This window comes from Elephas maximus, chromosome 7, assembly GCF_024166365.1.
Source record: "Elephas maximus indicus isolate mEleMax1 chromosome 7, mEleMax1 primary haplotype, whole genome shotgun sequence".
In the NCBI taxonomy this organism is placed as follows: Eukaryota; Metazoa; Chordata; class Mammalia; order Proboscidea; family Elephantidae; genus Elephas; species Elephas maximus.
The window spans coordinates 117,080,892-117,133,799 of record NC_064825.1 but is presented as its reverse complement, the minus strand read 5'-3'; the positions used below and the strand labels follow the sequence as shown (position 1 = coordinate 117,133,799).

At 37.0% G+C, this 52,908-nt stretch overlaps 2 protein-coding genes and 4 pseudogenes across 2 annotated transcripts; all 6 read right to left on the bottom strand.

Annotated features, from left to right (window-relative positions):
* Positions 1 to 1,372: 1,372 nt before the first annotated feature.
* LOC126079297 (olfactory receptor 5AL1-like) lies at positions 1,373 to 2,310 on the bottom strand (annotated as a pseudogene).
* A 13,345-nt stretch (positions 2,311 to 15,655) lies between these two features.
* Positions 15,656 to 16,741, bottom strand: LOC126080538 (olfactory receptor 5AL1-like; annotated as a pseudogene).
* Positions 16,742 to 22,103: 5,362 nt separating this feature from the next.
* Positions 22,104 to 23,047, bottom strand: LOC126079291 (olfactory receptor 5AL1-like; annotated as a pseudogene).
* Positions 23,048 to 29,602: 6,555 nt separating this feature from the next.
* Positions 29,603 to 30,540, bottom strand: LOC126080537 (olfactory receptor 5AL1-like; annotated as a pseudogene).
* A 10,533-nt stretch (positions 30,541 to 41,073) lies between these two features.
* LOC126079625 (olfactory receptor 8U9-like) lies at positions 41,074 to 42,033 on the bottom strand. Its single transcript, XM_049890744.1, has one exon. The coding sequence runs from the start codon at positions 42,031 to 42,033 to the stop codon at positions 41,074 to 41,076; it is 960 nt and encodes a 319-aa protein (XP_049746701.1).
* A 4,263-nt stretch (positions 42,034 to 46,296) lies between these two features.
* On the bottom strand, positions 46,297 to 47,256 carry LOC126079355 (olfactory receptor 8U8-like). Its single transcript, XM_049890313.1, has one exon. The coding sequence runs from the start codon at positions 47,254 to 47,256 to the stop codon at positions 46,297 to 46,299; it is 960 nt and encodes a 319-aa protein (XP_049746270.1).
* Between the last annotated feature and the right edge of the window lie 5,652 nt (positions 47,257 to 52,908).

Below are 52,908 nucleotides of genomic sequence, written 5' to 3'. Positions count from 1 at the left end.
AATTTGATTTTAAAAATATGTAACTGAGTAAATTAATAATTTATTATTCTATGCTTTACTAAATATAACAAGAGTGAAATGATTTTTTTTCAAGAAAATGATATATATTATCAGTAACATTGTGTAGCAGGTATGAGAGAACTGCCCCCCCAATAAAAAATCTATTCAAAATATGTTAATCTACACACATAAAAAGAAATTGAAAAGAATTGCATTGCTTTAAAAGATCACAAGAAAATAATTTTTTAGCTTTTATACTTTCATTTTGTAGATTTTAAAATAAAGTATATTATGTTGATGAGTATTTCCAAAAAGGCTACTCCATTTTCTAAAACAAAATCAAAGAAATCATTAATGCAATCATAATATTAATAATTAAATGTAATAGCCAAAATTTATGAATTATTTTTTATGTGCTTGGAAATGCTCAATGTTCTTCACATTTATAACGTGATCTAATTCTCACAATCAGAGCCTTGGTGGTGCAGTGGTTAAGAGCTTGGCTGCTGACCGAAAGGTCCATAGTTCAAATCTACCCAGCTGCTTCTTGGAAACTCTATGGTACAGTGCTACTCAGAGTCAGTCTAAAAAGGAACTCTTACCGCCTATTGCACATGAGGCAGTAGAGATACAGAAATGTGAACTAATTCTCTATCGCATTAATTGGAAAAGCTAAAATTGGTAGTCAAACTATTTGAATGAAGAGTCCAAGTTCTAACCACACACTTATATAGAATAGGCCTGACCACATATTCATATATAACAGGCAGTGAATTATAGTAGTGTAAACTGGCTCAGCAATCTAAACTGATATAGAATCAGTATACCACTAAATGTTTGGTGCCATGGTACCTCTACTAGCACTGTCCTTCCCAGCTGGATGCAGAGAAAGTGGACTGTTAGGAAAATTATCCAGAGTGTTCCAACCCAAAAATCCTGCCATTAAACTTTGGCTGGTTTTCCAGATTATCTATGCAAAAAGGTTTGAAATATAAGATACCAGATGTTGATGTCAATATTACATGGATTTCATATAAAATAAGTATTTCCCAACACTCTATTGAGGAAGGATATCATGGCCAAAAAGGATTTCTCTTTCTTTCTCTAACTCTCTCCCTTCTTCTCTGTGTCTTTCTCCTTCCCTCTCTGTCTCCTCTTTCAACAACCAAGTAAAATTTACAAAATATATTTCCTGGGGAAAATACTGGGAATAAACAGTGGATGAGACTCACCTTGAGTCTACAGAACTACACCTCAAAAAAGTGAACATGAACACTTGAAGTAATATATTTGGCTTTGTCATTTCTCAACACTGTGACACTAGACAAGACATAACTCTAAGTTTCATGATCCCTGCCCTGTGGTTCTTCATTTATCTGATAGCCAAACACAACTTTTACGTAATTCCCTTCAGTGCATTTTTTACCTCCTGGTTTCTCAAGCTATAGATCAGTGGGTTTAGCATGGGAATCACCACTACATAAAACACTGAAGCAAATTTATCTCTGATCAGGGAATGGGTTGACTTGGGCTGGAGGTACATAAAAATAAGGGTCCCATAAAATATTGTGATGGAGGTCAGGTGGGACACACAGGTGGAAAAGGCTTTCTGTCTTCCTTCAACAGAGTGGATCCTAAGGATGGTTAAGACAATGAAGCCATAGGAAATCAACACAATCAGTAGAGAGAAAAGTGTATTGAACCCAGCAATGATTAACAACATCAGCTCTTTGACTTGGGTGTCAGAGCAGGCCAAAGCAACCAAAGGGACATCGTCACAGTAGAAGTGGTTGACCATATTGGAGTCACAAAAAGACAAACGGAATGTCATCACTGTACAAGACCCACAGTAAAAGCATACACATATGTGCTAGCAACCAGTTGAATACAGAGTTTCCTAGGCATGAGAACGACATAGAGTAAAGGGTTGCAGATGGCAACATACCGATCATATGCCATGATGGAAAGCAAGTAGACTTCACAAACTACAAATGTGATAAAACAACATACCTGTGTGGCACATACATAAAATGTTATACTTTTAACTTCATACAAAAAGTTCAATAAGGTGTTTGGGGTGACAGATGAAGTAAAAGAAAAATCAACAAAAGCCAGATGGTTGAGAAAAAAATACATGGGCGTGTGAAGCCGAGGACTGATTTGGATTAGCACGATCAAACCAAGATTACCCAGGACGCTAATTAAGTAGATCACTAGGAAGACACTAAAGAGAATGGCTTGAAGTTCTGGGTTATCTGTGAGTCCCAAGAGGATGAACTCAGTCACAGCCGAATGGTTGCCTTTGGCCATGAAAAGATTACAATAAACCCCTCCAAATCACAGTTCCAAGCAATCTTGAGTCTGTTGGTAAAGATCAAGCAGATGTTAGAAGATGATTCTGACCCCCCAGGAGAATCTTCAGGCTAGTTCTGCATTCGGAATGAAGGCATCTGATCTAGGCAGAAATTCCAAAACTTGAAATTATTTTAAATTGTATAAGTAGAAAGGTAGTGTTTTATTTAAAATTTTAAATGTAAATTATAATATAATAATATAATTGAACCATTTTTTAATCTATTTTTAATAGGAAGAAAGAAAGAGTTTTTTTGAACATGACGTCAGAATATTTTTTTAAGTTATTGAAACATCTTTAATAAAAGTGTAATAAATGAAAATAAATTTTAGTTAAAAGGAAATTAATTCAAAAATTCATTCCAAAATGGTTAATATTTAATTTTTTTTTTTTAAGATTTAAATTTTTTTTAAAGATTTAAAATTTTGACTGCTGTTGATCTCTGGACCATAAATTCACGATAATTTCTTTTTTTCTCTTACCTGTAATTCTTCGTTTTTTATTCAATTATTGTGCAGTATTTTTGAATTAAAGGAGAAAAATGGCATAGAAATATGAATAGCCTCTTCCTACTTTAAAATTGTATAACAAAGTTAAACATGCATTAAATAATTCAGAAAGCTCGTTTATGGTGTATGATGCAGTGTCCAAATGCAAAACAGGAAATGAAAAACATCCTAAGCTGAGTCTGTAGAAATGCAAGTTGGCTTCTAGATAATTAAAATGTGGTCAATTTTAATGAACTTTACCTGAGCACAGTGATTTGCCTTTCTAACTCTTTTGTCTCAGATTATATTTATATGAAGGTTATAGATTGATAATATAGCTTTCTTCCTTATTTTCAAGATATATGAACTCAGGCAGATAATTTAGTTTTTATTTGTGGTCTTTGATCAGCATGAGATGAAAAAGAATAACTCACTAACTAGTCCCAGCCTTGAATCCCTAACCTTAACTCACAGTTTATTCAAATGGTTAATTTTCAGAGCGGAAAGAATTGCCCCATTGACTAGAAACAAAGCAGCTTTGGAAAGGCGTCCCATGTCCATGTCAAATGCTTAGAATAGTGCCTATCTCATACTACATGCTAATTAAAATTTATCTCTTAGTAGTATTAATATTGTTTATGTTGAGCCTTACTCTGCAGAAACGTGTGTAATTTCATCATAGTAATAGATGTATGAGTTTGTTTTGCAATGTTTTGAAAAATGTTCTCCTGTTGCCTCACTAAGTTCTGATCTTGAATCCCTGTCCCACATGGATCTTATTCTCTCTAGTACTAACATCTCTGTGATATTTTAGATCTTGCTTTGATATGACCAAACTCTCCAACATCTTCAAACATTTTATCCTCCCTTGCTTAAACTAAAACTTGGTTTCCCCTTGAACACCTACATCTCTCCAGGCCACCTCTCTGCAGGCTGCTTAATTCGTAACTCTCCACATATTTCTAATTTGGGAGGTAAGGTAAGGCATGATTTATGCTCAGAGCTTTGTTTTTTATTTATTATTACACCTTTCATTTGAGTAAACACCCCTGATGCTTTGAAGCTAATACCCATCATCATTGTTGTCACTTATATATGCCTAGACCACTCCTTCGTATGTGTTGAAGATTTTAACACCAGGATCGTTCTGTCCCTTTTCCATAAAGTTGGCATCAGTGCCCACACAGACCACACCTTTAATGCATTGCTTCTTGAATTCTTGAAATCTTGAGATCAAAACAGTGACCCCAAAACCAATACCCTTGAACTTCCCACTCTCATGGCTCCATCTTGGATCTTGTTTTATCTGGAAATTGGTTAAATGCTAAGTTTCCAAAATTAAAACATTATCTTAAGATCACAACCATTTGCCCTTCCTTATAACATCTCAGTTATGACAATACAACTTTTCATACTAAGGCTTCACTCATATCACTATTTCCCATTATTTCTCTTTTATTTTGCCACCTCCTTTAATTCTTCCCCTACATAGCTACATAGCTTAGATTCCATGTTTTATTACTACAATTATTCTTGTCAACATCCTAAACATGCTTGTCTTATTTTTCTCCAGATACATCAAAATCTGAGCATTTCGAAATGTTCTGCTCTTCACAATTGTACCTGAACTACCAAGAAATCAACCAGGCAAAACTGAACAATTACAAGGTTATCGTACTCAAAAGGAGCCACTTACTTGTGTCCAGAAGGTTGGCTTTTTCTTGAATCAACCATCTCTTAGTGTGTATGTAGCTATTATTTCAGACTCTGAATTTCTTCATACATTTCTATACCACCCACCTTACTCCCAGTAAAAAAAAAATAGATGCCAAAATTCCAACATAAGAAATTTAAAGTAACAATGACAACAAAATATTTCAACTTCATTTGAAAATTTCCACAAACCTACCTGCTTCCACATTTATCCTTTCCAAATTTTTTTTTTTTTTTGTGGTGGGTGGATGTTCTATTTCTAATGCTGTGAAGTGTCATGAAGTCAGTTCTGACTCATAGCGACCCTGTTTACAACACGACGAAACACTGCCTGGCTCTGCACCATCCTCACCATCATTACTATGTTTGAACCCATCGTTACAACTGCTGTGTCATTTCTTCTCCACTATAATTCAAATGCAAAAATTCTTCTTTAGTATTCTTTATTTACGGTCCTACTTTCTCATACATAGGAGGCAATTGAAAATACCATGGCTTGGGGTCAGACCCAACTTTATATCTACTACCTAAACTTATATTTTGATCACATACTCTTTTGCATTCGATATCTTCTCCCTATTCTAATTTAATCAACCTTTCACAATAATCTATAAGCAAAGTATATGGTCAAACCTCACCAGTGTTCTTTCATTTCTATTCCTCTCCCTTTACTTAAGCTATTCCTCCCCCTCTCCTCTTCTCTTCATCCCTTTATTACCAAACATTCTAGAAAAGTCACTAATACCCTCTCTTTCACATTCATATGTTGACCTATTATATTATTGTCATGTCTTTTCTTAGCATTGCATTGAAATTACTTTCATCAAGTACACCAACACTCTCCTTATTCCCAAATCCAATGAAAGCTTCATATTTGACTTCTCTGTAGCACTGGACACAGCAGACGTTTCCTTTTATGCTGAAAGCCATTCTTTTTTGGCTTCCAAGTCACCAGAATATCTGGATTTTTCCTTTTTTTTGTCCACTTTTACTCTTGCTTGATAGGTATGCTTTCTTTATCCATACTTTAAATGACCTTTTTGCTTTAGAATTCTACCCTAAGCCAACTCATTTCCTTTTTGAGCATTCTTGTTGAGAGCTCTCATTTAACAATAGGAAAACAATTGTTATTTATATAACAATGATGCACAAATCTAAATATTTAGGCCAGATTTTTCTCTAAGCACCAGGTACATACATCCAGCAGCTTTCCAGGTAACATTAGTTAGATATTTCAGAGATACCTAAATCTAACATATTCAAAAGAAAAATCAGACATTCAAAACCACCCCACCGCACTCATATGCCTTAGAGCACATGTTTTCTCAGTGAATGCTCCATCTCCCAGCTATCACCCAGGTGAGAAACCAAGAAAACATTTCATATACACCTTCTTTCCCCCTCTAACAAATAATTCATTATTGAAAACTTCTAAGTGTTTAATCCATTTTTCTCAAATGCATCCTCTTCTAATGTCCTCTACATTACATATTTTTTTTTTTTAGACTTCTATCACACCTTTCCTGGAGGAAAAGGCTAAATACTACTCTCTAAATTTTATCCTGGTCTCTAGTTTTTTTTTTTTTTAGAAACTTCTCTGTGCTTATGGCAGCCTGAGAGTTCTTCCTAACTTGCAAGTCTTAGCTTGTTCTCCAGCTGACCTTAGGATAAAGTTCAAAGTCCTTGAGATGGCTAAATCAACCCTTGATAAACAAACCCTTGCTTTGCAGACTAGTCTTATCTCTTGTGGCATCCCTCATGTAATCTCCATGCCTCAGACATGTGGCTTCAGTTTCTCAGATGTGACCACACAATTTGTAAATAGTTTTGTCAGAATACTCCTTTCTTTACCTTCACCACTCTGGTTGGCTACTTTCTTTCAGCTTTTCCTTTCAATCCCAGGTGAAATTTCACTCCCTTCTGTAGGCCTTTCAATATCAAGTGTTACTCTGAACTATTCACCCACCTGGTATTTATCTGTAACCTACTCTAAATTTCAAATTCTTGGTAAGCCAAGATGCTTCTGTGTTTTCCCTAGTTTTATCTCCAATACATAGTATGACTCAGCAATTAATAGACACTCCACATGTACCTGTGGAATAATTGAACAAACAAATTCAAATTTTGTGTTACTCTAAACCCTTTTTTACTATCTTAATTACGTTTAATATTTTTTTCCTACTCTTTAGCTGTCTTTGAGTAATCTACAACAAATCCAAAAACAATTCAATCAACCTTGAAGCCAATTTTGGGAATGCCAACAATACTTACCATTACTTAAGTACTGTTAGTACATTTTGTATGGTTTGTTAGTCCCTCTAGAGCCTTTCCTTGTATTACATCATTCTTTAAAATTTATGAAAAACTGTGTAATGATGTCTCAGAAGCATAACAAGTTATGTTATGATTGATCTTTTGGGATACAATTTGCCTCACAAGCAAGGAATAATCGCTTGAAATGGCAGATCACCTTGCTGAGCCCACATCTAATAAGGAAGAATTATTTAACAAAGATCATTCTAATGTTTTGGAAAACCACATGGAAAATCTTTAATTGTACTTGGTTTACCTTTTAAGTCTTTTTATTAGTCTTATTAAATCTATGAATTTCAATAAGTGGTTATGTTATGTATTAGATCAAAATATATTGACCCATCACTAAGTAATGATTTGGATTGTGCCAAAGATCCAATACTAGATGAGAAACTGAATCTGCTGCAATTAACAGTTGGCATGAATTTCTTTTCGTCCTACTGCTGTATTTAGTTGAATCTCAGAGACTCACGCTTGAAAGTTCTGGTCACAAAGGATAATAACTTAAAAAGAACTCATTTTATTTCCTGCACTGTGCTAGAAAGAATTTAAAGGTATAAAAATCAAACCCTCCGATGAACTCTGTTCATTTCTATTTCACACATAAGTGTGTATAGAGTAATAAGTAGAAAGATGAACAGATAGAAAAATCATACTCAACCCTTCTTTTTATACAAACACACACAATCTTATTTAATATGAACATTATGTCCAAAAATATTATTCTTCTGGTTCTTAATAATACAGTTCTGAGTGGTGCAGTGGTTAAGTTCTTGGCTGCTAACCTGAAGTCCCCCGTTCAAACCCGCCAGCCACTCCATGGGAGAAAGATGTGGCAGTCTACTTCTGTAAAGATTACAGTCTTGGAAACCCTAGGGAAGAGTTCTGTTCTGTCCTATATGGGTCACTATGAGTTGGAATTGACTCAATGGCATCAGGTTTGGTTTTTCTTGTTTGGCATCATGGATTTAACAACCACAACAAAAATATCTTGAACAGAAATCTTATGCTGACTTCTATAAGAAGCCAGTATAAGAAGCCTTATAGAAGTCAGAATATCTTTCTGCATTTTTTATTTCTAATTAATCTATAATGATTATGCTAATGGTATTTTTTCCATAGAGACATGAGAGTGTTTCCAGGAAGCTTGAAAGACACTTGCCAGCACATACACAGTTTTATGGGCCTGAGAATCTGTCCACTGATCTTTTAAGGAAGGTATTTTAAACTTCTTCCCCTCTTTCAAAACCACAAATTCTGTGTGCAGGATTATAGGAACACATTATATGGACAGGTAGTCCAGATGTTTATATCACCTATCTCTTAGTGTTTGTTGCAGGAAGTTCTTTCTGTCAATCCATGCCATGGTTGCATGGGCTAGGGATTCCCTACAACCAACAGCTGGGGTTAATATTTGGGCCTAATTTACAAATGGTTGTTACATTATGTAAGGATTAGTTAGAAATAAACTGGTGTTGAGACATGAAGCCTCAAAGTTCAGCACTTCAAGGAGACAAAGGTAGCCTCAGGGCTCAGCCTTTCTAAGAGACACTTCTGATATATCTACCTACACCAAGCAGAATAGGCTGCACATTCTTCTGAAACTGTCCTTGACAAGATAGCTATAGAATGGACCAGAAATTGTCCTTGACAATATAACCACAAAGCACCCATAGTGGGTCTCAACCAGTCTTAGCAGGTTTTTATGCCATCTCTACACTTCAAGTGACCTATTAGCTCATTAAGTGTAAAATATTTATCTAAATACCCCACCAGAGGATGGAACCCTTGTCTAGAGAAAATGCATAGTCATCCCCAAGCCGTGAGTGTATGAGTTAGGTTCAATCCTGAATATTCATGAAGAACTTGCATTTCCTTGTCTGCTTTCTGTAAAAGTTCCTCTCCTCAAGCTTCCTGCAAGCAGTCTTGGAGGCAGCAGCCCTGATTGCTCTTTTCCTTGTGCAATGAAATAAAGGTGCCTTTCTTCTCCCACCTCAGCCTTTTGTTTACTGGCTGTAACAAGTTATACTGAGCAGAACCTGAGTTTGGTTTCCACCAGGCAGCATTTCTGGCCAGCCAGTCAGGAGTCATTGCTTGGTTCCTGAGATGGGCTGTGCCAGGGACCCCACCTGATATCTGGCCCACCTGGAGAGTTCTCCAGGAGACCTCAAAGAAGTCCTAAGGGCCTATCTGCCTCAGACCCAATGGTGTCTACGTGAGCGACATGAAATGTGCCTATGGTTATTTGGTAAGTACCTAGGTAAAGCCTTAAAAGAGGCTGAAGAAGCAAGAATATTGACCACTAATGGCATAAAAAGCTCTAGGTATCTGAGATTATTTGGTAAGCACCCAGTTAAGGCCTTAGAAGAGTCCAAAGAAGAGGGAGTATTTACCATTGAGGGGGTAAAAGGCTCTAGGTTTGGTAAGTAACAGGGTAATTCCAACACAAGTTCTTACAAGAGTCCCAAGAAGCAGGAATATTGATGGTTGAGAGTGTAGAAGACTTTGGATACCTGTTGGTGCACTGAATTAGGTAGTGTGAAAGTATAAGTGTGTGTGAGTCTGGGAAATGAGGAACGTTCATGAGATCCTGAAATGCAGCCAACTAAGATGCATCTTTAAAAACTGGGGCTATTTCAGGTTAGACCCAATGAAAAAGAAAAAGATGATTTTCTTTTGTAATGCCACATAGCCTCAGTATGAATTGGCAGATGAGTAAAAGTAGCCAGCAAATTGGTCTCTTAACTATACTGTCCTCCATCTTGATCTTTTCTCTCCTTGCAAGGGTAAATGAGATAAAAAGTATTAGGTAAAAGTTTTCATGACTCTGTACTAGAACAAAGAGTTACAGAAAAACATAAAATCTTAGTTCAGAAAGAGACTGTTAAATCACAATTGCCAGTCCTCTCTCTTGACTCCCAAGAGGATCTTACAGCTCCCACTGCTTCAGCATGTGTACCAACCGGTATAGCCCCCACTGTTAAGCCCCCTCAACTTTCGTATCCACCCCTCCCTGGTCCTTCTGTCCTGCCAGTGGGCTCGCTGCCCTCACACACAGAACGGAATGACTTTGGGCACCCTCATTTGTCTGTTAGGGAAAATGAAAATACCCCAGTCGACACCAGTTCTTGAGGGAGTCATGGTATCTTAGAACCATGTTCATGAGTTCACTGCTCTGAATTCCAAAAGCCCTGAAAATACTCTAATGGTTAATATAATCTTTTAGGCAAAGTGCCCCCAATATTAAAGGAAAGCTTCAGAAAGTACAAGGAGGTATAGGGTTAAAAATCTCTCAGCTAGTGGGACTGGCCTGCCAAGTTTACTCTAACTGAGATAAGGAGCAAGCAAGAAAGTTACAATCTAAAACACCAAGCAACCTTCGTAGCTGCTGGCTTGCAGGCTGGAGGCCATCCCCTAAAGAAATAAATAAGAAGAGGGAGATGAAGGCCTCAGGAGATGAGAAGGCCCCACATTCCTTTGAAAAGAAACAGGTGCAGCTTATGTAAAGAGAAAAGACATTGAATAAGAGTGTACAAGATGCCAACCAAAGGAACTAAAAAACTGAGAGGTGACGCAGTGCCCAATCATGCCACTAGAAGATGAGTCAAACTGAGGCAAGTCCTTCACCCGATCTTCTGGTTATAATGAAGGTGGAAGAGAGAACCTGTAAAGTTTCTGGTAGATACTGGAGCAGTCCATTCACTTCTGACTCCTCTCCTCAAAAAAAATTAATGATAAAAGAAGCTACCCCAATGAGACAGACGCTGTCCATTGTGGGAGTATCAAGAAAAGAACGCCCTCCCTTCCTACAACCTCTAACTTGTTCTATACAAGGAAAATCTTTAATATACTCCTTCCTTTACAAAAAACAGGTGGCAGTTACAAATGGCCCACACTATTGGGCCACCAACTGATTATAGGAAAGAAGAACATACCAAATTTAGTTGATCCAGTTATCAGAGATGCAGTAGTGTCATAGGTGTGGGCCAACAGAGTACAGGAGAGAGCAAAAATGTCCCTCCCATTGTCACTGAATTGTTACCTGGTATAGTTCTCCCAAGGCTTAACCAGTATCCCATCAGAACTGAAGCCTGACAGGTACTGGGTAAAATCATCACCAGATACCAGAAACATGGACTGCTCAGACCATGTTCAACACCCCCCGTGCTGCCATTGAAGAAGAAAACTGGAGACTACCCATTCTTTCAGGACCTTTGAGCTGTCAACAAGGTAACTGTTATGGTCCACCCTGTAGTCCCCAAACCATATATCCTGCTGTTGACCTTATTGCCCACCTTTTCTAGGTTCACTGTTCTAAGCCTGAAATATGCCTTCTTTCGCATCTAAATGGAGGAAAAATTCAAGAAACCTTCACCTTTGAGTGGGAGGACCCAGGAACAGGACAAACACAGAAGTTGCATTGGCTGGTAAGTCCTCCCACAGCTCTTTAAAAACAGTCACACTCTTTTTAGATCAGCTTTAGTCCTAGAATTGTGACAACTGACCCTAACCAATGGTGTCTTCCTCAATATGTGGATGATCTACTTGTAGCCAGTCACAGACCTTGAGCTGTTCACTGATGGAAGCAGTTACATTGAACAAGGAAAAAGAGAAGCTGGATATGTGGTGGTCACTTTAGAAAAGGTTCTAGAGCACCTCCCCCAGGTATCTTTGCCAGAAGTCCAAGCTCATTGCCATGTTGCAGGCCCTTAAAATCGTCAAAGGTAAGTGAACAACTATTTGTACTGATTCCAAGTACATGCCTGGGGTATTGCATGCACAGTGGCAGTCTGGAAGGAAAGCCTCCTAAAAGCAGGAGGTAAGGACATTAAATATTCTCAAGAGATCTTACAGCATTTATAAGCTGTTCTCTTACCCACCCAAGGAACAGTAGTACACTACAAAAAGCATTAGAAAGGGGACACCATGGTGGCCAAGGGTAATTACAAAGCAGATGCAAGAGAAAATAAAGCTACGATCCAACAGAAACCTGTTGTAGTAGCCCTGCTAACTCCCCGTTTAGAGTTATTACCACCTGACCTCCCCCTGGACTGTCCCTAACAAGATAAAAACATTGCCAAGATGGGGGGGGAGGGCACTTTAAACAAGGATGGATGGCTGTACACCCTTCATGGGTAGATTTTCATTCCATAAAAACTCATACACTCTATTCTACAGAGAGGCCACCTATCCATCCATTATGGACAAGATGGACTATATGATTGAGTTAAGAGACAATTAATTGGACCAAAGGTCCACTATTTCAGCAATGATAAAGAGCTGCCCCACCTGTGTGAAAAATAATCCAAAGAACACTGCTGAATCATCCCCAGGGGTCCAGCAAACTGAGACAATGTCTGCAGACTACTGGCAAGTGAATTTCACTGACTGTCTCAAGCTCCCAGGAATTACAAATATCTGCTAGTTTTTATCGACACCTTTACTAACTGGGTTGAAGCTTTTCCTTGCAGGCCACTGAGGTTGTGAAACACCTCCTAAGCGAAATTATCCCTTGATTTTGGCTTCCCATCTCTATTGGCAATGACAATGGGCCCCATTTTGTGCCTTGGTGGTGCAATCAGTGGCAACTTCCCTGGCCACTAATTGGAACTTACACACAGCCTTGAAACCACAGTCCAAGAAGACTAGAAAGACAAGGTTATCATCAAACTTAGTCAAGCCGTTGCTACAGGAGGAAATTTAAAAAACTGCTGGGTCTGTCACCCTCTCCCAATTTGGAGTTCAGAAGACCCTGACAGTTTATTACTGACCCAATTTGTCCAAAGCCTAACAGGCATTTCCCTTTGGACACGAGGAAACCCTGAGTCCATGTCCATAAAAGTATTCACCTGTCTCATGCTCCAGATATATGCCTCAATCTAACCCCCAGTAAAACTGTCGATGTCAATTACAGTTTTTACTCCCAATGCCTAATGGGAGCATCGCCGGTACCCTTAAAGCCAGGACAATCAACCAGTGAAGTGTTTTCCCCATCTTGTAACCAAGTTATTTCCATTTGGAAAGAAAGTTGTGTGCTAGTAGACCATCCCGATAGACCTACCTGTGATACCAATGTTACTTTTCATGTTTTTCACTAAGCATCTGCCTTTGCCAAGAGGACCAAAACTCCCCACATTTTCTCTTTTGGTAATAGGTCTTGTCACCAGGACCCCTAGTATTTAAATATCACCAGTTTCTTAAATAACACATCTCGCTTAGCAGCATGTGCCCTCCACTCTGGATATGTCTTTGTCTGGCCCAGCTGACCCCTGTACAGACGGGTTATTTGACACCTCAACGCCAAAATGACTGGGCAGTGCTCTTTGGGCTCACTATCCCATTTCAAGTGTTTAATGCAACTAACTGTTCTGTGTCCACAGCTCACCGAACTAAACGCAGCCTACAGGACATTGTCCAATGGGGGTTATTTGGATCTAGTTTCTTTATCCCTTGTATAGACATAGCCTCCCACGAACTACTCCTCCACAAACTGTCCCACTTCTCACAAGTCATTGCCTATTCAACAACTCAAGCTGTTAGGACCCAACAAACATCCCTAGATGCTTTAGCTAGAGTGGTTTTAGATAACCATGTTGTGATGAACTTCCTCTTAGCTAATCAAGGAGGGGTCTGGGCTATAGCCAATACCTCTTGCTGCATGTGGATGAATAACTCAGGAATTGTAGAACAAATTGTCAGACGTATTGGGAGCAAGTTATCTGGTTCCAGAGTGTTAGGGCCCACTGCCCTTCTTAGCTGGCTCACTTCCTGGTTACCCAGTACCTCCTGAATACAAGAAGTGTTCATTTTCATTTCTTTTTATCTGCTTATGAATTTCAGAAACCCTGGCGATATAGTGGTTAAGAGCTACGGCTGCGGCTGCTAAGCAAAAGGTCGGCCGTTTGAAGAATCCACCAGGCTCTCTTTGGGAACTCTCTGTCCTACAGAGTCGCCATGAGTCAAAATTGACTCAACAGAAGGGGGGTTGGTTTTTTTTTTATTTATGGATTTTACTATGCTGTTGCATCCAAATTTTCCCCACATGTTTTAATACGTTCTGACCCAAAACCTCTTTCATAATGATGGCATAACAAAGAGTTAATCTTCACAAAATCCCAGAGCTTTACTCCCAGCTTGTGACCTCATCAGAGTCTCCCCACCAGGCAAAATATGCAGCTGCACAGTGGTCTAGAATGAACCCTGACCAGTATTAGTCAGTGTTCAAATAAAAAGAGAAAATGAGACAGGCAGCCTCAGAGCTCAGCACTTCAAGGAGACAAAGGTAGCCTCAGGGCTCAGCACTTCTAAGAGACACCTGCTCTGGCTTTCCTCCTACACTAAGCAGAATAGCCTGCACATTTTTCTGAAACTGTCCTTGACAAGATAGTATAAAATGGGTCAGAAATTGTCCTTGAAAAGATAACCACAGAATAGTCATGGTGGACCTCAACTGGTCTTAGCAGATTTTCTATGTCATGTCAACACTTCGGGTAACCTATTAGCTCATTAAGTGCAAAATACACATAAACATCCTGCCAGAGAATCAAATAATTGTTTAGAGAAAATGCATAGCCATCCCCAAGCCCTGAGCACTTGAGTGAAGGTCAGTCCTGAATGCTCATGATGAATTTGCATTTCCTTGTCTGCTTTCTGTAAAAGCTCACCTCCCCAAGCCGTCTGCCAGCAGTCTTGGAGGCAGCACCCCCGATTGCTCCTTTCCTTGTACAACAAAATAGAGGCGCCTTTCTTCTCCCACCTAGGCTTCTTGTTTATTGGATATGACAAGTCACCCTGAACAGATCCTGGTGTTTCCACCCAGCAACATTTCCTCATCCTATTTTCACTTAGATATAATAGTCCCAGCGGGTAGAACACTTAACTGTCCACTTTATCTGGTGAGCTTGTGGCCTGAGATGTGTATACACACTGACTCATAATAAACAGACCTGGACAGTTGGTTAGGGTATTTGGAGTAACAAGTCTATAAAAAATGGAATTTTAGGAAAGAGAAACAGGCACAAAACATGTTGATTTAAGTTTTTAACTAGTAGTGAGTAGCTACAGCAGAGTATGTTTGCAACAGCAAGGAGGATTAGAGCATCTGCCTTATAAATGGAAATCATCTTCCCTTTTCTTTCCCAGAATGCCATGTTCTGTTATTATTCCTAGTACTTTAATCAACTTTCCAGGGCTATTTACAATGGTCTGTAAGTCACTAGAAAGACACTACTGCATTGAATTAATACATATTTTGTATATGAATTTGCCTTCCCTAAGTAAAAATTAATAAAAAAAAAAAAAAGTGCAGTGTATGAGGGAATGAAATCTTCTAATGGCTTAAAGACTGCCACATTCATTGGTATGGTAATCGACACAACATTGCTTCAAAAAAATGTATTTTACAACAACAAAAGTTTAACATGGCTACACACATATTGATCTTAACATGAAGTGGGTGGCCAATCATAGTGAAATAAGATCAATTCATTATTTAAAGAGACTGTATGCTTCATTTGTATTATTGAAACATCTGGTGGTCAAAGAGGGCTGATAATTCTTTTCTCTATTTTAGAATTCAATAATTAAACAAACATTCATGAAATGCTTACTGTGTGTAAAACAAAGGCAATGAAATACCTGTTTTTAAGGAACTAGATGTTAGGAAACCGACCCCAGAGGACAAAGATTCCTACACTTATCAACACTGTACCGTTGTACAAGCCTTGACTCCCAAATCTCCTAACTCTGTGTCTGGCATTTTTTTAGTGACAACATATCTCACTATTGATCAGTAGAACATATTTTTTTTTTCAATAATTCTTTTCAGGTCATTTTTAACCTCCTGTTTCCTCAAACTGTAGTTCAATGGGTTTAGCATGAGGATCAGCACTGCATATACCATTGAGGCAAATTTGTCTTTATCCAGTGAATGGTTTGATTTTGGCTGTAGGTACATAAACACTAAGATCACATAGTATATAGTAATAGAAAATAGATGAGAAGCACAGGTAGAAAAGGCTTTCTGTCTTCCTTAAGCTGAGTGGATCCAGAGGATGGCAAAGAGAATGAAGACATAGGAGATGAGAACAATGATAAGAGAGCAAAACACATTGAATCCAGCAATAATTAACAGCATCAGCTCTTTGACAATGTGTCTGAACAAGCTAGAACAATCAAGGGAACATCATGACAGTAGAATTGGTTGACCACATTAGGGTCACAGAACGACATGTGGAATGTAGCCACACAGCCTGTACAGCTCCCAGGGTGAATCCATACATATATGTTCTAGTGACCGTTTGGATCCCTGGTATCCCAGTGGCTGAGAGTTCTGCTGCTAAACAAAGTGTGGGCAGTTTGAATCCACCAGCTACTCCTTGGAAACCATATGGGGCAGTTCTAGTCTGCCCTATAGTGTTGATATGAGTCAGAATCGACATGATGGCAACAGGTTTTTTTGAGTGATCTTCTGAATGCAGAGTTTCCTAGGCATGAAAGCTACATAGAGTAAAGGGTTGCAAATGGCCACATATCGACCATAGGCCGTAAGAGAAAGCAGTAATAATTCAAAAACTGAAAAAATGATAAAACGGCACATCTGAGTAACACATGCAAGAAATGACATACTCTTAATTTCATGCTGAAAGTTCACCAGAGTGTTTGGGGTAATAGAGGAGGTACCATAAAAATCAATAAAAGTCAGATGACAGAGGAAAAAATACATGGGTGTGTGAAGCTGAGGACTGATTTGAATTTATACAATCAAACCAAGATTACCCATAACAGTAACTGAGTAGATCACTATGAAGGCACCAAAGAGAGTAGTTTGGAGCTCTGGGTTATCTGTGAGTCCCAATAGGATGAACACAGTCATGTTGAGTAATTCCTTTGCCCATGAAATAGATATACAATTCTTCTACGAGAAACCTCTCCAGACCACATGGTCTTAATAATATTGATTCTGTAGGAAATGATCAATTTAGAGAAGATGGTGATCAATATCAGAAGATGATCCTGGATCCCCAGGATGTTATGTTAAATTCAGGTGAAGGAGAAATCTGTTATGTTTGGATATTTCTTCTGCTGTCTGTGTGAAGAGATTTGGTTTAGGCAGAAATTCCAGTCCACTGGGGAATTGCAAAAGAACAAAGTGTGTTTAGATTAAAACTTGCAGTCAATAAAATTGCAAAATCTCTGTTGTATTTTCTTTAAAATAGGAAAAAAACATTGCAGCATTAAGAATGTGAGCGGTTTTTACATGTTAAAATGATTTCTTGTATTGTAAGATTTTAAGTTTATCTCAAAATATTATGGATTGAATATATCAATTCACAAGTAAATTATGAATTACCAGAATTAAGTGTGGAAAATGTAATATGACAATTTCAAAACCAAAATATTAATACTATTTATCTTTAGGTATCAAGTTTGGTATAACTTTAAACATTCTTTTTTTTTTTTTTTTGCTACTAATTCTTTTCTTTGTTTCTTCAATAGACTTAAATACTAATATTAAGGAAAAACTAAGATTGCTAATTTTCTGTCTTTGTGTCTTTTACAACGTATACATTAGTAAACCATTTTCCAGGTAATAAACAGCTTTAGATGACTAAGACACATTGCTTTACCCTCTACCTTTAAGCATCTAAATGATATAAAGATTTTGGAAAGAGTTTTAAAAAACTAACTTCCACAGAATATTTCCACAAATGTAAACTGGGTTCTGAATTTTGAAAGCTGGCATAATTGAAATTTTTCCCATCCAGAGCAAAGGATAAGTTAACTTGATTTGCCTTTATTACCACATTTTCTCAAGTTATTTCAACATCAACCTTATAGATCTGTAAGACAGATAAAATAAAATAAAATATAACCCCCCTCCCTTAACCTTTGACTTCCATCTACTCAGAACCTTTATGTAAGTTACTCTTTTATCTTTTGTCTCTCTTTTACCACTTCGCAATTAAATATCTTGGAGCATCTATCTCCACTTTCTCAGTTACTCTTATAGCTCAACCTAGAGTAATTTACCTTCGTTTTCCATCATTCCACTGATATTTTTTCACCAAGTTCTCTATGAATCTCGCTATTCCCAAATCTAATGACGGTTTTTTGTTTATCGGTTTGGTTTTTGCCTTTGGCAGCTCTATAGCATTAGACTCTGTTGAATATACTTTTGGTTTCTAGAACAAAGCAGTCTCTGAGTTTATTTACTATTTCATTGAATCTCTAACTTGAAAGTTCTGTTTCTATTATCTGTGCTTTAGATGATCTGTTTTTTGGGGTTCATGAAGGTTATTATGCCCTTACCTTTTTATACTCTCTTGATTTTGTCCGATCCAATGTCCTCAATAGGCATTGCTGATTATGTCTGTCTGTCTCTCTATCTATCTCTCTCTATCTATTAAACCAAACCAAACCTGTTTCCCTCAGATGGATTCTGACTCATGACAACCTCATATGTTACAGAGTAAAACTGCCTCATAAGGTTTTCTTGGCCGTAATATTTATAGAAGCTTATGAGCAGACCTTTCTTCCATTGTACTCTTGGGTGGATTTGAACCTCCAAAGTTTAAGGTAGTAACTGATTGCAAATTGCTTGTACCACCAGACCAAACCTGTTGCCATTGAGTTGATTCCAGCTCATAGTGAACATATAGAACAGAGTAGAACTGCCCCATATGGTCTCCAAAGAGTGGCTGGTGGATTTTGAACTGCCTTCTTAGTTAGTAGCTGATCTCTTAATCGCTGCACCACCAGGACTTAGTAGTAAATATCTACCATAGTTCAGGTTCTCATTGATACATTTATGTCCCCATAGAGTTTTCTCTGATTTTGGTTTGACAAGCAACTTGGGACAACAATAAATCCTGAGGTTTTATAAAAGCAATAAAAGAAAAAAAACTTGTGTTTCTATTTTAAGCAAAAAAGAAAAAAAATTATAAATAAACCTCTTCCCCTGAGATCATCTTTCAGTGAAGATGGCCTACTTTATTATTACCTTATATGGTAATCTTATAATTATCCTCAGTTAGGGTTCAAATCATAACTTCATGGTTGGAACTGAAAGAAAAGACTTTGTGATAAAAAATTGAGTATTTTTAAATACCATATGCAAGTAAAAACGTCAGTTGCCATTGAGTAAATTCTAAATCATGGTGACCCTGTGTGTGTCAGAGTAGATCTCCAGAGGGTCTTCAGTGGCTGATTTTTGAACAGTAGGCCATTCTGCCTTTCTTCTGAGACACCTCTGGGTGGACTCAAACCTCCAACCTTATGCTTATCAGCTTAGTACATTAACCATCTGCATCACCCAGGGACTCCCATTGTGCTTATATGTGCATAGAAAAGATAATGGCAGCAAGAACAGTGAAATATTAGTGGTGGTTGCTGCAACGGGTTTAAATTAGATAATATTTTGTTTCAGCCAAGATGATTTCTTACTTTCTAAAATTAGAAAGAAAAATAACTTTTAAGAAGATTATTCTGAATGGCAGATAAAAGCTAAGGTGCACTTTTTACCCATCTGATGATGTAATTCAAGGCTGACAAGACATCAATGACCATCTTTCCTCTACACTGACAGAGGCCACGAGAGTTGCCATTTTTATTCTCCAAATGCAACAACATTCACCGAATATAAGTGGCTGCTGTTAATATCACTTAAGTCACTGAATTCATTCTCAAAGGCATTACAGACAGGCCAGAGCTCCGGACCCCATGTTTTGTGGTATTTTTATTCATCTATCTGGTCACAGTTCTGGGGAACATTGGATTGATTATATTAATCAGGATTGACACTCGACTCCACACATTTATGTACTATTTCCTTAGCCACCTGGCCTTCATGGATCTTTTTTACCCCTCTGCCATTATCCCAAAGATGATGGTGAACTTTGTTGGGGAATGCAACACTATTTCTTTCTATGCTTGTGCAACACAACTGGGCTGCTTTCTTACCTTCATGATCATTGAGTGTTTCCTTTTAGCCTCTGTCATGGATTGAATTGTGTCCCCCAAAATTATGTGTGTTAATTTGGTGGGGCCGTGATTCCCGGTATTGTGTTATTGTCTACCATTTTGTCATCTGATGCGATTGTCCTATGTGTTGTAAACCTGATCACTATGATGTTAAGGAGATGGGTTATTGGTAGGTGTGTTGATGAGATCTATAAGATTAAATTGTGTCTTAAGCCAATCTCTTTTGAGATATAAAACAGTATGGAGCAGGGAGATGGGGGGTCTCACACCTCCAAGAAAGCAGCACCTAGAGCGTAGCATGTCCTTTGAACCCAGGGTCCCTGTGTAGGAGAAGCTCCTAGACGAGAGGAAGCCTGATGGCAAGGACATCCTGGAGAATTGACAGACAGAGAAAGCCTTCTCCTAGAGCTGATGACCTGAATTTGGACTTCTAGCCTATTAGATTATGAGAGAATAAACTTCTGTTCATTGAAGCCATCCATTTGTGGCATGCCTGTTATAGCAGCACTAGATAACAAAGACAGTCTCTATGGTCTATCGTTGCTATGTAGCCATCTGTAGTCCCCTGAATTATTCAATACTGATGTTAAAGAGCCTGCATTCAATTACTTCCAATTTTTTAAAATACCCTATCATTGTACAATTGTCCTTGGAAGTATAAGAAATAATTACAAAATGAGCTTTATGGTTTTACAAAACTAGATTCAAACATTTATTCTTTCAGATATCAGCTATGCATGTGCTAGTAAATAACTTTGACTATTCTCTTGATAGAATGGAGAAGTATATCTATCTCAGCTGGGTATTATGAAAATTAACTGAAACAGTTTATTTAAAAACACTGCACTAACCACCTGACACACCAAAAAGACACAATTGATGTTAACTCCAATTTTATTTTAAAAGCTTGTAACTGAATAAATTAATAATTTATTAACCTAATCTTTACTAAATATAACAAGAATGAATTGATTCATTTTATCAAGAAAGCAATGCATATTATCAGTATCATCGAAGTGCTGGTATGAGAGAATTGCTCCCTCTTAAAAAATCGATTAAAAATGTGCTCATCAACACACACAAAAGAAATTTAAAAGCATTGTATTGTTTTAAAAGATCACAAGAATATAACTTTTTAGCTTTTATAGCTTCATTTTGTTGATTTTAAAATAAAGTACATCATGTTGGCAACTATTTCCAAAAATGCTCCTCTATTTTCTAAGACTGAATCAAAGGAACCATTAGTGTAGTTATAATATTAATAATTAAATGTAATAGGCAACATTTATAAATTGCTTGTTATGTGCTAGGAACTGGGCAATAGTCTTCATATTCATAACCTGATCTAATTCTCACAATCAGAGCCCTGGTGGTGCAGTGCTTAAGAGCTCCACTGATAACCAGAAGGTCCACAGGTCAAATCCACCAGCTGCCTCTTGGAAACTCTATGGTGCAGTTCTACTCACAATCAGTCTAAGAGAAAGGAACTCTTCTTGCCTATTGCAGATGAGGCAGTTGAGATACAGAAATGTGAGCTAGTTCTCTTATCACATTAATTGGAAAAGCTAAAATGGTTAGCCAAACTGTTTGAATGAAGAATCCAAGTTCTAACCACACATTTATGTAGAATAGGCCTACCCACACATTCATATATATGGGCAGTGAATCATAATGGTATGAAGTAGCCCAAATGATCTAAACTGATACAGAATCAATGCCACTAAATTCTCAATATCAGGGTAACTCTGCTTGAGTTATCTTTCCCAGCTGGGTGCAGAGAAAGTGGACTACCAGGAAAATTATTCAGAGTGTTCCAACCCAAAACACCTGCTATTAAACTTTGACATGGTTTCCAGATTATCCCGGCAGCAGATTTTCAAAGTAAGATATCAGATGTTGATCTATTCTCAATATCATATGGATTTCAGGTAAAATAAGTATTTCCTAAAACTCTACTGCTGAAGGATAACATATCCAAAAAAGGATTTCTCTCTATTTTTCTCTTCGCCTCCCTCCCTCTCTCCTTCCCACACTCTTCTTTCAACAACCCAAATAAAATTTACAAAATGATTTTCATGTAGAGATTATTGGAAATAAACAGTGGATGAAACTCACCGTGAGTCTACAGAACTGTACCTCAGAATAGTGTGCTCGAACACTTGAAATAAGGGATTTGGCTTTGTCATTTACCAGGACTGTGACTCTAGACAGGATATAACTCTAAGTTTCGTGATCCCTGCCCTATGGCTCTTCATTTATCTGCTAGCCAAACACAACTTTTCCATAATTCTCTTCAGTGCATTTTTTACCTCCTGGTTTCTCAAGCTGTAGATCAGTGGGTTTAGCATGGGAGTCACCACCACATAAAACACTGAAGCAAATTTATCTGTGATCAGGGAGTGGGTTGACTTGGGGTGGAGGTACATAAAAATAAGGGTCCCATAAAATATTGTGATGGAGGTCAGGTGGGACACACAGGTGGAAAAGGCTTTCTTTCTTCCCTCAGCAGAGTGGATCCTAAGGATGGTTAAGACAATGAAGCCATAGGAAATCAACACAATCAGTAGAGAGAAAAGTGTATTGAACCCAGCAATGATTAACAACATCAGCTCTTTGACTTGGGTGTCAGAGCAGGCCAAAGCAACCAAAGGAACGTCGTCACAGTAGAAGTGGTTGACCATATTGGAGTCACAAAAAGACAAACGGAATGTCACTACTGTCTGTACAAGACCCACAGTAAAAGCATACACATATGTGCTAGCAACCAGTTGAATACAGAGTTTTCTAGGCATGAGAATGACATAGAGTAAAGGGTTGCAGATGGCAACATACCGATCATACGCCATGATTGAGAGCAAGTAGACTTCACAAACTACAAATGTGATAAAGCAACACACCTGAGTGGCACACGCATAAAATGTTATACTTTTAACTTCATACAAAAAGTTCAATAAGGTGTTTGGGGTGACAGATGAAGTAAAAGAAAAATCAACAAAAGCCAGGTGTATGAGAAAAAAATACATGGGTGTGTGAAGCTGAGGACACTGATTTGGATTAGCACCATCAAACCAAGATTACCCAGGACACTAATTAAGTAGATCACTAGGAAGACACTAAAGAGAATGGCTTGAAGGTCTGGGTTATCTGTGAGTCCCAAAAGGATGAATTGAGTCACCTCTGAATGGTTGCCTTTGGCCATGGAAAAATCACAATAAATCCCTCCAGATCACAGTTGCAAATAATTTGGGTCTGCAGGCAATCATCAAACAGATGTTAGAAGATGGCTCTGACCCACCAGGAGAAACTTCAGGCTAGTTCTGCATTCAGAATAAAGGCATGTATTCTAGGCAGAAATTTCAAAATATTAAATTATGTGAAGAATTGTTAAAGTAATCTAATTTTAATAGAAGGAAATAGAGTTTTTTGAACACAGATGTCAAAATATGTTTTAAAGTTATGAGAACACCTTAAATAAAAGTGTAATAAATTGAAAAAATGTAATTAAAAGGAAATAAAATCCAAAAATTGATTCCCAAAGAGTTAATATGAAAGATCAGAGATAAAATTTTGAATACTCTTGATCTCTGGACCATAAATTTAATATCATTTTTATTTTGTTCTCTCCAACATCTTTAATCATTTTACCCACCCTTGCTTAAACTAAAACTTGGCTCCCACTTGAAGACCTGCTTCTCTCCAGGCCACCTCTCTGCAGGCTGCTCAATTTGTAACTCTCCACAGATTTCACATTTGCTTGAGGTAAGATATGATTCATCATCTTGCATTGAGTAAACTCTTCTGATGCTTTGAAGTTTATACCTGTCTTCATTGTTGTCACTTATTTATGCCCAGGTCACTCCTTATTTATTGAAGTTTTTGGCACCAAGATCATTCTGTCTCTTTTCCATAAAGCTGACATCAGTGCCTACACAGACCACACATTTAATACAATGCTTCTGTAGTCCTCAAAATCTTGATGTCAATGGCTCCAACACCAATACGCTTGAACTTCCAACTCTCATGGCTCCATCTTGGATCTTGTTTTATCTGGAAATTGATTGACTGCTACAAATCCAAAATTAAAACATTACCTTAAGATCACAAACATTTGCCCTTCCCTTTAACATCTCAGAAATGACAAAACAACTTCTCATACCAAGATGCCACTGACATCACTATTTTCCACTAATTATTTCTCTTTTATTTTGTTACCTCCTTTATTTAATTCTTCCCCTGCCCACCTTAGACTTCATGATTATTACTACAATTATTCTTGTCAACATCCCAAACATCCTGGTCTTATTTCTCTCCAGATACATCAAAATCTGGGTATTTTGAAATGTTCTCTTCACAATTGTGTCTGAGGTAACAAGAACAGCAACCAGGCAAAAGTAAGCAATTACAAACTTAGCATATTGAAAATAGCCACTTACTTTTGTCGAGGAGATTGGCCTTTTTCTTAAACTGACTTTCTGTGTATTAGTCTACATGTACCTATTATCTCATACCCTTTGAATTTCTTCACACTTTTCTATACCACCCCCCTTACTCTCAGTACATACCAACAATTCTAACAAAAGTCTTAGTCCTCTAGTGTTGCTGTAACAGAAATACCACAAATGGATGGATTTAACAAAGAAAAGTTTATTTCCTCACAATAAAGTAGGCTAAAAGTCCAAATTAGGGCTTCAGCTCCAGGGGAAGGCTTTCTCTCTCTCTATCAGCCTTCTTATCAACCTTCCCCAAGACTAGGTAGGAGCTTCTCTGAGCAGGGACCCTAGGTCCAAATGATGCGTTCTGCTCCAGGCACTGCTTTCTTGGTGGTAGGAAGTCGTTCCCCTGCTTATTTCCATTTCCTTTTATCTCTTGTAAGATAAAAGGTGGTGCAGGCCACACCCCAGGGAAACTCCCTTTACATTGTGACCTGAGTAAGGGTTTTTTTCCCCACCATAATCTTCTTTAACCACAGGCAGAGATTATGATTTATAACACATAGGAAAACCACAAAATAAAAGACTACCACACAAGACTGAGAATCATGCCCTAACCTATATGACACATATTTTGGGGGGACAATTCAATCCATGACAACAAAGAGAGGAATTTAAAGTAATAAAATAAAACTAATTTTAATTTCTTTTGAAGAGTTGCACAAACCTACCTGCTTCCTATCTATCCTTTCTGCACTTTTCTTTTTTTTTTTAGAGAGGATAGTTCTATTTCTAATGTTGTTGTTAGATTCCGTCCAGTCAGTCACAGTGACTCTAAAAACAACCGAAAGAAACACTGCCTGACCCTGTGCCATCTTCACAATCATTGCTGTATTTGGACCCAGTGTTGCAGCCACTGTGTCAGTTCATCCTGTTGAGAGTCTTCCTCTTTTTCACTGACCCTCTACTTTACCAAACATGATGCCTTTCTTGAGTGACAGGTCCTTCATAACAACATGTTGAAAGTGTATAAGACAAAGTCTCTCTAACCTTGCTTCTAAGGAGCATCCTGGCTGTACTTCATTCAAAACAGGTGTGTTCATGCTTCTGGCAGTCCATGACATATTCAATATTCTTAGCCAACACCATAATTGAAAAGCATCAATTCTTCTTCTGTTTTCCTCATTTATTGCCCAACTTTCACGTGCATATGAGGCAACTGAAAATACCGTGGTTTGGGGTCAGGCACACCACTATTTCTAATACCTAAACTTATATTTTGATCACATATTTCTTTGCATTCCATATCTTCTCCTTCTGCTAATTTATTCAGTCATTCACATTGAACTATAAATGAAGTATATAGTTAAAACCCCACCGGGGATCCTTCATCACTATTCTTCTCCCTTTACCTAAGAAACCCCTCCAAGTCTTCGACTCTCTCTATTCCTTCATTACCAAACACCATAGAAAAGTCACCCACACTTACATCCTTTCTCACATTCGTATCTCGACCTATTGTATTATTGTCATGTCTTTTCTCAGCATTGCATTGAAACTACTTTCATCAAGTACACCAACACTCTCCTCATGCCCAGTCCAGCGAAGGCTTCATATTTGACTTCTCTGTAGCATTGAACACCATTGGCATTTCCTTTTATCCTGAAAAACATTCTTTTTTTACTTCTAAGTCACCAGAATCTCTGGATTTTCCCATCTTTTTGTCCATTTTTACTCTCCCCAGATGACTATGTATCCTTTGTCTATACTTTAAATGACCCTCTTACAGTTTTACCTTAGGCCAACTCATTTCCTTTTTGAGCATTCTTGTTGAGAGATCTCATTTAATGATATGAAGATAATTGTCATTTATGTACTGATGATGCACAAATCTAAATATCTAGGACAGATTTTTCTCTAAGCTCCAGGTACATGTATCCAACAGCTTTCCAGATAATGCTGTTTAGATATATCTGAGGTGCCTAAATTAAACATCTTCAAAAGTAAAACCAGAGATTCAAAAATCACCCCACCCCACTATATGCTTTAGAGCATATATTTTCTGACTCCATTAATGGTGTATCTTCCAGCCATTCAATCTGTGAGAAACCAAGAAAGCATTCCATATAACTCTTTCCCACCCAACAAATAATTATTGAACACTTCTGTTTAATCCATTTTTTTCAAATCCAATCTCTCTCGTATTCTCTATATTATATATTCTTTTCTTTATTTAGACTTCTATCATACCTTTCCTGCAGGAAAAGCCTAAATATTACTCTCTAACTTATCCAGGCGTCTAGTTTCCAACCCTCTCTGTGCATATAGTAGCCCAAGAGTTCTTCCTAACTTGCAAATCTTAGCTTGTTCTCCAGCTGACCTTAGATAAAGTTCAAAGCCGTTAAGGTGGCTAAATCAACCTTTGATAAACAAACCCTTGCTTTGCAGACTAGTCTTATCTCTTGTGGCATCCCTCATGTAATCTCCATGCCTCAGCCATGTTGCCTCAGTTTCTCAGATGTGACCACACATTTTGTACATAGTTTTGCCGGAATACTCCTTTCTTTACCTTCACCTCTCTGACTGGCTATTTTCTTTCAACTTCTCCTTCCAATTCCAGATGAAATTTCACTTTCTTCTGTAGCCTTTTTATTATCTCTCAAGTGCTGCTCTGAACTAGTCACCCACCTGTTAATTTGTCTGGAACCTATTTAAAATTTCAAATTCTTGGCAAGCCAAAACAGTTCTGTATTTCACTCAGTTTTATCTCCAGTTCCCAGCAGGACTTAGCAACTGGTAGATACTCCAAATGTATCTGTAGAGCAACAGAACAAACAAATCCAAAGTTTGGGTTACTCCAAACCCTTTTTTATTACCTTAATTACCTTGAATATTTTTCTCTACTTCATGGCCGTCTTTGAGTAACCTATGACAAAACCAAAAAGAATTCAATCAATCTTGAAGCCAGCTCTGGGGATGCCAACAACACTTGTGATTACTTAAGTATTGTCAGTACATTTTGATCATTTGTAGTCCCTCTAGAGCCTTTTCCTTGTATTACATCATTCTTTAAAATTTATGAAACGGTGTAATGATGAATCACGAGCATAACAAATTATGTTATGGCTGGTCTTTTGGGATCCATTTTGCCTCACAGACAAGGAACAACAACTTGAAATAGCAGATCACCTTGCTAATAAAGAATAATTAGTTAACAAAGATCATTCTAATGTTTTGGAAAACAACATGGAAGATGTTTAATTATACTTGATTTATATTTTTATGCTTTAATATTGGTCTTCTTAAACTTATGAATTTCAATAAGTGGCCATAATATTCATTAGATCAAAGGAGATTAATCTACTGCTAAGTAATGATTTGAATTGTACCAAAGATTCAACTCTAGGTGAGAAACTCAATTATGTTGACAATTATCAATTGGCATGAATTTCTTATTGGCCTACTGGTGTATATAGTTCAGTCACAGAGAATTATGCCTGAAAATTCTTTCACAAAGGATAATAACTGAGAAATAACTCATTTTATGTCTAGCACTGTGCTGGAAAACATTTAAAAATATACACATCAAACCCTCTAGTGAAGTCTGTTCATTCCCATTTCACACATACCTGTCTGTGTAGAATAAACAGGAAGATGAATTGATTGAAAAATCATAATCAGCCTGTTATTTTTATACAAACACACACACAATCAATCTTATTTAATGTGAATATTTTGTCCAAGAAACATTATTCTTCTGTTTCTTAATAATATCATTCTGTGTGACACAGCTGCTTAGTGCTCTGCTGCTACCTTAAGGTCTTTGATTCAAACCCACCATCCTCTCCATGGGACAAAGGTGTGGCACTTTGCTTCTGTAAGGATGACAGCCTTGGAAATCCTGTGGGACAGCTCTGATCTGTCCTGCAAGGGTCACTATGAGTTGAAATTGACTCAATGGCGACAGGTTTGGTTTTTCTTTTTTGATATCATGGGTTTAACAGCCACAACAAAAATACCTTGCACAGAAATTTTACAGAAGTCTTTTATTTCTAATTAGTGTGTAATGGTTGCACTAATTGTAATTTTCCACAGAGATGTGAGAATTCCAAGGAAGACTGAAAGATGCTTGTCAGCATATACACAGCTCTATGGACCTGAGAATCTGCTCATTAATTGTTTTAGAAAGATATTTTTATATCATCTATCTCTCAAGTGTTGTTTGTTGTATAAAGTTCTTTCTGTCAATCTACTCCATGGTTGCATGGGTTAGAGATTCCCTACAACCAACTGATGGGGTTAATATTTGGATCTAACCCACAGATGGTTGTTACATTATGTAAGAACTAGTTAGACATAAACTGATGTCTCATCCCATCTCCACTTAGATGTAAAGTCCCAGTGGTTGAGCATTTAACTGCCCACTTCAGCTGGAGAACTTGTGGCCTGAGGCATGGATACACACTGACTCAAAACAATGGTAAATAGGCCTGGACAGTTGGTTAGGGTTCTTGGAGTAACAAGACTGCAAGACATGGAATTTGGGAAAGAGAAATGGGCACAAAGCAAGCTGATTTAAATTTTTAACTACTAAAGAGTAGCTACAGTAGAGAGTTTTGCAACAGCGAGGAAGATTAGAGGATCTACCTTTTAGATTGAAATCACCTTCTCTTCTTTTTCCTAGAATGCCATGTTCTGTTACTCCTAGTACTTTAACCAATTCTCCAGGGCTAATTTCCACTGTCTGTAAATCACTAGGAAGCCACCAGTGTACCAAATCAATACATATTTGTATATGGATTTGCCTTCCCTAACTACAGTGTTCGAGAGAATAAAACCTTCCATTGGCCTAAAGGCTGCCACATTCATTGTTATAGTAATCCACACAATATTGCTTCAAAAGAAATACATTTTACAGTAATAAAAGTTTAAGATGACCACACATAAATTGATCTTAATGTAAAGTGGTTGGCTAATCGTAGTGAAATAAGATAAATTCATTATTTCAAGACACTCAGTGCTTATCTGTATTGTTGAAACATCTGATGGTCAAAGAGCGTTGACATTTTTTTCTCCATTTTAGACTCCAACAACTAAACAAACATTTATGAAATGCCTACTATGTGTAAACCAAAAAAGGTAAAATAAAGGACAAGAAAAATACTTATTTGCAAGGAACTAGACTTTAGGAAGCTGAGTCCCAGAGGACAAGGGTCCCTGTACTTATTAGCGCTGTACCATTGTGCAAGCCTTGACATAAGAATCTCCTAACTCTGTATCTGCCTTTTTTTTTTTTTTTTTTTTTAGTGACAACTTTTATGTCACTATTGATCATTAAAATACATTTTTTCAATAATTCTCTTCAGGGCACTTTTTACCTCCTGATTCCTCAAACTATAGATCAATGGGTTTAACATGGGGATCACCACTACATAGAACACTGAGGCAAATTTGTCTTTATCCAGTGAATGGCTTGACTTGGGCTGTAGGTACATGAACATTAAGGTTCCATAGTACATAGTAATAGAAAATAGATGAGAAGCACAGGTAGAGAAGGCTGTCTTCCTTCAGCAGAGTGGATCCTCAGGATGGCAAAGAGAATGAAGACATACGAGATGAGAACAATGATAAGGGAGCAAAACACATTGAATCCAGCAATAATTAACAGCATCAGCTCTTTGACACGTGTATCAGAACAAGCTAGAGCAATCAATGGAACATCATCACAGTAGAACTGGTTGATCACATTAGAGTCACAGAAAGACATGTGGAACGTAGCCACTGCCTGTACAACTCCCACAGTGAATCCATAAATATATGTGCTAGTGGCCATTTGAATGCAGAGTTTCCTTGGCATGAGAACTACATAGAGTAAAGGGTTGCAGATGGCCACATACCGATCATATGCCATGATAGACAGCAGTAATAATTCTCAAACTGAGAACGTGATAAAACAACACACCTGAGTTGCACATGTATAAAATGACATACTTTTAATTTCACGCACAAAGTTCACCAGGGTGTTTGGGGTGATAGAGGAGGTACCATAAAAATCAACAAAAGCCAGATGACAGAGAAAAAAATACATGGGTGTCTGAAGCTGAGGACTGATTTGAATTATCACAATCAAACCAAGATTACCCACAGCAGTAACTAAGTAAATCCCTAGGAAGACACCAAAGAGAATGACTTGAAGCTCTGGATTGTCTGTGAGTCCCAAGAGGATGAACTCAGTTACTGCTGAATAATTGCCTTTGGCCATGAAATAGATATACAATTTCTTCTAAAGGAAACCCCTCAGAGCACAGGGTCTGAATAAACTTGATTCTGTAGGAAGTGATCAATCTACATATGGGAAGACGGTCATGGCTCACCAGGACATTACGTTAAATTCGGTTGAAGGAGAATTCTGTTATATTTGGCTATTACTCCTGCTGTCAGTGTGAATAGATTTGGTCCAGGCAGAAATTCCAATCCACTGGGAAATTGCAAAATAGGAAAGATAATTTCAATTAAAATTTACAATCAATAAAATAGCAAAATCTATGTTGTATTTTCTTTAAATATAGGGAAAATAAAAGTTGCAGCATTAAAAATGTTAGTGGTTATCAGAACATATTAAAATGATTTCTTATATTTTGAGTTGATTTCATAAAATTATGGATTGAATATATCAATTAATAAATTATGAATTATCAGGAATGAGTGTGGAAAATGTAATTTGACAAGTCAAAACCAAAATATTAAAACTATTTAAGTATCCAGTTTGGTATAATTTTTAAACTTTTTTTTTTTTTTTGCTTACTTCCATTTCTTTTTCCTTTAATAAACTTATGATACTAATATTAAGGAAAAATAGGATTGTTAATTTTCTGTATTTTTCTCTTTTACAAAATACACAGTAGTAAACTATTTTCCAGATTATAAACAGCTTTAGACCATGAAGACAAATTATTTTACCCTGTAAATTTAAGCAGGAAACACTGGTGATGTGCTGGTTAAAAGCTCCAGCTGCCAACCAAAAGGTCGTCAGTTTGAGTCTTTCGGGCACTACTTGGAAACTCTATGGGGCAGTTCTACTCTCTCCTATAGGGTTGCAATGCATTGGAATTGACTCGACTGCAGTGGGTTTGGTTTTGGTATCTTTAAGCATGTATATGATCCAAAGTGTACAGCATTTGGAAAGAGTTTAAAAAACTAAATTCCACAGACCATGTCCACAAACCTAAACTGGGTTCTGAATTTTGAAAACTTGCAGAATTGAAATCACTCCCATTGAGAGCAGAGGATAAGTTCACTTGGCTTTTCTTTGTTACCACATTGTCTCAGTTACTTCGCAAACCTTTGGGGCTGAGTCAATTCCAATTCACAGTGGCCCTATAGAACAGATTAGAACTGCTCCATAGGGTTTCCAAGGAGCAGTTGGTGAATTCGAACCACTGTTCTTTTGGTTCGAAGCCGAGCTCTTAACCACTGTGACACCAGGGCTCCAGATCTGTAAGACAGATAAAAGAAAAACAAAAACACCCTCTCCCCTTACCCTTTGACTACCATCTAGCCAGAACCTTTATCTAAGTTACTCTTTTATCTTTTGTCTCCCGTTTACCACTTCTCAATTAAAAGTCTTGGAGCATGTGAATTACACTTATAACTCAATCCAGTGTAATTCACCTTCCTCTTCCATCATTCCACTGAAATTTTCTCAACAAGTTCACTATCAACTTCCCTATTCCCAAATTCAATGAAGGTTTTTTTTCCCCCCTCCCTTTGGCAGCTCGGTAGCATTATTAGCCTCTGTTGAGTATATCTTTTGTTTTCAGAGCAAAGCAGTCTCTGAGTTTATTTACCACTTCCTTGTTTCTGTAACTTAGAAGTTGTATTTCTATTGCCTGTGCTTTTGAGGATAAGCTTTTCAGTTTTTATCCAAATCTCCTCTGCCCTTACCTTTTCATACTTTCTTGATTTTATTCAACCCACTGTCCTCAATACGCACCTATATGCTGAAGATGTATGTCTGTTTATTTATCTCTCTGTCTCTCTGTCTGCCTATCTATCTATCATGCATCTATTAAACCAAACCAAACCTGTTTTCCTTTGAGATGATTTTTATTCATGGCTACCCCATGTGTTACAGAGTAGAACTGCTCCATAGGCTTTTCTTAGCTCTCATCTTTATAGAAGCTGATCACCATACCTTTCCTCCATGGCACAATTGGTTGGGTTTGAACCTCTAAAGTTTAGGTTAGTAACTGATTGTAAATTGATTGTGCCACACAGGGGCATAATTTCTATTACTACTGAAAAATTTGTTTTCTCTTCTCCAGCCTCATACATAAAAATTCCTCCTGAAAATTGTTTTTAGGTGACAACAAGTTGATTTTGACTCATAGCAACCCCATGTGACAGAGTAGAACTGCCTCAAGGGGTTTTCTAGGCTGTAATCTTTATGGAAGTAGATCACCAGGTCTTTCTCTTATGGGGTGGCTATGTGGGTTCAAACCACCAAACTTTGGTTAGCAACCAATCCCTTAACCATTTTGCCACCAGGGCCCCCTTCCTGAAAATTACCACTTAGATATTCTAGATGTTCATTAAAAGTGTCACATAAACAAAGGACTTTACATCTCTGTACATTAGCCCTAATATTTCAAGACCTGGAGCGTGGATTTTTTTATTTCAGTGAATGATACCATTATCCATTTTGTTTTCCAAATCAGAGTCTAGTTATCTTTTGATGTATTCCTGTTTTTTGTGCCATACCCAATTTATCCCCAGTTCCTTACAATTTTATATTTTATGTAATATTCAAATCTAGTCACTTATATCATTTGCTTGATCCAAGCACGAGGACATTTTTTTCTGGTTTATTGGGACTGACACCTAACTTGTATTCTTGCTTTCAGTCTTTCCTACTTTTCTCTATTCCCTACACTATAAAAAAAACACTATAAAAAAAAACAACAACACTATAGCCTATCTTAATTTTATAGACAAAAACTCCATTCTGTTATTCTCCTGACAAAGTCCTTCAATGCCTTATCTGTGCCCTTAGGATAAACAAGTTCTTTAATGTGACTGGCATACACCTCTTAGAAATCTGCTTCCTGTACCTCATCTCTTGCAAAATTCTTTATATAGCCTTCATGTTCCAGATGTTCTGAACTACCATGGTCATTATCTTTAGTCATCTAGTGATGCTTTGACAGAAATCCCACAAGTGGATGGCTTCAACAAAGAGAAATTTATTCACTACTGTCTAGTAGGTGACAAGTCCAAATTCAGGGTGTCAGCTCCAGGGGAAAGCTTTCTTTGTCAGCTCTGGAGGAAGGGCTTGTCATCAGTCTTCCCTTGATTTGGGAGCATCTCAGTGCAGGAACCTCAGGTTCAAAGGATTCGCTCTGCTCCCAGCACTGCTTGCTTTGTGGTATGATGTTCCCAAGTGTCTCTGCTTGCTTCTCTCTTTTATGTCTCAAAAGACATTGGCTTAAGGCACTACCTAGTCTTGTAGACCTCATCAATATAACTGCCGATAATCCATCTCATTACATCATAATGATAGGATTTACAATATAGTGGGAAATCACACCAGAAGATAAAATGGTAGACAAGCATACAATCATATAAGGGAATCATGACCTAGCCAAGCTGACAGGTATTTTTGGACACAATTCAATCCAGGACAGTCATTCTGACGTAAACCAGAATTTTATGCATACTTCACCTTCTCCCCAGAATAGTTTTCCTCTATCATCACTTCCTTTGCCTCACTTTCCTCTACTTATTTTTCTATACTCTGTTGAATCACTTTCTCTTTGAGGTTTTTTATAACCTTCTAGATAAAAATGAGATGTTTCTCATATGCAGTTTTTTGCATTCACTGGCTAAGTGCTACGGCTGCTAACCAAAGGGTTGGCAGTTCAAATCTGCCAGGCACTCTTTGGAAACTCTATGGGGCAGTTCTACTCTGTCCTATGGGGTTGCTATGAGTCAGAATCAACTCGATGGCACTGGGTTTAATCCCCTTATCATAACACTTGCCGTAGTATATTTGCAGCCAACTGTAAATAGGTCACTAACACATCTTAAACTTGAACATCTTTTTTTTTAAGCAGTAGTGTTTCTACCTTATATTCAGTTTTATCACCTACCTCTGGTATATCCAGTACAAAAGGGATGATCAATACTTACATATTAAATGCTGAGTGCATAAAAGTTATATTTGTGTATCTCTGAAGACTTTCTCACCAAGGTACCTTGAGCGTATTCTTTTCAGTGACCCAATATCTTTCAATATTCAATATGCTGTCTTTAGTTCAACAACAAACCCCGAAATATCCCAACACATCTGAGAGAAATCTTTGTGAAACCAATACCATTTTGTATGTATTTCTCAGTCCCTCTGGAACATCTGGAAAAAAAAAACAAACTTGAAAAACAATATAATGATATATTCAAGAACAGGTAATTATTTAACTTTTACTGTCTAGGAACCAAATTCATTGCTCTTGCCTTATACCCATAGATGAGGGAAAAGCATTTGAAATGGTAGATCACTTTTATGGCTATTAGTCAATGAAAGAATCACGAGTAGAAGAACGTTTTTAATGATACTTCTGGGGATGCAATTTGAAAAATTGCTGTATTTCCATTGATAATTGCTTTTGTTTTTGTGCTTCCATATTTATTTCATATTACAATTATGAATTTATGTAAAATAAATGTTCAGTTTCAGGTCTTTTATTTTTGCAGCAGTTTGTGGAAACCATTTGATAAAAATGAATTTCCCAATACTTAAAGTGAGAATGTTCGGCGAGAAAAATACTGGTTCTAGAAATGAAATTCAATTTTTTAAAAAAAGCTGTAATGAAATAATATTGAAGTTTTCCTCTGAAATTAATGTCTCACAGTGTTGTCATGATTGAAATTTCTACTCCATAGCAATGATTAATTTAAAAGAATCTTAATTTTCCTTTTCAATCTCTTGAAGAACTCTGTAGGCTTGACATTATTTTACATTTATATCAACAGTGTATATGGGTGCCTATTTTCCATCAGACAACTCAAAGTTTCATGTTTTAAAATCTGCATAAGAGAGAAACGGTATCTCTTAGTGTTTTAATTTTAAGCTCAAAGAGGTTTTCAGCTATATGCTATTCCCCCTTCCTTTTCCACATATGCCTGAATTTTTTTACATCTAAACTTATGCAAAGAGAAGATTACAAAGCATGTATAGACTTTACAGAAACCCTGGTGACATAGTGGTTAAGAGCTACAGCTGCTAACCAAAAGGTTGGCAGTTCAAATCCACCAGCTGCTCTTTAGAAACTGGTAGTGCTGTGATTCAAAGCATCTCTGATAAGGGCAGAGCTCACCTTGTCTTTGGGTACCTTCAGGTGGATTCCGACTCATAGTGATCCTGTAGAACAGGGTAGAACTACCCCGTAAGGTTTCCAAAGAGCAGTTGGTGAATGTGAACTGCTGACTTTTTGGTCAGCAGCTGAGCTCTTATCCACTATGCCACCAGAGTTCCCTGCTGACCTTAGCCTTGGTGAAAAATGACTACAACAGATACAGAGGCTCATTTTCTCTCATATGCCTGTAACGTACTTGACTTCCAAATGTGAACCAACTAAATTGAATCTGAAAGAGCCAGATTCATTCTCTCGTGACTGATATTTAATTGAAGAAATGAATTAAGAACCACAGATGTATTTCAATACCTTGCCTGCAATCTTTATGGAAACAGATTGCCAGATCTTTCTCCCGGGGAGTTGCTGGGTGGGTTTGAACCACCAATCTTTTGGTTAGCAGCTGAGCAGAGACGTTTTATCAAATTCAGCAAATTAACATTGATTTGGTATTATTAAATCCCTGGTGACACAGTGGTTAAGAGCTCGGCTGCTAACCAAAAGGTCAGCAGTTTGAATCAACCAGTCACTCCTGGGAAATCCTGTGGGGCAGTTCTGTTCTGTCCTGTAGGGTCTCTATGAGTTGGGCGTGACTTGATGGCAACAGGTTTAGTTTTGTTTTTATGATAATGGTGTTGTTATATAACATACAGACCTTATTCTAATCCAAAGGACATATTTGTATCATTTGTCAAAATTTGAGTTGCTTATTTAGTTTGTTTGAGTTTGGTTGTCCACCAGGGTTGATGCCACTGTCCCTCTTGGCTCCTCAGCACCTACAATTATATTCAGGTTCATCTGATGGGAAGATGGTGGATATTCTGTAAATACCTTCCAAGACTTAAAGCTACAGCTGCTTTAGTAATCAAGATGAACATTCCTTCTACCAGTGTAAGGTCAAGGAAGTAAAAGTACTCATGTCAATAGTCCTCCATAAAAATTAGAAAATGATGGATTTTGAATGGTCTATGAAACAAAATTTAACCTACTCTTTGCAGCTGAATTTATTTCATTCTCGTGTTTTTCAGTATCATTAGTAGTAATACTTTTCACAATCACAGAAAATAAAATCAGAAAATTAAAGTATTCTCTGTGTCCACATTAATGTTTTTAATATTATAAAATTAAAAAAAGTTATTAATGGTATCCTAATGCATCATTTTGATACAAAATTGATTCTACTACAGCCATTTTTTTAGTGTGGAAAATTTGTTTTTGCTTCCTCACTCAGAGGGCTTTCGGTTAGACTTGAACTGCCAACCTTTTGGTTAGCACCCATAGTACTTATCCACTACACCACCAGAGCTTCCAGTTAGCCCATAGGTTATTGATTTTATCACAGAACACAGCTTTTCCATAATTCTGTTCAGAGCATTTTTGACTTCCTGTTTTCTTAAGCTGTAGATTAAAGGATTTAGCATGGAAATTACCCAATATAGAAACAGAAGCTATTTTGTCAGTACGCAGAGAAAGAGGTGGAGACCTGGTGGCATAGTGGTTAAGAGCTTGGCTGCTAACCAAAAGGTCAGCAGTTCAAATCCATCAGCCACTCCTGGGAAACCATGTGGGGCAGTTCTACTCAGTCCTATAAAAAAAGTTGGAATCGACTCTACAGCACATAATGACAACAGCAATGCATATGAAGACAATTGTCCAGTAAAATATGGTGGTGGAAGTCAAATGGGAGGCGCAAGCAGAAAATGTTTTTCATTTGCCTTCAGCAGAATTAATCCTCAGAATCACAAATAGAATGAATCTATAGGAGCTGAGGACAATGACGGGAGAGAAGAGAGTATGGAAACCAGCAAGTGTGAACAATAGCATTTCTTTGAGAAATTTATGACGAGTTAAGTGACAGTCCAGAACAATCAGGAGAATGTCATCAAAATAAAAGTGATTTATTATATTTGACTCACAAAAAGACAAACGGAATGAAAGAATTGCCTGTAGGAGTTCCACAGAAAAGCCATATAAATATGTACTAACCACCATTGGGATACAGATGCTTTTATTCTTGACAATGGTATAAAGGGTTGCAAATACCTATGATTTAGGACCCTATGGGGAAGTTTTACTCTGTCCTATAGGATCGCTATGAGCTGCAATCAACTCGGTGGCAGTGGGTTTGTTTTTGGAAACCCTGGTGGCGTAGTGGTTAAGTGCTATGGCTGCTAACCAAAGGGTCAGCAGTTCAAATCCTCCAGGTGCTCCGTGGAAACTCTATGGGGCAGTTCTACTCTGTCCTATAAGGTCACTACGAGTCGGAATCAACTCTAAGGCACTGGATTTGGTTTTTTGGTTTTATGATTTAGGAGGTGATATTGGAGCCATTATTCCTTTCCTAGAATGTGACCTACCTGAAGCTGGCCTCACAAGGACACATGGGCCCTGAGGTATAAAGACAATAGCTAGGACAATCTTGGAAAACATCTTTTAGGGAAGATGTTCATATAAACAAATCATAAAACTGTCAAAAGACTCACACACTTTTCACTCTTATCTTTTTTATTAGCATTTAGTGAATAATAAGATTTGTTGGACCATTTGAGGATCTTCCTGTCATTAGTGAAAACTGTACCAGTGCTTATTAAGAAAGACAATTCAAAATGCAGACTCACAGAGATATAGTGGTTTCTAGCCAACCTGTAAATAAAAGGTGATGCTTTCAATGGCTTTGCCTATTTGTGATGTTAATATATACTGATAATTCTGTAAGGTTCTATGGACTTGAGCAGGCATGGCTCTAGCAGCATGCTCGTCTATTTTCCCACTTTTGCTTATTCTGTAATAGTTTTTGGACTCAGGCAGACACGGCTTTGGCAGCGTTCTTGTCTCCTTCCCACTTTGTCTTTTTGAATACATGCTGAATAAAACTTTATTTTTGCTTTACTAAACTTCGTGATGTTTTTACCCTACAACAGCTATATACCATTATATATCATTCACTTGCCATGACTGAGAGCATATACACCTCCCAAATCCAAACATGATAAAACAACACAACTGAGTGGCACAAGAGCTAAGGATATTCTTTTAATTTCTTAGAAGAAGTTCACCAGCGTGTTTGGGGTAACAGAGGCGATACAGCAAAAATCAACAAAAGCTAGATGGCTGAGGAATGAACCCATAGGTGTGTGAAGCTTAGGACTGATCTGAATTAGCATAACGATCCCAAGAATACCCATGATACTGATTAAGTAGATCACTGGAAAGATCCAGAAAAGAAAGGCCCAAAGCTCTGGATTGTCTGGGAGTCCCAAGAGGGTGAGCTCAGTCACCGCTGAATGACTGCCTTTGGCCATGGAATGCGTTAAAGTATAACATTTTCTCCAGCACATCCTTATTAAATGATCTTAGCTTCTTGGATTATGAAGTCGACTCATCCTTATGTTGTGATGACCGTACTGGAGAGCTTTTCCTTACTGATCCTAAGGTTATTCTCAGCTTTCAGTTCTACCTGCTTTTGGCCTGAAGGGATTTGCTCCAGATAGAAATTCCAGATGCTCAGTAGTCTATTGTTAAAGGAGACAGGTGATAGCTGAATTAAAAAGGGTTAGCGGGATAAGTACTGCAATGAAAAAAGAATGGACGTATAGGATTAGAGGGAAAAGAATTGACATACTTCAGGGCAATATGTTATGGTAAAATATGTCATGGCAAAACAGAGATATCTCGACTCAACTCAGAGTCAAGGCAATCACGACTCTGACTAAACATTTCTCTCAGTGTGTTAGCCAATGCAATGAAAGAAGTCACAGAATCATTATTTACCTGAACCAACAGGAATTAACATTTTTGAGAATTTTGGATCATACAAGCCCCATACCCCTAAAATACCACAAAAGGTATTAGTATAATCATAAAAAATGGACACTGTGCAGAAGACACCCGAAGAATAACCCAAGAGAGGATTTTTAAAAATATTTTTATTTGTACATAATCGCCTCCAATGGCCACTAGATATAACAGGGAAAGAAAACAAATTATATAAAGACATGCACGAGTCACAAACTCAAAACCTCTTTCTGTCTAATTAAAAATTATAAAATTATCATTCCATTCTCTCTCTCAGTGCACACACACACACACAGACATATACATAAGTATGCATATACATACATGTGTTTATGTATATATATGGACCTGTTAAAGCAAAGGTTAAAGAGCTTGGCTGCTAACTGAAAGGCCAGCCATTCAAATCCACCAGCTGCTACTTGGAAACCCTATGGGGCAGTTCTTCTCTGTCCTTTAGGGTCACCATGAGTCTGAATCGACTCTAGGGCAATGGTTTTGGATTTTTTGGGAGGGATTTACCATGAACAGTTACATATTTTTATGTTTTTTCAGTCCTCAAGACTGTAAACCTAGTAATGTTAGCCCCATTTAACTCATAAATTGGTATTCAGTGAGAGCACACTCATAGTAAACTGAAAAGTCTGGAATTAAACTATATTCTTGTGACAACAAGATGTATATATGCCCTTCTCACTAGCCTACATTGCCTACTGGGTTCATTGTATCATATACTATCCTTTAATAAATAGTGATTGACTTAACCAAGCTTTGTCCAAAATAACTGCATACTTGCTATTGAGAAAATGGCCTATGATGTTTTAATTACTGTGTGTATTTACTTAGAATTTATTGTGCACCTGGTTTCCTTTCCCTGATTTATATTTTGTTTTTAGATAATTTGGAAATATACATATATATATATATAAAATGAGATACCATAGGCATAAGAAAAGTAGTTCACTTAAGAAGTTAGTTGGTAGAGACCAAACAAGACTTCTACATCAGTAGAAGTTAAATCTGTGACAGAGATAGAATCAAAATGTAGTACTGTTAACTGAATAATAACTCTTTAATAAAGGCAATTTGTTAAAAGTATAAATATGAGCCAGTATGATATGGTTGTACATTTTCCAAGAACTTTGTAAAACAGGAAAACATTACTTGGGCTCTATGTCTTTGCTTCTCACTTGGAGTATATTTTCAGATCAGCCTTACAATCCTTAACTGGGCTTTAAGGGACCTGAACTATTATCCATGCTCTGTCTGTGCTTAGTTGTGTACCTGGATAATTGATGATTTTTTATACATTGTGCATTTCAGAAATGATAAAATTGTTAATTCTTGTGAACCAGATAATTAATTACCTTTCAATATATTTTCCATTTGAGGAATGAAAGAATGGCTGTAAATTCTTATGGTTACTTGTACATTTAAAATCTCATTCTAAGTGGAAGTCTCTAGAAAATAATTTCATGTGGAGGTAATTAATATGTATTGATCACTTACTAAAAAACAGGCATTCTACTAGTTTTCTAATAGGAAAGAAAAAAAAAATCAGGCCATGAAGAAAAGTCTATTTTTATTTATTCAAGTCACTTTTTTAATTTCATGGACAGAAAGGCCTGGTTTTTATTGATGACAGTTTTCTTCAGAGCATCCTTCACCTCTTTGTTCCGGAGGCTATAGATCAAGGGGTTCAACATGGGAATGATCACTGTGTAGAAGACGGAGGCCATCTTGTCTGTGTCAAGAGAATGGTTTGAGCTGGGCTGTAAATACATAAAGATCAGGGTTCCGTAGAAAATAGTGACGGCCAGCATATGGGAACCACATGTAGAGAAGGCCTTGTGCCTTCCTTCGGAGGAACGCATCTTCAGAATGGCAGTAATGATGTACATGTAGGAGACAAAGACAGTCAGAAGAGAGGAAATGAACATGATACCCGCACAGGCAAAGATCCACAGCTGTTTGGAGTGAGTGTCTGAGCAAGTCAGCCTGAGGAGAGGCATGTCATCACAATAGAAACGATTGATGATGTTAGAATGGCAATAGGAGAGACGGAAGGTGAGGATGGTATGAAACAGTGCAACCAAGAAGCTATAGCTATAGGGGGCAGCTACAAGCTGAAGGCAGATTCTTGGGGACATTACAACCATATACAGTAGTGGGCTACAAATGGCCACGTATCGATCATAGGCCATGGAGGCCAGTAGCAAGCACTCAGCTGTCATGAAAGCCAGAAAGCAACCTAATTGAGCAGCACATGCATTGAAGGAGATGACATTTTGTTGGTACAAGAAATTTCCAAGCATTCTGGGTGTGATGACAGAAGAGTAACAGAAATCGACAAAAGCCAGGTGGCTAAGAAAGAAGTACATTGGTGTGTTGAATCTTGCATCTGTTCTAATGACAAGAATTAAACCCAGGTTGCCTACTACTGTGAAAAGGTAGATGGATAAAAATACCACAAAGAGGAGCATCTTCAACTCCTGGTGATCTGTGAGGCCTGCAAGAATAAACTCTGTCACCTGGGTGCAATTTATCTGAGCCATGTGTCTCTTCAGGGCATCTGGATGAGGAAGAAGAGAGATTAGTCCAAGTTGCCATTTGTATAAATGATCTTTTTATGTAATATCTTGAATGGAGTTTTTATTGTCAATATGAAAGAGGCAATATTAAAAATATTAGCAATAGTCTGGGATGACACAGAAAGTAAAAAGAGATATTCGTAGGAAAGGCATATTTCTCTCCACACAAATTCATTGTATATGCAAAGTTAAAAACTCTGTAACATGAACTTGGCTCATGAATGTAAACAAAATGTGTCATATACATCCGACAGAACACTACACAGCCATAAAGGAAAATGAAGCCCTGATGCATGCTAAAACATGGATCAACCTTGAAAACGCTATGCCGAGTGAAGTGAGACAATCACAAAAGGACAAGTTCAGCATGATCCCACTTATATGAAATACCCAGGATAGGTAAATGTGTGGAGAACAGAGCTTAATTGTGGTTACCAAGGACTGAAGGGACGGGCAGAGGGGAAATCATTATTTGGGAAGCATTGAGTTTCGGTTTATGACGATGGGATCTCTGCTAACAGATGTTGATGATGGCTGCACAATGTGATTAATGTACTTGGCACCGCTGGATTGCACACACGAAAAATGTTGAATTGGCAAACGTGTGTTATTTGTATTTTTACAACAATTAAAAAAATACACAAAACTATGGAAGAGGAGTCAGTCCATACTGGCTCCGTCTCTATTCAATGATCTTGTACTTTATATTATTTAAAATTGAAACTTAATTTTTCTAAAATTTAAACTACTGTTTTTGTTGTAGAAATGTTAATATTAATAACATAAAGGATGATCAGTCTCTGTGGTGGCCTTGCCCTGACAGACCTGTCTTCAGCCCTGTGCAAATACAAACTCCACACACAATACAGACAGTGATAGAATCCTGTTCTTCTATTCTAGTTCCGTCATTTACCACAGAAAACCCATCATAGCTTGCCACACGATCTTCATAGTTATCTTAATAATGCAAATACTACACAGTATCATGCTCATAGGTGTTTATTTTCTTCATTTTTCCCCTTATGATAAATATAGTCTCATTATGTCCATTTTACAGATAAGATAAGAAGCCTCAGACAGGTTAAGTACCTAAAACAACTTCAGACAGCTAGTATGTAGTACACCTGGAATTCAAACCCATGTGTTTTCTGACCCAGAAGTTCGTGTTCACCGATACATTCGCAATATACCCAATTAATTCTATTGTAGTATGGTTCAAGTGTTTCCAAGTGATTCTTGATACAGTGCTTCTCAGCTTTCTTTGTATCTAAAGCATGGATTGACATGATCAAATGAAATAAATACAAGCAGGTTTTTCAAATATTTTGCTTAACTAAAATAAAAGTGGTATGTGCTTTCTGACAGATTTATATCAATTTGTATGGCTCCAGCAACTTTTTCATTATTTATTTAAAAGCATATAAATTTGAATTATTTAAAATTATTTTTTGTTTTCCTACTGTATTATTTTAAGTGGCATATCTTCATGTATTTTACCTTCTGTTTTAAACTGTTGTTCATAATTGAAATATGAATGTCAATATAAAGGTTGGTTTAGGACAAGATAACATACAAAAACAGAGATTTTTGCTGCTAAAACACAAAATGTCATACTTCTCTCTCTATCTTTTATTTTACATACGAAAAATGAAAAACAATTTTGAGAAAAACATATATATTATTTTGTACATTCTGGAAATTAAACTTGGAATACATTTTATAAAAATAAAATGTGAACTCATATTTCCTGACTTTCTTTTTAAAATTAACTAATGGCTTTTGAGGTTGGCAGTTGGAATCCACCAGGTGCTCCTTGGAAACTCTATCGGGCAGTTCTACTCTGTCCTCTAGGGTCACTATGAGTCGGAATCAACTCAACAGCACTGGGTTTTTTTATGGCTTTTGCATATTGCAACTCTGGCTCAAGTAATCTCAGAAAGGTCTCGGGTTATGGATTATTTGCTTTGCTTGAATTTAATATGTTTCTTGAGAAGCTACTTTGTGGTAAGCAGTTACTTTCAAAGCTTGCTACTCACTTTAAATTTATCCTAAATACATGTGTTAAACTTCATCCTGGAATTCCGATACACTGATGGATTTTTAATGTCTAATGATAGCTACATTTGGCATGGAGGAAAATATAGATCTAGGAAATCTTAACTCTCATGTGCTTTAATTTGCATTTGAAGAAATGAATGTCCTTTTAAGGAAAAAAGAGAATAAGAAGAAAAACAAGAGAGAGAGAGAAAATTAAGCACTTTTCGGTAGGACCCCTGAAACCAGCAACCTTCTCTAGATTAGTGGCTTTCAGAATTTCTTGGCCATGACCCACTGTAAGAAATGTATCTTATAAGATGACATAAAACACATATACATATTCAGAGTGACACCATCATATCTGGGTATATAGATATACATACCCAGAATTATTACTAGGGTACACTGACGTTTTATGTTTTTACCTTATTAAAAACACTGATTGTATCTTACCTCATTATTACAAATGCTTATCTTCACCCCAATTTTGGCATAGTCTTCTGACATGCCTAGCTGGAGGGTGCTCCTATTTCTTCTCCGAGTGAGTTTGCATGGCAACACACCTCAGTTTTGTCAGCAGCTTTGTCCCAAAGGGTTTTAAGAACATGATGCAAGTAAGATCATCAGAAAAATTACATCCCACACTCCACTGGGAGCCCAAGGTAGGTTGGAGATTAATTCATGTCTTCCTCTGGTTTTGAAGAAGCATAGATCTGTAGCTCTGCCTTTAGTATGACATTATTGCCTTAATGATCCCTCATTTTTGAAATGCTAATTATTTCTTTATTGTTTTAATTTATCATATTATTGTTGCTGTTGTTGTTTAATGATGGGGTTTGAATGTGTCTTTGAAAGACTGATAAGAAGAATTACCTTCCGAAAAATATTTACCCCTTACTTTTCAAAGGACTGAATATCCATATCCCCAAGGATCTATTCCTGATATTGTAAGGCATAACACTCCATCTTTGGCTTACCCTTTGAAACGGTCATGAAGCATCGGTTTCCTCATTTAGGTTGTTACTCTCTGTTATTATTTAAGTTCCTTGATGAACTCATTGGAAGAGCACCCCTCCCGGGTGTTTTCTTACCTTTGGCCATAGCAAGTGTATACAGGAAGAACAAGGTTTCAATCCTTAATAAGAAATAATATGTCTCAGAGGAAACTGGAAATAATCCTCTATACTGCAAAAAGCTTTGCGGGGGGGAGGGGGGAGCAATCAGGATGGCAATTTTTCTGTTTCCAACTGTGGTGTTTGTTCTTGTTTTTCCAATAATTTAGGAAGACAAGTATTTAACTGAGGATGGACAACATGTTAAGGACAAAATATAAATCAGGGTTTCCAAGTAAGATATAGTGATTATGAATTCATGCACAACTGACAAAAACATCTCGAAATATATGAAATAAAATGTGACATATAAGAACAGTGAAAGATGTAATTCAACATTGTTAACTGGGTATTTTAATATAGCACTCTTAATAAGAGATAGAACTAGTAAACAAAATCAGTGAGGATATAGAAGACTTGCTTGAATGACACTATCACTGGGTTCACCCTAAAAAAATATATAGAACTCTCCCCTCAACAGCAATTGTTAAGGAAATAATTATTTAGGGCAGAAGTTCCCAACCTTTGCTCTATTGTCGTTTTGGACTAGGTCATTATTTGTGTGAGGGCTTTCCTGTACATTGTAGGATATGTAGTAACATCCCATGCCTCAACCCTCTAGATAACAATAGCATCAAACTATTGTACAATCAAGCTTGTTTCAAGACATTGCCAAATATTCCCTGGGGGAAATGTCACTCTGAATTGAAATCATTGGTTTATACTTGTGTCTTGGATTTTAATGTTGAATATATTATTGCAGCACTCTTAGAATTCTGAACTGGATGTTGAAGTTGTCTGCATGTTTATCTGGGCCAGCACCTCCATCAGAGAAGACCAGTAAATTATTTTCTTACATATTTTTACTTTTGAGAAATGATAGATTTGATGTTAATTCTTATACCTTCTACATAGGAAATATAACTCTAAGTCAAACTCACAAGGAAGTAGAGAATGATATCATTATGCAGTGAACAGATCTTTATTGATCAACGAGACCAAAGCAATCTACTAGTTTTCTTAATGGTGGAAAAAAAAAAAAAAAGCAAGTAATGAAGGAAAGCCCACTTTTATTAAGTTATTTTCTTAATCTCGTGAATACAAGTGCCTGGTTTCTATTAATGATGACATTCTTTAGGGCATCTTTCACATCCTTGTTTCGGAGGCTGTAGATCAAGGGATTCAACATTGGAATGATTACTGTATAGAAGACAGAGGCCATCTTGTCTGTATCAAGAGAATGTTTTGAGCTTGGTTGTAGGTACATAAAGATCAGAGTCCCATAGAATATGGTTACTGCCAGTATGTGGGAACTGCATGTGGAGAAGGCTTTGTGCCTGCCCTCAGCTGAGCGCATCTTCAGGATGGCAGAAATGATGAACATGTAGGAGACACAAATGATCAATACAGAGAAAATTAATGTGATACCAGCACAGACGAAAATCCATAGTTGTTTGGTGTGAGAGTCTGAGCAAGTCAGCCTGAGGAGAGGCATGTCATCACAGTAGAAATGATTGATGATATTGGAATGGCAATAGGAGAGACGAAAGGTGAGGATGGTATGACACAGGGCCAACAGGAAGCTATAGCTATAGGGCACAGCTACAAGCTGAAGGCAGGTCCCTGGGGACATTGTGATCATATACAGGAGAGGGTTACAAATAGCCACGTATCGATCATAGGCCATGGAGGCCAGTAGCAAGCATTCTGATACCATGAGTGTAAGGAAGCAGCCTAACTGAGCAGCACATGCATTGAAGGAGATGACATTTTGTTGGTACAAGAAATTTCCAAGCATTTTGGGTGTGATGACAGAAGAGTAACAGAAATCGACAAAAGCCAGATGGCTAAGAAAGAAGTACATTGGTGTGTTGAGTCTTGCATCTGCTCTAATGACTAGGATCAATCCCAGGTTGCCTACTACTGTGAAAAGGTAGATGGATAAGAATACCATAAAGAGGGGCATCTTCAAGTCCTGGTGATCTGTGAGGCCCACAAGAATAAACTCGGTCACCTGGGTGCAATTTATCTGAGCCATGTGTTTCTTCAGGGCATCTAGATGAGGAATAAGAGAAAAAAAAATCTATTTTACCATTTCTATAAATGGTGTTTTTGTACCTTAATATTTTTTACAGAGTTTGCTGCTTATGTAGGGAATATCATATTAGGAGTCTGGCCTAAAATACAGGCAGGTTTCAAATATATGTCTTTCTGACTAAGGGTCCAAATATACCACCATTATGCTCTCAGTATACCCTATTTATTTTGTTGTTGGACACACAGATTATTTCCAGGTTTTGTTTGATACGATGCGGAAAATAAATCCTAAAATAATTTTTAAGTATATTACAATTTAACATAAAATTTGTATCTGCTTTCTCAGAGCTTTGAATCAACCTGTCACTTTTAACTTTTTTCCATTTACTGAAGAAACATATATTTGAATTATATTTGGTGTACTGATTTTTATTTTCTTACTGTATTTTAAATTGGATGTCTTTCTTTGTTTTCTAATTCTTTTTAATTGATTTTTATAATTTAATTATTGATTATCCAGGTAAAATTTATTTTAGGAAAGTGTAACTAATATAGAACTAAAGTTTTTGCTATTAACACACAAATGTCAAATGCTGTATCTTTACCTCTCCTTCCTCCTTCTCTGGTTCTGTTTTTGTCTTCTTTCTCTCTACATCTCTCTCAACATTACACATGAAAAATGAGAACAAATATTGGTTAGTAAAACTTCAATAAATTTCTTTATATAATTTGGAAATTACACTAACGATACCTATTCTGCAAATGAAATAAGATTATGTATTTCCTCACATTTATTCAGATTTTAAGGAGCCCTGGAGACACAGTGGAGCCCTGGTGGAACAGTGGTTAAGAACTTGCTTCCTAACCAAAAGGTGGGCAGTCCGAATCCACAAGCCGCTCCTTGGAAACCCTATGGAGCAGTTCTACTCTGTCTATAGGGTCGCTATGAGTGGTGACTCGATGGCGACGAGTTTTTGGTTTGGTCGCACAATAGTTAAGCACTTAGCTGCTAACCAAAAGGTCAGCAGTTCGAACCCTGCAGCTACTCTGTGGGAGAAAGATGTGGCGGTCTGCTTATGTAAAGATTACGGCCTTAGAAACCCTATGGGGCAGTTCAACTCTGTCCTGTAGTGTCGTTATGAGTCAGAATTGACTTGATAGCAAAGGGTTTGGTTTTTGGTTTTAGTCAGTATTTACTATTAGCTCTTATGTACTTACAATTCTTGTTCAATTTAACAAGGAAATTACCTGCCAGGGATTTTTTTTTTTTTTTCATTCAACTACTATGTGGAAAATTATAACTTTCAAATAATACTAATTCACCTTAATTGTATCCTAAATACATTGTTATATTCCCTCCTGAAACCCTAATACAGATGGGTGTCTAATGTGTAACGATAACAACATGCAAATTGAGGAAAATAAGGACAGAGAAGCCCATGACTCGCAACCACCTAATTTGCATGTGAAACAAATGAAAATCAACTTTCAGGAAAAAGAGAATAAGGAAATAGAAAAATAAAGATTAAAAAAAAAAATTGTTTATAGGGCTACTCAGACCAACACTCTTCTTAAGACTACTTGCTTTCAGACTCAAAATTATTTGGCCAAAAACCACAGGAAAAAAAAAATACTACTTGTTATGATATGAAACTAATAAACATATCCAAAACAATACTGTCAATACCTGGCATGTACTCATCTTGCATGTTCTGTAGTGTTCTACTGTAATCTGTTTTATCCTATTTAATCCAAATAATGCTGGTCAGGATCATATACATTGAATTTATGATCTACTCATAGTTACAGAACAGTTTAAAAACTCCAGTCTAGACCGCCATAAGACATTACCATTTTTACTAGCATAAATGCATAAGACACTTACCTATAAATAGCTTCTAGGATCATCACCCACTCTGATTTATGACCAAGACTGTGCATGTTCTACCCTTACAATTTCTCTTGGTATACTTAACTGCTACCTCCTTAGGCTGTTCTTGTAGTTTATTCAGTTAATAGTGTATTTCGAGACCTAGTAATTTCCAAGCACTACTCAGAAGCTGAAGATAGAGCAGTGAAAGAACAAACAATAGACCAGACTGGAATGGAAGAAAGTTTTTCCAACTTTATCTATTTTTCTTATCTCTTCCTTTTAATTATTTTTCTCCACTTCTAAAACACAAATGTCTTTAAAATTTTGTACACACAAACTACTTTATGGTATATTGAAAGTATGAATTACATTTAAAAGCGTATGTGACTTATCACAATCTAGTCCCTGAATATATTTTATAATCTCAATTCCAGTCCAGTCTCTCCAAACCTCAATGGACATCTACTGGTTCAGTCAATATGATTGGACTCCATCCATTAATTGCAATACTTCCTTTGATGTTTATCAGTTTTTGCCTATGTCAGTCCTAGTTGTGTTCTCCTCAACAAAATTGGACAATTGAAGAGAAAACTCCAATTTACCCTATTGAAAAATCACCTCTTCTGTAAAGAACTGTTTGTTTTTTCCCATGTAGAGACATCTTTCATGTTTGTGTTCTAGAACCACTTTAGACATACTTAGTTTATACTTCTCACATTTATAGCGATATACGTTTCCATACCTCTTCTGCTAGTAGACTGCAGACATTTTATGGTTCAGAGCCATGCTTTTTTAAATTCATTTCTTAATGTATTCTCTTCAGATGGTAGTTAATGGGGAATTAAAGATGAATTTTTGTAATAATGCTTTAATATTTATTCCCCTTATTCTTAAAACATATCCTTTGTTTGAGAAATATCACTAGTAATATATTTGTGACCACAGTGTAATACACCCTCTACTAAAAAACTAGTACTGGGTAAAATCTCTAGCAATTGTAAAGGTAGAATGGAGAGTTTTGACCTAGATAGTAATCTGGTCAATCAAGAGCCTAATTTTTCCAAACCTCCTCATAGATTATAAACTGGGATTTTTATTTCCTTCAATCTAATAAGAACTATTTCTATATCATAACACATAAATATACACAAAACTGAAATTAGAGGAAATATCATTGCTTATCTTTATTTAAGAAAATATACTCTAACGTTTTAATTTCACTCTATGATATTGCACTACTTCATTTTTATATAGCTTTTTTTTTTTTTCTTTTTCAACCCACCAATGACTCAAAGTCTGCCATTTTGAAATATAGCCTTTTAACCTACCTGGGTAGAGAACACTTCTATTTCTCCTTAGAATGGGTCTGGGTGGCAACAGACTGCATGGTTTTGTCAGTGTTTCAGTCCCAAAAGGTTTATCCTGAGAGCATGACGCAAGTAAAATTATCAGAAAAATTACAGTCAAACTCCACTGGGATTCCAAGGAAGGCTGTATATTTGATGACATGATTCTGTTTTTGAAGAACTTCTGATGGACAGTTTTATCCAAATTTTATTTTTTTTCTACCTTTAGTATGATACTATTGCCCTAAGGTTCCCCTAACTCTTCAGATGTTATTATTAGTTTGCTTCAAAAATACATTTGTTGTTGTTGAATATCAGTGTTAGGTTTTGAATTTGGCTTTGAAAGGCAGGTAGGAACTATCTTGTGGAATAGATTGTCGATTGAGTGTGTGGAGAAAAAAAGGGGCACTTAACTTTTTTATATACTGGCTATGAATTTAAAATCTCCCCTTTATATTTCTGTTAAATAATTTCTAACCATAACACTAACCTGGAATATAATTCTGAGGAATACAGAATCTTACATTTCTGCTTTCTTGGTGTATAAATGTGACACTTTCACTGAAACAGGAAAAAGTAGCCAATGCCTAGAGGTCACAGGCTGGTTCTATTTTGTGAATGGTAATCAGGATGGGAATTACATATATGTGAACTATAAGTTTCTGATATTATATAATTATTCTATGCATATACAGTGACTTTTTTTTTTTTTTTGGACTGGCAAATGCATTTGGCCCATTTGGTCAAATGTCCTCTCTCTACTTATGCTGTGTTGTAAAATGTCATGACTTGTAGTCTAGAACTGATATACTAAATGAATAACTCCAGTAGGATACTTAAGAGAGGGAAAAAAAACAAGCAAGAAAGCCAACTTAGGGGCATGGGTACTGTTCCTGAACTGGCCGTTTGACCCTATGTGCAATTAAGAACCAAAGAATTTAAATTTAAGTATTCTAGAAATTATATTTGATTTAGCAATTCTTGTTTCTTAAAATATAGTAGCAGGTTAAGCAATTAAATAAAGATATAATAGTGATAGAAGACTTTCTGTAGGAAGTCATAGAAAGCCAACACCACCGTCTTTTAGACAGGACTTCAGAAACTTCATACAGTGAATCTTGCATATATTTCACCTGTAACTTTGTTTAATGCAAGTTCACGGGCTTCTCGTTCAGATTTGTAACAACCACTGTAAGTGTCTATATGTAATTTATGACTACAGCTGCCCTGCTATACCAGTCTCCTAGCTCTCATATCTCCTCACACACAAGAGTTATAGTGCATAATGGCATGAACAATCATGCAATAAAGATCATGCCCAATGAACAGAGCTTGGCTGCTCATATAAACAAATTTAATGTAGTAAATTAAGGAGTTTTCCCCTTGGAATATCAGTTTAGATTAATATATCAATGTTTTAACATTTGTCAACAAGTGGATTCATACTAAAATATACTATATAATTATATTCTTTCTTGTTTTTAGTGGGTCTATGAGTTTCTACATAAGAAGCCCTGGTGGCTCAATGGTTAAGCACTTGACTGCTAACTGAAAGGTCTGCAGTTCAAATCCACCAGCCACCCCCTGAGAGAAAAGACCTGGAAATCTCCTTCTGTAAAGATTACTGTTGAAGAAACCTCATGGAACAGTTCTACTCTGCCATACACCACTGCTAGGAGTTGGAATTGACTCAATGACATGCAAAAAAAAAACAACAACATGGGTTTCCATACTTAATTATGCTTTTCTGAATTTCTGAGAAATAAGATTCCAAAGGTCTATGTGACCTCTGTTTCCTAAAGCATCTACTATAGTTGCCCATTCTGTAACTAGGGCTATTCATCTGGAATTTTGTCCTAAAATAAAGGAAACAAGTTATGATGCCAAGTATCAACTAAAAGCTTTGTCACAATGCTAACTTAACTAATCAAAGAAAGCTTTTCTCTAGGATGCCTCATATTTCTTTTCCCTAAGTTGAGGGGTTTAGAAGATAGTCCTTTGGATGCCTAGTCAATTCGTAGAAAGCCGTTTGACTAGTCAAGGGCTTCTTTTGTTAGTTTCTTCTGTTCTTACTGATATCGGTCTACTAGTTGAAGACATTTCAGAGGAAGAGTATTAAGGAAGGATTTTACTGATTTCACACTCCTCTTACTTGGTGCAGAAAACAACATTGCTGATCAATATGTTGTTCCCCGTTAGAAATATGTCAACATATTGATGGTAATCAATGGCCAGGGGAACTAACATAAAGTTCTGATGACTTGCCTAGGCTTATTCAACTGGTTGTTGTGTGCTATCAAGTTGATTCCAACTCATAGTGACCCTATTAGTTGTGGATTAAGACTCTAGAATAATAGTTGTTTTATCATTTAAAAGTGTCCTCTTTTCCCACTGCAATTCTCTGCCTGGATTATTACCCTCTAGCCACATTGGC

What these genes read in the sequence shown, in the direction of transcription:
- LOC126079625 (XM_049890744.1), bottom strand. Translation starts at nt 42,033, where the DNA reads ATGGCTCAGATAAATTGCACCCAGGTGACAGAGTTTATTCTTGCAGGC.
- LOC126079355 (XM_049890313.1), bottom strand. Translation starts at nt 47,256, where the DNA reads ATGGCTCAGATAAATTGCACCCAGGTGACCGAGTTTATTCTTGTGGGC.